The sequence below is a fragment of the Pinus tabuliformis genome, chromosome 2_1, assembly GCF_031772625.1.
Source record: "Pinus tabuliformis cultivar Carrire ecotype Pingquan chromosome 2_1, CPIR1, whole genome shotgun sequence".
NCBI classification, from domain to species: Eukaryota; Viridiplantae; Streptophyta; class Pinopsida; order Pinales; family Pinaceae; genus Pinus; species Pinus tabuliformis.
The window spans coordinates 650729992-650802080 of record NC_142299.1 but is presented as its reverse complement, the minus strand read 5'-3'; positions in this window follow the sequence as shown (position 1 = coordinate 650802080).

Below are 72089 nucleotides of genomic sequence, written 5' to 3'. Positions count from 1 at the left end.
AGTCATGGAAGAAGAGCATCCCGAAGAGGAGGAGGTCCATGTTTTGGAAGGTGCTCCTTTCTTAACAAGGGCTGCTTATGACGAAGCAATATCCAAAGTCACTGTTCAACAATTTTTTATAACTGCAGAAGAACAAGTTGACCAGCAGCGACAGCCAGTAGCAGATCCCTTCCCCCTCGAAGAATTTTTGCCTAAAGCCAGCTCATCTTTACATGGCTATACAGATCTGCTAATTTGCTAGCCCGCTTTTGTCCCTAATCCAGCGATTAAAAAGGGAGAGGAAAGCTCTCCATCATCATCTTTTGTTTCTTTGTATGCTCAGATGACAAGCCCTCATGGTTTCCCACTAAGCCCTGAAGCAGGCTATAACTCAATGCCCAAGGCTGAGATTGATCACCTCAGTCTTAATATTCTGATGCCTGTTCAGGAGGTCTCCACACAAATCGAAAGGGCGACCGTCCAGATAACAGAGGGAGAGGATGCGCAGTCATGGGAGTCCTCCTTGGATGAGGATTGTTCAAACAAAGTTTCAGGAGCGGAGGCTGTTTCTGTATCCCCTGCACAAAAATTCAATGGTTCCTTTTTTATATTAGTGGAGCAGGCCACAAAAGACACAAACTCGTACACTGCAGCCATGATTATCTAGCAAGTGTACAAAGGCTCCTCTAAAAAACGTCCAAGGAGGAAAAAACATAGAAAGGGAATGAAGCACCGATCATCTCTACCTATTAAGCTCAAGTGTCCTAAACTGTTTGAGGTGGATGATCAAATAAATCCTGTCCTGCTGATATATGATGAATCGGGCTGACAGCAGGAGAAACAATTTTGATTGCCCAGCAAATGGGGAAATTTTGAAGTTTATGTGTTCAGGCTTTTAATGTTATTGTAATTATGTTCTTTTACAGCTTTCATAGAAGTCTGTTATATGCTTAGTTGACTCCATGCCCAATGGACACTAGGCAAATGTTTTTAAAGCTTGTTTTGTAGGAAGGCATTGGTCTGCAGTTCTTGAGACCTCGCAGGGAGGATCTCATCCCCAGAAGGTGCCAGTGTTAGCTCTGCTACAAACTTCAGTATTTGGAGGACCAATGTTCAGATCGGCCATGTGTTTACGCTCATAGGGGGAGATCGCAGCAGTCTTTTTCTCCATTTTCCTTCATCTTCTCTTTTCCCATAGCCCTGCCACCTTTGTTTTCCTCTTAAAGCCTCGTCATTTCCCGTGTACAACCCTGAAATCCACTAAAGACCCATATTTCCTTAGCCCCAGGCACCAAGTTCAAACGGTCATATGACCGTGACCGTGTGACCGCGCACTCTTCTTAAGCCCCTTTTCCTTCATCGCAATTGCAACTTTCCGCAGGTCTCTCATAAGCCGTGTCCTTAATAATCATCGATTTCCGATCACCGATTGCCCCTTCGGACGCGACATGACTATAAGATGTGGCTAATTCTTTTATCGGGTCCGCAGTCTCGTCGCTATCGGCGATCGCATCTGTAAAAAGGCTTCCACTCCCCTTGTCTTCCCGATGCGATGTTGGAATCATTTCTCTGCCGTCTGATCAGTCCTGACAATCCAACGGCCCGCGCCCAATCACTGATCGCAATCGCATCTTTGTGTAAAGGGATCCCCTCTATGACTTCCTTCGACGCGATATTACGTTAGCGTCGGATCCGGCTCCCCGAGATCTAACGGCCCATGTCTGTTCGCGCCGGCTTCCAAACTGCCGATGCGATATTCATCGGCGATCGCAAGTCGTAGGGTCAGGGCTTGTTGTTAACGTAAACCACTCCACTCCGCCGATGCGATATCAGGTTACGGACCCGATTCAACTCGCTGCTCCCTTGTATAAAATTTCAAGTCTTATTTTCCGCCTCCGACAGTGTATTTGCGTGTAACTCAAACTTTCTGCCTTTTGCGCTTCCCGATAGTGTATCCCTTCATCTGTCGATCATTCATTTTATCAAACGATAATCGTTGATCCCACTTCCACCTGTTTCCTACCGCTGAGCTATATCTGTCGTCCGTCTGTTTCATCCAGCGGCTCGGTTTCGTTGTTCCCGTTTCTTCCCGGTAGCCATTGCAAAGCTCTCTCTGTCGTCGATCCACGATATTCAACGGTGGATCTTCCTCCATGCTGCCTGTGTCCATAGCCTGTCCTGTGCTCCCGAAGGCGGCCAACGTTTACCACTCAACGCAGTTATTTTACAACCACCGCATTTAACTAACAGAGTGGCCGAAGATTGAAAAGGATAGCCTCGAGCAGATCACTGCATTTATCAGTTATGGGGTGTCTTTCAGTTAATACTCCAACTGCCAGAGGGGGTCAAATCCATTTACAACATGGCCATATTTGTATCAGTGGCCCATATCTAATTGTAAATGTGGTTGGTGATCATTTATTGACTCCTCCACGCATAGCTTAGCAGAGCAATTTTGTAAACAAATTGTATATATACCCAGAACAGAGATGTAATAGATTGATGAGTGTTATATGACGAGAACCCTGTTGTAAGGTTCAACTTCTAGAGACTGTAACTACTTTGTAACCTGTAGCGTCTGGTCTTCATTTCCAGCTAATACAAGCTTCTTTTGCTGTTTATTGCTCACTTTCCACTTCTCTTTCTTGTTCCAGGCTGTGCCTGTTTGCATTTGTTCTATTGCTGTGAATGTTTAGCATCAGAGGGGCTGTCATCTCACCTCTGTGTTAGAATTTAGCATGTATCATAGAACATGTGTGCAGGTTTCTGTTGTTTAATGCATAGAGAGCTGTCATCCTGTCTGTGCATTAGAAACTAGATTTACAGACCTCTTAACTGGTTGCAGCCAGCCATCACAGGGTCCTGTGCATCTGCTGGTATGGTCAGTCTTCTCCATTATCACCTTATCCTCAAACTATGAGTAATAGGTGGTTAAAAGCCTTGTATTCTGGGGGCGTTCACCCGTGTCTGGGGTTAATCATAGTAGAAGTGGTCGTCTGGCTTGAATATGCAGCATTTGTTCCATTCATCCACCATTTATCCAACTATATTTGGTTGAATTTGTAATGTTCCCGAGCATCACCGATATGCAACCTAGGTGAGTTTCTTGGGGTGATAACATTAATTGGCACCATTGCCGGGGAGAGGAGAATTGAAGCTCAGCTTCCCTGGGAGACGACACAACTTCAAGCTTTGATGACAGACAAGGTTTGAGCACAGACTTTGGTTGTAATCATCTGTCTGGCGACTCCACTAGAGGAAGGCCATCCTTTGGCGACTCGACATTGAAGTTCTGGTCTAGTTAGTGAAGCATGCTCAGAGAAATCTTCAGAAATCACTAGCTGGCCAGTGCCTAATCCTGAGAGGATCGATAAGCAGAAGAAACTTTGTGGAAGGGAGCATCAGGATCAGGTAAGACTTAAAGAATTTTTATGTGTCTCTATTAGTGAAGTTCACCTTCAGAGATTCATACAGCTCCTTGTTATTCACTTCCCTTTCGGACCTCAGTTGAAAGAAGCATCCGTGCTGTTTATCGTATTCCTCTGTTTCTCTCATTCTTTTCATTGATTCAATTCAGTCAGTTTACTAGTAACTTTTTACCTTACCTCAGTCACGGCAGGCCAGCAAGCCCTTTCAAAGATAGAACGAATAGTTGCTGCTAGGTATGCAACTTTGGTCTTGCCTACCCCTTTGAATGCCAAGCCTGTAGGAGATTATATGGAATATATGCCTAAGTTTACTGGTGCAGAAGGAGTATCAGCTGAAGAGCACCTTGAATCGTTTTATTGTTACGCTAATAATCTTCATATCAATGAAGAGGATGTTTGGATGAGGGTTTTTGTTCAAAGCCTAGATGGGGAGGCTAGAAAATGGTTTAAAGATTTACCCCCTAGGTCCATTGCAGACATTGATGCTTTACATGATGTATTTTTAAAGCACTGGGGAAATAATAAAGATCTTCTCTTCTACTGTCTAATTTTAATATCAGATTTAATCATTTGTACAGCAGAATGCCAGCAGAAATAAAACCTACCCCTTCTTCTACCATGCTCACATATGCTAATGCCTTCAATTCTCAGTTCTGCCTGTTGTTAAGAGAAAGGAGATGTGCTTCTTTGGCTGATATGGAAGCTGCATCCTTTGAAGTAGAAGCCAATATTATGGTTGCAGGAAGACTTGAAGGTGATGATGAATGCAGAAGTCAGGGAGGTGAATCCTCATCATCCTTAGAGCCTGAGATTGATAAATTAGCTAGGATGATCGAGCTTTTGACCTCTGAAGTTTCCAAGTTGAGAGCTGAGCAGTGTTTTGAAGAAGCAGGAGCTCATTGTTCTATTTCTTTTCCAACTCCAGATCCATGTAGACGAACACATGAGCATGCGCAAATTTTGCAGAGAAGCAGAGAGATAAAAAAAGATCAAAGGGTGAAAACCCTTTGTCAAAATATAGTCATGGAAGAAGAACATCCCGAAGAGGAGGAGGTCCATGTTTTGGAAGGTGATCCTTTCTTAACAAGGGCTGCTTATGACGAAGCAATATCCAAAGTCACTGTTCAACAATTTGTCGTAACTGCAGAAGAACAAGTTGACCAGCAGCGGCAGCCAGCAGCAGATCCCTTCCCCCTCGAAGAATTTGTGCCTAAAGCCAGCTCATCTTTACATGGCTATGCAGATCTGCCAATTTGCTAGCCCGCTTTTGTCCCCAATCCAACGATTAAAAATGGAGAAGAAAGCTCTCCATCATCATATTTTGTTTCTTTGTATGCTTAGATAACAAGCCCTCATGGTTGCCCACTAAGCCCTGAAGCAGGCTATAACTCAATGCCCAAGTCTGAGATTGATCACCTCAGTCTTAATATTCTGATGCCTACTCAGGAGGTCTCCACACAAATCAAAAGGCCAGTCATCCAGATAACAGAGGGAGAGGATGCGCAGTCATGGGAGTCCTCCTTGAATGAGGATTGTTCAAAGAAAGTTTCAGGAGCGGAGGCTATTTCTGTATCCCCTGCACAAAAATACAATGGTTCCTTTTTTATATTAGTGGAGCAGGCCGCAAAAGACACAGACTTGTACACTGCAGCCATGATTATCTAGCAAGTGTACAAAGGCTCCTCTGAAAAACGTCCAAGGAGGAAAACACACAGAAAGGGAATGAAGCACCGATCATCTCTACCTATTAAGCTCAAGTTTCCTAAACTTTTTTAGGTGGATGATCAAATAAATCCTGTCCTGCTGATATATGATGAACCGAGCTGACAGCAAGAGAAACAATTTTGATTGTCCAGCAAATGGGGAAATTTTGAAGTTTATGTGTTCAGTCTTTTAATGTTATTGTAATTATGTTCTTTTACAGTTTTCATAGCAGTCTGTTATATGCTTAGTTGACTCCATGCCCAATGGACACTAGGCAAATGTTTTTAAAGCTTGTTTTGTATTAAGGCATTGGTCTGCAGTTCTTGAGACCTCGCAGGGAGGATCTCATCCCCAGAAGGAGCCAGTGTTAGCTCTGCTACAAACTTCAGTATTTGTAGGACCAATGTTCAGATCGGCCATGTGTTTACGCTCAGAGGGGGAGATCGCAGCAGTCTTTTTCTCCATTTTCCTTCATCTTCTCTTTTCGCATAGCCCTGCCATCTTTGTTTTCCTCTTAAAGCCTCCTCATTTCCCGTGTACAACCCCGAAATCCACTAAAGACCCATATTTCCTTAGCCCCAGGCACCAAATTCAAACGGTCATATGACCGTGACCGTGTGATCGCGCACTCTTCTTAAGCCCCTTTTCCTTCATCGCAATCGCAACTTTCCGCAGGTCTCTCATAAGCCATGTCCTTAATAATCATCGATTGCCGATCACCGATTGCCCCTTCAGATGTGACATGACTTTAAGCTGCAGCTAATTCTTTTATCAGGTCTGCAGTCTCGTCGCTATCGGCGATCGCATCTGTAAAAAGGCTTCTGCTCCCCTTGTCTTCCCAATGCGATGTTGGAATCATTTCTCCGCCGTCCGATCAGTCCTGACAATCCAATGGCCCGCGCCCAATCACTGATCGCAATCGCATCTTTTTGTAAAGGGCTCCCCTCTATGACTTCCTCCGATGCGATATTGCGTTAGTCATCGGATTCGGCTGCCTGAGATCTAATGGGCCATGTCTGTTCGCGCCCGCTTCCGAACTACCAATGCGATATTCATCGGCGATCGCAAGTCGCAGGGTCAGGTCTTGTTTTTATCGTAAACCACTCCACTCCACCGATGCGATATCAGGTTCCGGACCCGATTCAACGCGCTGCTCCCTTGTATAAAATTTCAAGTCCGCTTTTCCGCCTCCGACAGTGTATTTGCGTGTAACTCAATCTTTCTGCCTTTTGTGCTTCCCGATAGTGTATCGCTTCATCCGCCGATCATTCATTTTATCCAACGATAATCGTTGATCCCACTTCCACCTGTTTCCTCCTGCTGAGCTATATCTGTCGTCCATCTATTTCATCCAACGACTCAGTTTCGTTGTTCCCGTTTCTTCCCGGTAGCCATTGCAAAGCGCTCTCCACCGTCGATCCACGATATTCAACGATGGATCTTCTTCCATGTTGCCCGTGTCCATAGCCTGTCCTGTGCTTCCTAAGGCGGCCAACGTTTACCACTCAACGCAGTTATTTTGCAACCACCGCATTTAACTAACAGAGTGGCCGAAGATTGAAAAGGATAGCCTCGAGCAGATCACTGCATTTATCAGTTATGGGGCGTCTTTCAGTTAATACTCCAGCTGCCAGAGGGGGTCAAATCCATTTACAACACGGCCATATTTGTATCAGTGGCCCATATCTAATTGTAAATGTGGTTGGTGTTCATTTGTTGACTCCTCCACGCATAGCTTAGCAGAGCAATTTTGTAAACAAATTGTATATATACCCCGAACAGAGATGTAATAGATTGATGAGTGTTATACGAAGAGAACCCTGTTGTAAGGTTCAACTTCTGGAGACTGTAACTACTTTGTAACCTGTAGCATCTGGTCTTCATTTCCAGCTAATACAAGCTTCTTTTGTTGTTTATTTCTCACTTTCCACTTCTCTTTCTTGTTCCAGGCTGTGTCTGTTTGCATTTGTTCTATTGCTGTGAATGTTTAGCATCAGAGGGGCTGTCATCCCACGTCTGTGTTAGAATTTAGCATGTATCATAGAACATGTGTGCAGGTTTCTATTTTTTAATGCATAGAGAGCTGTCATCCTGTCTGTGCATTAGAAACTAGATTTACAGACCTCTTAACTGGTTACAGTCGGCCATCACAGGGTCCTGTGCATCTGCTGGTGTGGTCAGTCTTCTCCATTATCACCTTATCCTCAAACTGTGAGTAATAGGTGGTTAAAAGCCTTGTAGTCTGGGGGTGTTCACCCATGTCCGGGATCAATCATAGTAGAAGTGGTCATCTGGCTTGAATATGCAGCATTTGTTCCATTCATCCACCATTTATCCAACTATATTTGGTTGAATTTGTAATGTTCCCGAGTATCATCGATATGCAACCTAGGTGAGTTTCTTGGGGTGATAACAAGATGTATATGGATTATGGCAACATGCTCAAGAAATTTTAGCAAATTCTAGTGCATAGTTTTTGAGAAATCAACCTCCATCACCTACAACCATTTTTGCATTCTCTCGATATTCATGCATCCATTTAAAAGGTTGTTTCATGGGTAGATGCATATGGATGATGGTAACATTCTAAAGCAAATCCATAAAATTGTAGTGCATGGTTTCCAAGAAATCGACGTCCATCACCTTCAACCATTTTTAGTTTTCTCTCGATATTCGTGCATCCATTGACCAATTTGTTTTTATTGGGAGGTGCATAATGATGATGGAAACATGCTTAGGAATTTTTAGGTGAATCCATTAACCGTTTGGGAGATATGGAGAAAATAAGTTGTCGACAAGAGGTTGTCATGAATTACTATAGGAGTTTCCTGTGGTACTATAGGAATTTCTAAAAATATATAGGAAGGCCGCGAAGAAGCTAAAAGAGGCAATATGATTGGAGATGTGGTTCAAAAGGTTGGGGATTCTTTAGGGAAGGTTTCTGTAGGTCCCCCAACACCTCTTTCATCACTCATCCACTCCATCTAACCAAAATACAACTTCAAATTCCACTCTGTCTTACATGAAAAAAAACTCTAGGTGAAAACCTCTTTTGAGGCACCCACGGTAGGCAACTAGGATGAAAACCTCCCTAGAGGCAGACTTGTTGTTTAAAAAAAAAAAAGGATACAAAAGAAAATGGAAATTGTGTTTTGTAGGTCAGCAAGAGGAGGATAAGCACATCATTATAGGGACAGAAGGACCTACAAGAGCCATGTTTCAATCCACCCATCTCATATCTTCCACTATTCACCTATTCTCCCACTTATAAAACCCTCCAGCTCATCTTACATAAACGCTGTGTTCTCTACAGGATTCCTTGTAATTCTACAGGATTCCATGTAAACCTACAAGAGATTACTATAGGAATTACAGTGACCTTGAAAATCCCAAGAAAGGTAGTCCAAGAGCAAGGGGATGACACAAGCCTATGTGAAAAAACCATTTACTCCACCACATCATAGCCATTCCTTTCATCACCATGTCACCCTTAGATCTGTCAAAGAAATCAATTCAAAAAATACAGATTACAAAAAGAAAAAATACAGAAAACAAACAGAAGAGAGAGAGAAGAGGGAAAGAGGAACAATACCCAGAGACAACATCTCTCACCCACCATTCCATATCACCCTTCTCCACTCATTTTTTTAGATGGATTTTGATGTAAAAATTTTAAAATGGTTAAGAAAGCTTAGGGGGTTATTTATTGTGGGTGGGCAAATTTTTTACAAATATTGGTTTGAATATGCTTGTCCTAATATTAATTAAAAAAATAATTGTAGACTATTAGCCCATGGGAATTTGATGGGGTGAGTTTAAAAAATTATTTCACCTTGTAAAATTCAAATTACATTCTCCCATTCCCCCTATTTTTATGGTAATGGTATGTATATAGATATATTTCACCTTATTTTTATGGGAATACCAATGATTTATGAAAACAAATTATTTGGATTGGTTTCTCCTCGTGGAATTTATTTTCACTCTATTATATTTTCCTATTAACCCAAAATTGTTAGAATTTTTGTTTTCCAGTAAAATTCAAACTACATTCTACCATTCACTATATTTTTATGGTAATGGGAAGTATCAATATATATATATTTCACCCTATTTTTATGGTAATACCAATTATTTGTATTTCTTTCTCCTTGTGTAATTTATTTTCACTCTTTTATATTTTTCTATTAACCCAAAATTGTTGGAAGTCCTTTTTTGTCCAGTAAAATGTATCCGCACTTCATGGAATGTGGAATCATGGGTTTATAAAAATTTGGGGTTTATATGAAATCCATTCCATCACTATTTAAACAATCATTTCAATGGAGAGATCAGTTTGTTAATTCTTCCATTTCATTTTAATTTGGTAAGAATTAACACACATATGTGTTCTTCAAATATCAAAATGAATAAACTATCCTTGACACAAATATGAATATGTTATTAAAATTTTACTTTTTATTTTATTTTTTACCTAGATAAACTATTATAATTCTTTTTTTTTCTTTTTAATTTTAGAGACTATCAATAAATCTCTATATAAATAGTAGAGATGTACCATATTTTTATATCTTTATATGTCTATATTGAAAATTTATTTCATCTACTAAATCATTTAAACATCTATATAAAAAGAGAGTGCAGATTTTATAAACAAAAAATAATTTGGTTGTAAGATAGAGTTAATTGTAGATGCCAGTGCATTCACCATTGAAGTTGTCAAATTTTTTCAGCGACCAATAAAATAATAGTCTAGTGAAGATTATTGTGGGAGTTCACAAATTCATTTAGCATGGTCACTCCACGACATTCAATGGGCTTGATCCTAGCGTGATTGTTCTCATAACTATAGAAATCTTTCCTTTCTAATTCAATTAGCTATAAATTATGGTAGTGAGGATGGTGGAGCTATATTCCAATACAGATATAAAAACTACTAACTTGTAATGTCTCCCTTTTACTTACAATAGAATTTTTAAAAAGGTTACAAAATTCCTTTGATTTTACATCCACCTTTGTGTTTTTATTTAGTTTGAAGCTTATCATTTTAAGGTATATACTATAAATCCCATATTATAAGGTATTGCATAATAGGTTACATATATTAGTTTTCCTCACTGCTTAGACACATTTTATTGTTTACATGTTGTTGTTTTCTGGTAAAAGTTTGTGTATATAATTACAAAGTATAATAAACAAACATATATAGATAAAAAGAATAATAATTAAACCTTTTTACAAAATATTATCAAAGATACTAAGTTTGTGCATGGAATAAAAAAAATAATTGCTTATATAGATAAAAGAGATAGTAAGTTTGTGCATGGAATAAAAAAATATAATTACTTATATAGATGAAAGAGATACTAAGTTTGTGCATGGAATAAAAAAATATAATTATTTATATAGATGATTTGTTGGTGGAGACAAAGTAGATGATTCATTTCCTTGTATTTGTAAAGGTAGGTACATTATGTTTAATTCTAAACGAATTTATCTAAATTGTACCAAAAAACATAATCAATCTACCTTTACAAATACAAGGAAATGAATCATCTACTTTGTCTCCACCAACAAATCATCTATATAAATAATTATATTTTTTTATTCCATGCACAATCTTAATATATCTTTCATCTATATATAAGTAATTATATTTTTTTATTCCATGCACAAACCTACTATCTCTTTTATCTATATAAGAAATTTATTTTTTTTATTCCATGCACAAACTTAGTATCTTTGATAATGTTTTGTAAAAAAAGGTTTAATTATTATTCTTTTTATCTATATATGTTTGTTTATTATATTTTTTAATTATATAAACAAACTTTTACGAAAAAGCTACAACATGTAAGCAATAAAATGTGTCTAAGCAGTGAGGAAAATTAATATCCGCAATATTGGTTCCCTATAATACTAGTGATTACCCCATTAATATTGTAGTTGTATCCCTTATTAATATTGTTGTGCCCCTATTGTCCCCATTTTGTTATTACTGTGCCCCATAGAATCCCTCTATTGTTATTTTTGTGGCTTTATATTATTATTGTTAGGTTGGCTGGGTTATATTGTGACCCCATAGACTCCTATATATAGAATGGAGGTTTTTTCATTTGAATCATCCAAGAATTGTTCATTTGTGTAATGTAAAGGAGGTTTCCCCCTCGAAGAGGCTGAATTCTAAGGAATTGATCTCTCTTTTCTGTCTTTTTGTGAGCTGGTTTCATAACATTTGGTATCAGAGCTTTGGATTCTAGGGTTTCGCTGCTCTAAACATGTCATCATGGCATTTTCACTATAACATTTTTCTGCGATGTTTCAAAAGCTAAAAAAAAACCATTTTAGATGAAATCGTACTGAATCTCGGGTCCGAATTTGAGAGCCTTTCGCACTATATTTGCATAGATATGATTTGAGGATTTTGTTCTTTTTGTAGACTCCTGAATTAATTCCAAACATGTGACCTAGGGAAAATTGTCATAACTTTCTCTCTGAGCATCGGATTGAATTTTCATAAGAAGATACAGAAAGAGGATAGAATGTAGTTTCTTGTATATATTTTTCAGAGCCAAAGGTCAAAACAGTGACTCGTGGCACGTCATACAAGTTCACTCTACTAAATTAGTCTATAATCAGGTCATCTTGGGAGATTGTGCATAACTCTTCCTCGAAGAATCCAATTTGGATCAGACTGGTGGCATTGGAAAGGGGAAACAGAGGGCTACTACAGATCACAAGTTTAGAATTGGATGATCCAAAATTGCAGAGATACATCAGATTCAATATCAAGCTTCTACAAAGTGAAAAAAGGTGTGTAGTTTTAAAAAAAAAAATTCATAAGCTTGGTTTGAAAAATTAGTTTGAATCGGTAATTGATGCCTCGAGGAAATAAAATGCAAACACCTAGTAAGAAACCTAAAAGCACTAGCATGAATCATGAAGAAAAGGAAGAAATACAACATGATATATCAAAATTTCGAGACCAAGTGCAACAAGTGTCACCTGCACAAAAAACAACAGAATCTAAGATGGATGGTTTAAGGAAAGATGTAGAAGCTAAGATGGATGGTTTAAAGAAAGGTGTAGAAGCTAAGATGGATTGTTTAAAGAAAGGTGTAGAAGATAAGATGGATGGCATGGAAGCTAATATGAATGGCATGGATGCTAAAATTGATGGCATGGATGATAAGATGGAAGAATTGAAGATAAATATGAATAAGTTGCTACAAGAAATGGTCACTAATGGTGAAAGCGTAGTAAAGGAAACTCATGATGAGAACAAAAGAAATGTTAGTTATGATTTCATACACTCTAATTTTGGATCAAAGACCCACCATATTCCAAAAATCGATATGAAGAAGTTTGATGGCAAGGGTCCCACAACATGGATATTGCAGATGGAGCAATTTTTCGATCTCAATAATGTGCAAAACACACAAAAGGTACGTATTGTAACTTTATATTTGGAACCAAATCAGTTTGTATGGTATCAATGGCTTTGCTCTCGTAAACAAATTATCACTTGGGTAATTTTTACGGAAGAATTGTCAACACATTATGAGGATACAAAAAGAAACACTTTTTTTAGCTAATTGATAAGTCTCAAACAAAAGGGTTCAATAATGGAGCACATTGCGGAGTTCCAAAAATTGAACATAAGGGTAAAAAATATTCTAGAGGAGCATAGGATTGTTGTGTTCATAGGGACTTTAAAAGATAATATCCAACATGATGTTCGCCTTTGGGAACCTGATTCATTAGAGAAGGCATTCAGGTTAGCAAGAAAAATGGAAAGAAAAATTATGGAAACTAAGAAGCATACCACTCACAACTATAAAGATGGAAGTGTTGTTGCCCCTAGTCTTCCACAATATATAAGGTTGACACCACAACAATTGGAAGAAAAAGAGAAAAAGGGCTTTGTTACAGTTGTGATAGAAAATACACTAAAGGTCATAAGTGTGCTGAGAAGAAATTATTCTACATAGATTGTGAACAAGAAGAAAAGGAGCAAGAAAGGTCAAAGGAAGAGGATATACTCCAGGAAAAAAGCCTAGATAAAGAAGAAACTAATCCAACCATATCTTTTAATGCATTGGCAGGAATTACCACTCCTCAAACCATTAAGATACAAGGACAAATCAAGAAGAAAATGGTAATAGTGTTGATTGATTCAGGAAATACCCACAATTTTATTCATTGTAAGGTAGCAAAAGAATTGAATTGCTTCTTATATCCAGCACCAGAGTGTCAAGTGATGGTTGCAAATGGAGGAGCAATAAATTGCTCTGGAAAGTACCATAATATCAAGCTATCCATGGGAGAATATGTATTGACTAGCCCAATGCTTTCCATTCCAATGGGAGATGCTGATGTTGTACTAGGAGTCCAATGGCTACAATCCTTGGGTATAATAGCTTTTAATTTTCAAGAACTTTTCATCAAATTTTCTATGGAGGGAAAGGAAGTTGGAATAAGGGGTATTGCAGGGAAACTGGGAATGATAATCAGCTCTAACGATATGAAAAAGCTTCAAAAAAAGGAACAAAGAGGTGTAATTTCACAATTATGTTCGCTATATGTTTCCACGTTGGAATCATCTATTTCTCCATATCTCCAAAAAGTCTTGGACAATCATTCCAAGGTATTTGAGACTCCCAAAGGTCTCCCACCTATCCGTGATCATGATCATGCTATTCATCTGATTCCAGGAAGTGTTCCTCCAAACATCAGGCCGTACAAATATCCCTATGCCCAAAAGAGTGAAATTGAACGTATGGTTGCAGAAATTCTAGAGGCTGGTATAATTCAACTGAGTCAAAGTTCTTTCTCTGCTCTAGTAGTATTAGTGCACAAGAAGGATGGATCATGGCACATGTGTCCAAATTATAGGGAGATCAACAAGCTCACTATTAAAGATAAGTTTCCCATTCCTGTCATTGATGAATTACTAGATGAATTGCATGGATCAATTTACTTCACCAAGTTGGATCTTCGTTCAGGATATCATCAAATCGGAATGAAGACTGAAGACATTCTGAAAATAGCATTTAGAACTCATGAGGATCATTGTGAATTTTTGGTCATGCCTTTTGGCCTTACCAATGCACCTTCAACATTTCAAGGTTTGATGAATTCCATTTTCAAACCATTCCTTAGAAAATTTGTGTTAGTATTTTTTGATGATATACTAATCTACAACAAGTCTTGGAAGGATCATGTTGAACATGTTGACAAGGTGCTACAACTATTGGAGGACAAACAATTATATGCAAAAAGATCCAAATGTTTCTTTGGAGTACAAGAGGTGGAATATCTAGGTCATATTGTATCTCATGAAGGAGTTAATGTAGACCCTAGCAAAATTAAAGCCATTAAGGAACGTAAAATCCCCACATCCATAAAGCATCTCTAAGGATTTCTCGGGTTGACACGGTATTATCACAAGTTTGCTAAGAATTATGGGAGAATAGCAGCACCTCTAACAACATTATTGAAGAAAGATGCATTTTCATGGACTCAAAAAGCAACAAAAGCCTTCGATCATCTTAAAGAGGCAATTGCCAAGCACCAGTCTTAGCTACACCAGACTTCACAAAAACCTTTATTGTGGAATGTGATGCTTCAAGAAATGGAATTGATGCTATTTTAATGCAAGATGAAAGACCCATTGCTTTTGAAAGTCATCCAATCAAGGGAACATTTTTACAGAAAGCTATTTATGAGAAGGAAATGTTGGCAATACTCCATGCACTTAAGAAATGGCGACCCTACCTAATGGGAAGACACTTCAAGGTAAAAACGGATCATGATAGCCTTAAATATTTTTTAGAACAAAGATTATCCTCTGAAGAGAAAAAAAAGTGGGTCACAAAGGTGTTGGGTTATGACTTTGAAATCATCTACAAAAAATGGAAGCAAAATGTGGTGGCGAATGCACTCTCAAAAAAGGATGAGGATGTGGAAGCATTGTTGTGCGCCATTTCTATTATCCAACCAGATTGGATAAACGAAGCAAGGGAGGAATGGACAAATGACAAAGAAGTGTGGGCACTTATTCGAAAGTTACAACAAGACTCCAGTACGTTTGATACATTTAGTTGTCAAAATGATTTGTTATGGTACAAAGATCGCTTATACCTCTGTAAGAATTCGCAGCTAAAACAAAAGATTCTTATGGAATTGCACACTTCTCCCTTAGGAGGGCACTCAGGATTTTTAGAAACTTACCACAGGGTTAAGAAGGAATTTTTTTGGGAGGGCCTTAAATCAAATATTCAAAAGTTTGTGGCAGAATGTTTGGTTTGCCAACAAAATAAAGTTGAAACAATTAAGACACCGGGTCTATTACAACCTTTATCCATTCCAAGCCAACGTTGGGAGGAGATTTCAATGGATTTTATCACAGGTTTACCCAAGTTAGTGGGAAAGAGTGTCATCATGGTGGTAGTTGATAGACTTACCAAGTATGCACACTTTTGTGCATTATCACATCCATTTAAAGCTAGTATAGTTTCTACTGCATTTATGGAAACAATTCAAAAGCTACATGGAAACCCAAAGATTATTGTAAGTGACAGAGATCCGATTTTCACTGGAAATTTTTGGACAAAATTATTTTCTTATCTTGGTACTCAATTAGCTCATAGATCATCTTATCATCCTCAATCTGATGGGAAAATTGAGATAGTAAACAAATGTTTGGAAGGATATCTTCGTTGCTTTGTATCTGATAAATAGACACAATGGGTCAAATGGTTGCCTCTAGCTGAATGGTGGTATAACACTTCCTTCCGTACAACAACAAAAATGACCCCATTTATGGCACTTTATGGATATCAGCCACCATCCATGTTAAGAAACCAGCTCAAGAAAAGATAGAAAAGATAGATCAACGCCTTAGAATTCAGCCTCTTCGAGGGGGCAACCTCCTTTACATTACATAAATGAACAATTCTTGGATGATTCAAATGACAAAACCTCCTTTCTATATATAGGAGTCTAAGGAGTCACAATATAATCCAGCCGACCTAATTATAATAACATAAAGCCACAAAAATAACAATAGAGGGATTCTATGGGGCACAAAAATAATAATATGGGGGTAATAGGGGCACAACAATATAAATAAGTGATATAACTACAATAGTAATCGGGTAATCACTAGTATTATAGGGACCCAACATGCCCCTCTCCTTCAAAAAAAGTGTTGTCCTCAATGCTTGAGTAGTTCTGGATACTTCTGCATAAAATTCTCATCCTCCCATGTGGAATCTTCAGCGGATAAGTTCTTCCACTTGATAAGATACTACGAAATTGATCAATTTCGTAGCTATCGAGTTCTTGTTTCTGTGACTGCTTCCGGTTCCAATATAATTTTTCCTTCCTCGTCAAGTTCTGGCAATATTGTTTGAACTGGGAGCTTGTCCCCTATAACCTTCTTTAAACATGAAACATGGAAAATTGGGTGCAATCGAGAAGCTGCAGGAAGCTCCAATCTGTATGCCATAGTACCAATCTTTTTCAACACCTTGTATGGACCATAATACTTTGGTGATAATTTATTATCCTTCTTAGCTTGCTTTAGGGACATTTGCTTATATGGTTGTAGCCATAGGAATACCCAATCACCTACATCAAAACTTCTTTCATTGCGATGTTGATATGCCTGTTGTTTCATTCTATTTGTGCCAACACGAGATTATCCTTTAAGAGTTGGAAGACTTGTTGTTGATGTTCAATGTGATGTTCCACTGCCTGAACCTTAGAATTTTATCTTAAATATGATGTGATGGATGGTGGTTGATACCCATAAAGTGCCATAAATGGGGTCATTTTTGTTGCTGTATGGAAGGAAGTGTTATACCACCATTCAGCCAGAGGCAACCATTTGACCCATTGTGTCTGTTTATCAGATACAAAGCAACGAAGATATCCTTCCAAACATTTGTTTACTATCTCAGTTTTCCCATCAGATTGAGGATGATAAGATGAGCTATGAGCTAACTGAGTACCAAGACAAGAAAATAATTCTGTCCAAAAATTTCCAGTGAAAATGGGATCTCTGTCACTTACAATAATCTTTGGGTTTCCATGTAGCTTTTGAATTGTTTCCATAAATGCAGTAGAAACTGTATTGGATTTAAATGCATGTGATAATGCACAAAAATGTGCATACTTGGTAAGTCTATCAACTACCACCATGATGACACTTTTTCCCTCAGACTTGGTAAACCTGTGATAAAATCCATTGAAACCTCCTCCCAACGTTGGCTTGGAATGGATAAAGGTTGTAGTAGACCCGGTGTCTTAATTGTTTCAACTTTATTTTGTTGGCAAACCAAACATTTCACCACAAACTTTTGAATATTTGATTTAAGGCCATCCCAAAAAAATTCCTTCTTAACCCTGTGGTAAGTTTTTAAAAATCTTGAGTGCCCTCCTAAGGGAGAAGTGTGCAATTCTATAAGAATATTTTGTTTTAGATGGGAATTCTTACAGAGGTATAAGTGATATTTGTACCATAACGAATCATTTTACCAACTAAATGTATCAGACGTACTGGAATCTTGTTGTAGCTTTCTAATAAGTGCCCAAACTTCTTCATCATTCTTCCATTCCTCCCTTGCTTCATTTATCCAATCTGGTTGGATAATAGAAATGGCACACAACAATGCTTCCACATCCTCATCCTTCCTTGAGAGTGCATCTACCACCACATTTTGCTTCCCTTTTTTGTAGATGATTTCAAAGTCATAACCCAACATCTTTGTGACCCACTTTTGTTGCTCTCAGAGGATAATCTTTGTTCTAAAAAGTATTTAAGGCTATCATGATCCGTTTTTACCTTGAAGTGTCTTCCCATTAGGTAGGGTCGCCATTTCTTAAGTGCATGGAGTATTGCCAACATTTCCTTCTCATAAATAGCTTTTCTTAAAAACTTTCCCTTGATTGGACGACTTTCAAAAGCAATGGGTCTTTCATCTTGCATTAGAACAGCACCAATTCCATTTCCTAAAGCATCACATTCCACAATAAAGGTTTTTGTGAAGTCCGGTGTAGCTAAGACCGGTGCTTGGCACATTGCCTCTTTAAGATGTTCAAAGGCCTTTGTTGCTTCCAGAGTCCATGAAAATGCATCTTTCTTCAATAATGTTGTTAGAGGTGCTGCTATTCTCCCATAATTCTTAACAAACTTGCGATAATACCCTGTCAACCCAAGAAATCCTCGCAGATGCTTTATGGATGTCAGGATTTTCCATTCCTTAATGGCTTTAATTTTGCTAGGGTCTACCTTAACTCCTTCATGAGATACAATATGACCCAAATATTCCACCTCCTGGACTCCAAAGAAACATTTGGATCTTTTTGCATATAATTGTTTCTCCTCCAATAGTTTTAGCACCCTGTCAACATGTTCAACATGATCCTTCCAAGACTTGTTGTAGATTAGTATATCATCAAAAATACTAACACAAATTTTCTAAGGAATGGTTTGAAAATTGAATTCATCAAACCTTGAAATGTTGAAGGTGCATTGGTAAGGCCAAAAGGCATGACCGAAAATTCATAATGACCCTCATGAGTTCTAAATGTTGTTTTCAGAATGTCTTCAATCTTCATTTTGATTTGATGATATCCCGAATGAAGATCCAACTTGGTGAAGTAAATTGATCCATGCAATTCATCCAGTAATTCATCAATGATAGGAATGGGGAACTTATCTTTAATAGTGAGCTCATTGAGCTCCCTATAATCTGGACACATGTGCCATGATCCATCCTTCTTGTGCACCAATACTACTGGAGCAGAGAAAGATCTTTGACTCGGTTGAATTATACCAGCCTCTAGCATTTCTGCAACCATACATTCAATTTCACTTTTTTGGACATAGGGATATCTGTACGGCCTAATGTTTGGAGGAACACTTCCTGGAATCATATGAATATCATGATCATGATCAGGCATAGCTGGGAGACCTTTGGGAGTCTCAAATACCCTGGAATGATTGTCTAGGACTTTTTGGAGATCTGGAGAAATAGATGATTCCAATGTGGAAAACTATAGCAAACATAATTGTGAAATTACACCTCTTTTCTCCTTTTTTAGAAGCTTTGTCATACCATTAGAGATGATTATCTTTCCTGGTTTCCCTTAAATACTCCTTAATTCAACTTCCTTTCCTTCCATAGAAAATTTGATGAAAAGTTCTTGAAAATTAAAAGCTATTGTACCCAAGGATTGTAGCCATTGGACTCCTAGTACAACATCAGCACCTCCCATTGGAATGGAAATCATTGGGCTAGTCAATACATATTCTCCCATGGATAGCTTGATATTATGGCACCTTCCAGAGCAATTTATTGTTCCTCCATTTATAATCATCACTTGACACTCTGGTGCTTGATATAGTAAGAAATTCAATTCTTTTGCTACCCTACAATGAATAAAATTGTGGGTGCTTCCTAAATCAATCAACACTATTACCTTTTTCTTCTTGATTTGTCCTTGTCTCTTTATGGTTTGAGGAGTGGTAATTCCCACCAATGCATTACAAGATATGGTCAGATTTAATTGTTCTTCATCTAGGCTTTGTTCCTGGAGTATATCCTATTCTTTTGACCTTTCTTGCTCCTTTTCTTCTTCCTCTTCACAATCTATGTAGAATAATTTCTTCTCTGCACACTTATGACCTTTAGTGTATTTGCGATCACAACTGTAACAAAGCCCTTTTGCTCTTTTTTCTTCCAATTGTTGTGGTGTCAACCTTATAGGTTGTGGAAGACTAGGGGCAAAAACACTTCCATCTTTATAGTTGTGAGTGGTATGCTTCATGGTTGCCATAATTTTGCTTTCCATTTTTCTTGCTAACCTGAATGCCTTCTCTAATGAATCAGGTCCCCAAAGGCGAACATCATGTTGGATATTATCCTTTAAAGACCCTACGAGCACATCAACCCTATGCTCCTTTGGAATATCTTTTACCCTTATGTTGAATTTTTGGAACTCCTCAATGTGCTCCATTACTGAACCCTTTTGTTTGAGACTTAGCAATTAGCTAAAAAAAGTGTTGCTTTTTGTATCTTCATAATGTGCTATCAATTCTTCCGTAAAAATTTCCCAAGTGATAAATTTTTTACGAGAGCAAAGCCATTGATACCATACAAACTAATTTGGTTCCAAATATACAGTTGCCATACGTACCTTTTGTGTGTTTTGCACATTATTGAGATCGAAGAATTGCTCCATCTGTAATATCCATGTGGCAGGATCCTTGCCATCAAACTTCCTCATATCGATTTTTGGAATATGGTGAGTCTTCGATCCAACATTAGCATCTATGGAATCATGATTAACAATTTCTTTTATTCTCATCATGAGTTTCCTTTAGTACCCTTTCATCCTTAGTGCCCATTTCTTGTAGCAACTTATTCATATTTATCTTCAATTCATCCATGCCTGTCTTCAAATATGTCTTTAAATCTGCCATGTCTCTCTTCAAATTTGTGTTCGAATCATCCATCTTAGCTTCCATGCCCTTTATCTTAGATTCCACGCTATTTATCTTAGCTTCTGTTAGCTTTTGTGAGCGTGACATTTGTTGTACTTGTTCTTGTAATTTTGATATATCATGTAGCATTTCTTCCTCCTCTTCATGAGTCATGCTAGATCTTTCAGGTTCCTTACTAGGTGTTTTCATTTTCTTTCCTCGGGGCATCAATTACCGATAATAATGCTTTACTATGCCCTTTGAATTCCTTCAAACCAAGCTTATGCAAAAATTAAAAAAAAAAACTACACACCTTTTTTCACTTTGTAGAAGCTTGATATTGAATCTGATGTATCTCTGTAATTTAGGATCATTCAATTCTGAAATTTTGACCTGTAGTAGCCTTCTGAGTCCTCTTTCCAATTCCACAAGTCTGACCCAAATTGGTTTCTCCAAGGAAGAGTTATGCGAAATCTCCCACAGTGACTTGCTTATAGACTAGTTCAGTAGAGCAAACTTGTACGACGTGCCACGAGTCATTGTTTCGCCCTATGGATCTAAAAAATGCATATAAGAAACTACCGTCCGTCCTCTTTCTCTACATTCTTATGAAATTTCAATCCGATCCTCAGAGAGAAAGTTATGACGATTTTCCCCAGGTCACCTATATTGAATGTAATTCAGGAGTCTGCAAAAAGACCAACTTTCTTAGATCATATCTCCGAAAATACCGCATGAAAAGCTCTGAAATTTGGACCCAAGGTTCAACGCGATTTCTTCTCAAATGGGTTTTTTTACGACTTTTGAAACGTCACAAAAAAAAGTTATAGAGAAAATGCCACGGTGACCTGTTTGGAGCAGCGAAACCCTAGAATCCAAAGCTCTGATACCAAATGTTAAGAAACCAGCTCAAGAAAAGATAGAAAAGATAGATCAACGCCTTAGAATTCAGCCTCTTCAAAGGGGCAACCTCCTTTACATTACATAAATGAAAAATTCTTGGATGATTCAAATGACAAAACCTCCTTTCTATATATAGGAGTCTAAGGAGTCACAATATATTCTAGCCGACCTAACAATAATAATATAAAGCCACAAAAATAACAATAGAGGGATTCTATGGGGTACAGAAATAACAATATGGGGGTAATAGGGGCACAACAATATAAATAAGGGGTATAACTACAATAGTAATGGGGTAATCACTAGTATTATAGGGACCCAACAATCCATCACATCATTTAAGAAAAAATTCTAAGGTCCAAGCAGTGGAACATCACATCGAACATCAACAACAAGTCCTCCAACTCTTAAAGGATAACCTCGTGTTGTCACAAAATAGAATGAAACAACAGGCAGATCAACATCACTGCGAAAGAAGTTTTGATGTAGGTGATTGGGTATTCCTATGGCTACAACCATATAAGCAAATGTCCCTCAGGCAAGCTAAGAAGGATAATAAATTATCACCAAAGTATTATGGTCCGTACAAGGTGTTGGAAAAGATTGGTACTATGGCATACAAATTGAAGCTTCCTGCAACTTCTCAATTGCACCTAGTTTTCCATGCTTCATGTTTAAAGAAGGTTATAGGCGACATGCTCCTAGTTCAAACAATATTGCTAGAACTCGACGAGGAAGGAAAAATTATATTGGAACCAAAAGTAGTCACAGAAACAAGAACTTGATAGTTATGAAATCGATTAATTTCGGAGTATCTTATCAACTGGAAGAACTTATCTGCTGAAGATTCCACATCGAAGGATGATAATTTTATACAGAAGCATTCAAAACTACTCAAGCGTTGAGGACAACACTTTTTTGAAGGAGAGGGGCATGTTGGGTCCCTATAATATTAGTGATTACCCCATTACTATTGTAGTTGTATCCCTTATTAATATTTTTCTGCCCCTATTGTCCCCATATTGTTATTACTGTGCCGCATAGAATCCCTCTATTCTTATTTTTGGCTTTATATTATTATTATTAGGTCGGTTGGGTTATATTATGACTCCTTAGACTCCTATATATAGAAAGTAGGTTTTGTCATTTGAATCATCCAAGAATTGTTCATTTGTGTAATGTAAAGGAGGTTGCCCCCTCAAAGAGGCTGAATTCTAAGGCATTGATCTCTCTTTTCTATCTTTTTGTGAGCCGATTTCATAACACGCAACCTATTATGCAATACCTTTTAATATATGGGATTTATAGTATATACCTTAAAATGATAATCTTCAAACTAAATAAAAACATAAAGGTGGACGCAAAATCAAAGGAATTGAGATATTATTATTTTTGAAGGTGATTTCAAACCTTTAAAGCTGCATGAAAATGAGGTAATGTGAAACTCAACATGTAGAAACTAACTATTTTGTATCCTTTTTAAAAATTCTATGGTAAGTAAAAGGGAGACATTATGAGTTAGTAGTTTTTATATCTGTATTGGAATATAGCTCCACTATCCTCACTACCATAATTTATAGCTAATGGAATTAGAAAGGAAAGATTTCTATAGTTATGAGAATAATCACCCTTTCATGTCACATGGGGGATCAAGCCCATCGAATGTCCTGGAGTGACCGAGATAAATGAATTTATGAACTCCCACAACAATCTTCACTAGACTATTATTTTATTGGTTCCTGAAAATAATTGACAACTTCGATGGTGAATGTAGTGGCATCTACAATTAACTCCATCTTACAACAAAATTATTTTAGGTTTATAAAGTCCACTCTCTCTTTTTATATAGAGGTTTGAGATTCCAGGATTTGCAACGGAGATAGATGCAACTGAGGTAAAGGAGGGTGGTACGGATGGCCAAGTGGGAGCAAGTTCCAGGAGCTATTAATCCACTTTTTCTCTCCACGTCTGCCGAAGAAGGGGTTTCGTCGGGAGGGAATGTGTTGTCAATTGCAATGGTTGGAGTATCGATTGGTTCATATCTGTAGGCGGGTGGTAAGAATATGTGGGTTCAGGGGCTTGCATAACGATAGGAACTCCCAATTCTCTTGCAAATACTACCCTTTTCATCATTTCTTCACATGTACCTGCAGTAGCATTCAAATAATGTCCCTTAATTTCACCCGTCTCAGCCTGAGCCTTATTAATTGCTTCTGCACAAAAGACAAAACGATCTCTCCAGCGCATGAATGGTTGGGAATTTACGTTCTCATCATCCTTAGTAAAATCGAGTCCACCGGGGGCATGATGGCGGCCTTTATAGTCGAGTCTGCTTGTGCATCCTCACCATATGAATAGTGAGCCCCTAACCGGACGTTGGTCGAGCCAGCTTTCGCTTCCTCTCCTTCACCTAGCTTTCAATTAAGGGGCCTGACATGAAGTAGTTGGGCTAAAATAATATAGACAAAGAAAGATATCTGGATTTAGTAAATAAAATAAATTTTCAATATAGACATATAAAGATATAAAAATATGCTACATCTCTACTATTTATATAGAGCTTTATTCATAGTCCCTAAAATTAAAAAAAAAAAATTATAATAATTTATCTAGGTAAAAAATAAAATAAAAAGTAAAATTTTAATAATCATATTCATATTTGTATCGAGGATATAGTTTATTCATTTTGATATTTGAAGAACACATATGCGTGTGAATGCTTACCAAATTAAAATTCAATGGAAGAATTAACAAACTGATCTCTCCATTGAAATGGTTGTTTAAATAGTGATGGAATGGATTTCATATAAACCCCCAATGTTTATAAACCCATGATTTCACATTCCATGAAGTGCGGATACATTTTACTAAACAAAGAATGACTTCCAACAATTTTGGGTTAGTAGAAAAATATAAAAGAGTGAAAATAAATTACACAAGGAGAAACAAATACAAATAATTGGTATTACCATAAAAATAGGGTGAAATATATATTGATACTTCCCATTACCATAAAAATACAGTGAATGGTAGAATGTAGTTTGAATTTTACTGGAAAAAAAATTCCAACAATTTTGGATTAATAGAAAAATATAATAGAGTGAAAATAAATTCCACTGAGGAGAAACTAATTCAAATAATTTGTATTCATAAATCATTGGTATTCCCATAAAAATAAGCTGAAATATATCTATATACATACCATTACCATAAAAATAGGGGGAATGGGAGAATGTAGTTTGAATTTTACAAGGCGAAATAATTTTTTAAACTCACCCCATCAAATTACCATGGGCTAATAGTTTACAACTATTTTTTTTAATTAATATTAGGACCTGCTTATTCAAACTCATATTTGTTAAAAATTCGCCCAACCAAAATAAATAATCCCCGAAGTTTTCCCATGGGAAAAAATTTCTCCCCATAAAATTTTCCATGCCTTCTACTTCCATGAGGTTCTCCTCATTTGTCATGATAACATCGTCTTTCTGTCAAGATGCGTGAATTTATGATATATTTCCTCACGTATATTTGAGATTATTATTAATTGGTGTTGCCATGTGTTTCTTTCTTGATCCTTCAAGCGGTCTTCCCTAATTGTTCTTCTACTTTAGGGTATCTCGACCTTTCAAAAAATCTGCTAACACTTCAAAGGTATTTCCCATTGCTTTTCTTTTGGGTACACAAGGAGCATTGGTTTTTTATTGTGGAGTTTATTTAAGGAAATATTTGTGAACAATTGACTATATTTTTCCTTTGCATCTTTTATGCCATTTTTGGGCTCACTGAGAGGGAAATCACAAAGCAGGTGCCAATGCACATAACACCTCCTGCATTTGAATGCGATGTGCTCATAGTCTAACATTTGTATCCAATCTATGTCTTATGATTTCATGTTGATTTCTTCTAGGATGGTGCTTAAAATTTTCATGTAAACACATATTTTGGCATATGAGGTATGCTTTCCCTACTTAGGTTTCTCCTAAAGGAATATAAATTCTCACAGTTTATTTGCAATCCCCTCTAGAGTTTCTAGATCCAATTATTCTTGGGAAAGAGAATACATGCACATCTAAATGAGAGCCCATTAAAAGTATTCCCTTTTAGAGTTGAAACATTATCCTAGTGACATATATATAGCCCAACTAAGTTGAAAAAGTATGATCTCCCTTCCATCATGACATTTATGTCTTCCAATAGAGAGAAAATAATAGTAAAAAATCCTTTTGAACCCAGTTTTACCTCATAATAATATTTCAATTTCCATATTTTTTCAATATAATCGACAAGTTCCTTTTATGTTAGGCATATACCAATGAACTTGCAGGTAAGCACATGGTCCCACATTTGTTTTATTCTCGCATTTATCCTAGCTAAGGGAATGTCAATCCTTATATTTTTTTTCAATTTAGAAATATAAGTGCTCATGGTATCTTCTTTCCCGAGGGGCCCTCTCTGACTCATGGAGGGAGTTTTCTACTAGGTCTAACCCATTGGTGTCAACCCCAATTGAATTTTAGGTATCATGCGATGTTGGATGGTTCAATATTGAGGAGTGGGTGGAGGTCCAACACTTTGCGTCCCCACCTCCCACCCCACTCAGGTTGTCATTCGTCAACATAATCAGCATGGACCATTACCAATGATATGAGCATATGGAGGGAAGGAAGGGTAGTGTTTTGATGTCTACGTATATAAACCCTAGATTGAGTGAGGTTCAAAGCAATGAGTAACACAGAGCAAATTTCAAGCTTGAAAATACTGGGCTCTATATCACTTTTAACTTTTTATTATTTTTTGATTGAGCCAACATATAAATGTTTACAAAAAAAAAAATTACACCACCACAACGTCGCCCCCATACTAGGTTGTAGAACACCTTTTACTATAATAATAAATGTCATAAGAGAAAAGTTTAACATCATATTTATCATTTTGTGTATTTATTTATGGTTATTCAAATAAATGTATTTTACACTTTTGTGATATGACATTATATTCAATATTAAAAGCTTACTATCAATAATTTTCCCTAAATATAAATGTTTGTTTGTTATTTATATAACATATTGAGAAAGAATATCTATCTAATCTTTCTTAAATTGGAGCATCTGTAAAGCATTTCTTGATTTTATTTTGTTTTGTTTTTTTGTCACTTAGTGAATTTGATACTATTAAATACAAAATATCATTCTTTTTTTAATAGGAACAATATTTTTTTTGGAGAATTTGTAATTTTGAAATATCCAATTGAGGAAAAATACTGTTCACCAAACCACTCTAGCTAAGGTCCTTTCATAAAAAAAATATAATATGAAATAAAAACAAAAAAATGAATTAATCAAATTAAAAAAAATATTTGTGATGAAACTATATTTGACATCAAATCAATGATGTCATATATATATATATATATATATATATATATATATATATATATATATAGATATAGATATAGATATATATATATAGGTGTTTTTGCACATTTGGAGTTGAAGAATAATATTTAAAGTTAGGTCCTTATCTACTACAATTGATCAATATACTTGGCGAAAAAATTAAAGGAGATTTTGTTTCTTGGTTAGAAGTGTGCTTATCCAAGGGAAAATTTGGAAATTTTCATTTTTAAGAGTTTATTTTTGTTCTTGACAAGTTTTTATGATTTTATTTATTCCCAAAGCTTTAGATTGACTTATATTTACATCAAAAATCCTCTTTCACAGAAATTTGTATAAACCCCATGTTAAAATATCATTACTCGTCTTCCCTATTCACTCGCCATTTCGTAAAACAAAATGTCATACCAACTTGTTTTCAAAACAGATCCTACATTTGGAGGAATGCCTCTATCCTTAATGTTGAATCAACCCCTTTGCACCTACTATATTCTCATAATCTACTTGGGCTCCATATGTCACTCGAGTTCTAATATGGGTAAAGGAACAATAAGGAACTTATTGAATCAAGGTGCTTCAAGGACATATGATAATGGCTTTTCATTGCATCACTTTGAGCACTCATAAACAATATGAAAACTTCTATATTGAGAGATACACCAAAGCTAATTAATGTCCTAAAACACATCAATGAATAATTATCAAGGGAGACACTACTCATAATTTAGGGAACCCTTTCTAGAAGTCTAACAATTGGAATAAATGCCCTAGTTCCATCTTCACTTTCATTTTTTACCTTAAATATGTGAATGAATATGAACAAATATTAGTGATTTATACCTAAGTAAAAGGTGTAGAGTGCTTTACATTTCTAAATAGATATTCCCATTTTTTATTTTCCAAATGTGTTGAAAAATATTAACTCTGAGTATCTATCATGTTGTGTGAAACTTTTTGGTTTATAGAAGTCTATCTCTTCGAATGTGTTATAACTCTATTTGTTACTCTAGCCTTCTCAAGGGCTACTAATGTCATCTTGTCAAAATCACATGATTCTACTTAAAAAGACCATATTTTTGGGCATCGTCATTCTTTTCCTAGCTATAAGAGTGATTGGTCACTTGTTTCTGTCATATAAATAAAAATTGGTCACTTGTTTCCCTCGTGAAACAAGTTAGCTCCAATATAAAATTCTAGATGTAATGAGTTACAAGGATATCAACTAAGTATAGATTCGTTATAATACGTAATGAGGCATGGAACATAGGCATGACATGCTCTATCCAAGCTCTAGATGTAAAGATTATCTCTTCTCTCCTCCCTTATTCCTATAAGGAGAAGCTTCATGGGGAACATTAAAAACATAGAGCTATAACTAGATAACCTTATGCTTCCAAAATATAACCAGGGAGAGACTTTTGTTATTTCTCTCGAAATTCATTATTGGTCCATCCACATTTTATAGATGGTTGAAGAATGTCTTAGGGAGCTTGGAGTCAAAAGGTACTTCAATACTGTCATGGTAACATTGTATTGTTTTAATTTCTTTCATTATTAATATAGATCTATTTCATTTTCCCTCTTGTGTGATATTTGTCTTCTATTATACATTAGTATATGTACCTTTTCTTGTGATAGGTAAATTATATTTGGTTGTTATATACATTCTATTTATGCCAATATTATTTGAGAGAGGTATGTTTTATCATTTTTGTGCAAATAATGATTGTTTGATCTAGGAGTGGAGTCTTTGAATTGCAACAGTTGGGATCATGTGAGGAGAAGAATTAAAAGAAGCTAAGGTATGCTCTTCTTTCCTCATTAGAATATATTGAATGAAAAATTTAGATATAGTGGGAAGGGTCATAGGGATGCATCCATAGTACATCAACAATGTCAATTAGATCAATGAGAGGATTGACCTATTCATATAGAAAGGCTATTTGTTATTCTCTAATTTGAAAAATTCCGTTATTTATTTTGTCTCTAAAATTTTTGGTAGCCTATGACTATTTGTTTTCTTTTCTGGTGTTGAAAAGCTCAAAATCCCTAAAATTTCAACTAAATTTATTTTATTTCTTAGCTTTTACCCCCTTTTTCCTCTATTTTCTCAACATACGTGACCAATTTCTTTGTACAAGTGTGCAAGGAGGTCCATAGATTTTTTGATATCTTGTTGCCAAATGGTAACCTTTGACCAAATCCTTTAAAGGAGGATTTTGAGATGTTTTATATATCCTACTCTCATATTTGTTAAAATATTGATCTTGGGAGGTCACAAATATTTTGTAACTGACTTGTACATGTTTTGATGGGTGTCCTTTATTATAGTTTTTTATTAGTTGGAAATAAAGAACCTCATGTATCATTTATATTTTGTTTCACGATGCAAATGTGATTGACTCGATGAATAGTAATTCACACATTATTCTTGTGCACAATACTTTCAATTTTTTTTTATGTAATGTGTTTCCTTTTCTTTTTGAGTTTTATTTGAAATATAGAAGAAATTTTTTCTACATAGTTGTCATTTATGATTTTTTTTTGTGTTACTTCATGTATCGACATTGGCTCATGGGTAGTCACCTTGTCAGTATCATACAACTTTTACTTTTTAGCTTTTGAATACATCATGCATTTTTATTTTCAATATTGTGATTAATGAAAACAAACAAAACTCTTTTCATCTCATAATCATGTAGATTCAACATTTTTGGGTCTTCTTTTATATGTCACATTAGTGTGTTGTTTGAAATATTTAGGATCTAAAAATTTTCTCAAGATGGTTGTAATTACAATTGGAGTGTGAGATTTCTATCATTTCTCAAACTTGTGAAAAGTGAATGTCCTTGTCTTCTTTAGACAACTTCCAAAGAATGCAAAATTTGCATTTTGTGTCATTTTCATATTCTAGTTTTCTTTGGGATAGGAAAGAGTGAAAACAACATTTGGTCCTTTCCATACCCTCGTTTAGTAACTAGTATCTAATAAAAGGAAAAAATAACCTAATTTAAAAATAACTACGCTCTCTTTGTTTTAGAAAACCAACTTATTCAGGGACTTGTGACAATGGTGTAAGGTTTGAGGGTGAACTCTCGAAGGTTGTATAACTAAAACTAAGACCTCAGTAGGGAGAGGGTTTAAGTACATTAGAATAAACGAATTCTTACTAATAAATGACCTATAGCATAGGTTCCATGCATGATTTCACATTAGAACAAGTGGGCTAATATCCCCTCTTCACTTTTTCTACTGTATATTGACTACTACATGTATGGGGGTTTTGGAGCGAAGTGGTTTCACTTCTCTTTAAAATTTTGGGCTTTACTTCTAACAAGGTTTTACATTACCTTCCTTTTCCTTGAAAGGGTAAGTAGAATTGTTTGTACATTTAATTATTAACCTAGAGCTTGTATGAGACTTGTGAGCTACCATGCATTATATATTCAAGAGAAATTACTTGGGAAATGGTTTTAGGTGAAGTTGTAGTCTTAAACATGTTAGTTATGGATGAAGCTTAATAGTTTAGTTTTGCAAAAAAATTCTTAAGATTATAAGTCTAATTGATACTAGAGGAAAACTTTAATTTTTACTGAAAGAAAAGTACTTGGAATAAAAAACCTAAATTAATGTCCAACATATTATAGTTAAAATAATACTTTCAAAAAATGGAACTCACTCTCTTTAGGAATCAAAATTATTAAACCCTAATACTGTAGAGTTTTGGATTTTTAAGTAGAGATTTATTAGATATCTTGTGATAAACTATCAAATGGAATATCCATGGTATCTTATGGATCGTATTGATATAAGAGAAAGTTTATTTGGGTATATTGTGGAGATTTGCATGGGATCTAGACTAGTTAAGCCAAAATTTAGAAAATTGTAGTCATGGCCAACAAATATATGAATAACCATCATGATCCTACAAAGGATATATTTTGGCAGTTGGAACAACAAGCTACATATATAACTTGTTATGTGAATCTCCTCATGTTGGCCCTAAACAATAATCCAGGGCTATTTGGAGAAGATGGCGGTTTAAACGTAGTGGAAAACTCATAGGAGATATCAAGAGATTAGAAAGAAACAAATAACTAGTTGAAGAAAGGACTAAAAAAACATCAACCTAATCTGAGTGTTGCAAACCATTCATAATCTTTGTTCAAACTGGAAGAAAAAGTCTACATGAAGCCATACTAAGTTGAGATCAACAACATAAAGAAAATAACTAGTTCCAACAATTATATGTGTATTTTAGCGTTCATCATATGGGGGAAGAACTAAGTATTAATTCATTTGTATCACTAAAATTATAGGGTTAACCATAACCTAGTGGGAATGCCACACTAAGACTTTGAGGTTGGAGGGAGGTCCTCTAGTGAGTACATGGGAGGACTTTAAAACCCACATAAAGTCACAGTTTTACCCTATCAGGTATGTAAAGGACCAATAGATCTGGTGGCACTACTTTGGGGAGAAATAGATGTAGAATGTATAGGAGTACACGTCAAAATTCAGAAAGTTGGCCATAATGTTGGGTATCTCCTCAAAGGACCCAGTTTTCTCCTCAAGTATTTCGAGGTTCTACATAGCCATATTTGTAAGCACACAATTTTTTTCAAGCGCAAATTGGTGGATGAGGTTGTTGTATAAGCACAATACCTAGAGAAGATAGGCCTAAATAAAGGGAAATCACATGGATGAAGGAAGAAGGAGAAATATGACACTTCTAATGAGGGGAAGAAGAAGTGGAAAGGGGAGAAATATAAAAATATGGTAGCCACTGCACACCAGTGCAAAGATTCAAATAACCACTACAACATTGACAACCATACAAAGGAGAAGTGTTGGAAGTTGTATACAGAGATTAACCTAGAGGACAAAAAGAAAGACAATAAGATGGAGAATCTCAAGGCCATTAATTCGACCAACCATGTTGAAAATAGCTCATATGTGGAGGAGAAGATAATCTATATGTCACCAAAAAAGGAGATGAATTTGAGTAGCCTCTAGTAGCAGGAAGAGAAAGAAATGACCAAACTATTTGACATAGAGATACAAGTCAAGAAGAAAAGGATTGATGCTATGTTTAACTCAGGATCATAGGCGAGTCTCATTGCAACATAGATGGTCAAAAAATTTGGATTGCAAGTTCATGATCATGCAAGCCCATATCCATTTTAATGGGTAAATAAGGAAGTAGAGTTGAAGGTAATGAAACAATGCGAAAATAGATTGTTTATCGATGTTGATTTTATTGATGAATTAAAACTAGATGTAGTCCTCCTTGATGTATGTGGAGTGGTATTTGTAAGTCCCTACATCTCTATGTGGGATGTAATATCCATGCAAGACAACTGATACCATCTTGTCAAGGATGCAAAATTATTCACCATCAATGCACACAAAGGCAAGTCAAAAATTTCACTAGTAAGTGACAACCAAGCCAAGAAACTAATCAATCCTAGCAAGAAGTATTTCTTAATTCTTTTGGGAAAGAATCAGTTTGTAGAAATGTCAGTAACATTAAAGGCATCATTGGAGGGGTGTACTAAGAAATATAAATAGAAACTGCAAGAGTTTCTATAGGTATAGAGGGATGTGTTCTAGAAGCCTAAAGGGTTACCACCCAAGAGGGAAGTAGAAAACGAGATCGAGTTATTTCCATACTCCCCATTACCAAGAACTGGGTTGTATAGGAAATATATTATAAAAATTAGTGAGGTGAGGAAATAATTACAAAAGCTACTTGAATAAGGTGTCATTTGAACAAGCACATCACCATGTCGGTCACCCATCATCATTGTGCCAAAGAAGGATGGGACTTAGAAAATCTATATTTACTATAAGGCATTTAAAAAAATAACACTCAAGAACAGGTACCCCCTACCCATAATAGATGATCTATTAGATTAGTTGTAGCAAGAGAAATACTTCACCAAGCAAGACTTAACATATTGATATCACCAAGTTTTTTTCAAAGAAGAAGACACCTGGAAAACTTCCTACAAACACAAGAAATGTTTGTATGAGTGGTTAGTCATGTCATTTGGCCCATGCAATGCACTAGCTACATTTATGAGGTTAATTAGTGATATAATATGCCTTTTTATAGATTCGTTTGCTATATCTATTTACATGATATTGCAGTATACAATGCTATGTAATAGGAGAACATCTCACTTTTGACATAGGTTCAAGAGAAATTAGAAAGGTTCCAACTACTAGAAAATTGTTATAGCTTCAAAATCCACCCCCTAGGGTCTAATATAAAGGAACAACCCTTTCCAAGTCAAATGGTCATGTTATCATTAGTGGAACACTCTAAAAATATGGTTCTAATGGCTTCAGAAATAGTGAAAGAATAGTGTCAAGAGTGAAACAATAAGCCTATCAGTGCCCTTTGATACTATAATGGGTGAAACATAAGCCTAATAATGCCCTTTTCGATGAAGATCAAGAAACAGAGTGATCATTCTAATGGGTAAGCATTGATTTTTTCCAGTTTGATTATATCATGGTTGATTTGGTCATGTTTAATCATAACCTATGGCATGGTGAATAATTTTTGTAGGTTTGATGTTAAAAATCATAAAAAAATTTATATAAGAATTTATTTCCAGTAGTCACAGGAAGAGGAACATTATTGTATGCCAAAATACTAGAGAAGTTTTCCATGATAAACTTATGCTAGCAAGTTCTAATTCCAATGAGCATAGAGGTTAGAAGAGTGACCCAACATTCTATCACTTCTTATTTTCTTTCCACAAGGGGCCACAGGAGAGCTTAGTCATTTATCCAGCCCTACAATTCCCATTATTTATATACACCAAGAGAACTTCTCAGAGCTCACAAAAGCATCTGTAGTATTCTTCAAAGTGTCCACCTTTACCAGCAACACTTTTTTGTCTTCTATCATATCCCTCACAAAGTGATAGTGAACATCAATGTGTTTTGTATTTGAATGATAAGTAGGGTTCTTTGCTAAGGAAATTACACTTTGGTTGTCACAGTCTATCCTTATAGCTCCCTATACTAACTCCATACTTGAACACAATATCTACAGCCAAACTGCTTCCTTGCTTGCATGAGTGGCAGCCATGTATTCTGCGTCTATAGTTGATAGTGCCACTAGAGATTGTTTCTTAGCCATCCAACTGACTACACCTCCAAATAGGTTAAGCACATACCCACTTGTATATATTCTCTGATCCAGATCTCCAACCTAGTCTGCATCAACAAAGCCATGAATATCCAACACTCTGTCCAATCATAGTCTTCCTTGGTAGCACAAACCATAATCACTAGTGCCACGCAAATAACTGAAAACCCACTTCACTGTTGTCCAATTCTCCTTACCTAGTTTTGACATAAACCTACTCAATACTCCCACTGCATGTGCAATGTCTGGTCTAGTATACACTATTGCATACATCAGGCTATAGACTGCACTTGCATATGGAACATAAGACATGTCCTCTTCCTCTTCTTTTGTCTTGGGACACTGTTTAGCATATAACTTCACACCTACAGGAATAGGAGCCTTCACTGGTTTACTATCCTGCATATTAAACCTTTGCAGTACTATCTCGACATATTTCCTTTGGTTTAACCATAGCTTCCTCTTTTCCCAATCTCTTTTAATTTCCATGCCCAAAATATAGTTTGCAGCACCAAGATCTTTCATGTCGAATTTGGAGGACGATTGGGTCTTCAAATCCTAGATAATTTGTTTGTCATTTCCAACCAGAAACATATCATCGACATACAAGACCAGATAAATAAAACGATCATAAATTAATTTAAAATACACACAATGATCTTCTTTGCTTCTGGTGATTCCAAGTCCCCATATAAATGTATCAAATTTCTGATACCACATCCTTGGTGACTATTTTAACCCATACAGAGACTTCTTCAACATCCATACCAGTTCTTTCTTACCCTTCACTACAAAACCTTCAGGTTGCTTCATGAAGATCTCCTCTTCCAGATCCCCATGAAGAAATGATGTCTTCACATCCATCTATTCTACCTCAAAATCAAAAGCAGCAACAATGGATAGAAGTAATCTAATAGAAGCTACCTTGGTAACAAGAGAAAAATATCACCAAAATCAATTCCCGACACCTGGGAATAACCTTTTTCTACCAACCGAGCTTTGTATTTCTCCACCTTTCCTTATGCATTTGTCTTCTTCTTGAACTCCCATTTGCTGCTAATGGGTTTCCTTCTACCGTACAATTCCACCAGATCCCAAGCCTCATTTTCTTGCAAAGTTTCCATTTCATCAACCATGGCCTCTTTCAGGAAAAATTTTAAGAACCCCCCCTAAATTTATAAATGTAATAAATGGGCGAATCTCCATGGTATATAGGAAAAATGGAAGGCGATTTTATCAATAATATAATATGTATATATAATTTTTTGGCGAATCTCTCAGAGGCATGGCGAATATTTTACTCAATTATGAAATCTTGTAAGATCTTGGCCAGTCTTTCACTAAATAATAAAACTTTGTAAATTCCTAGTGAATCTTAGCATAGGCTACATGCTGGTTTAATTCCCCCATTTAAATAGGCTACATTCCAGGTGAATACCATGGGTCAATACCATGTGCCATTTTGGTGAATACCATGGGTCAATACCATGTGCCATTTTTATTTTTATTAATTCTAATATTAGGGTTAATAATGGTTTTTGCATGGTATTAATAACAATCTAGTCCATGGTATTTTTCCCATAGTATTTTGGCCATAGGTTTCACCTAAATATAACCCATTTTTTGAGTGTTCGTAAATATAAGGTGACTTATGGAGTAAATATAAAAAAATGTTTTATTTGTTTACCATACCTCTCGTTTATTTATATTTTTTATTAATTTACCATACCTCTTTTACAAATATGGTATTTGGCCCATAGGATTCACTTAAATAAAACCTCTTTCATAAATAGAACTAGGGTTATGGACTAAATATAAAAAGAGGTTTTATTTATTTACGATACGTCTAGTTTATTTATATTTTTATTTATTTACCATACCTTTTGAGTAAGTATAAAAAGCCGTTTTATTTATTTACCATACCTCCACTTTACTAATATTTTTATTTGTTTACACCCTTACATGTATATAAGGTGACTTATGGAGTAAATATAAAAAATGTTTTATTTATTTACCATACCTCTCATTTATTTATATTTTTATTAATTTACCATACCTCTTTTATAAATATGGTATTTGGCCCATAGGATTCACTTAAATAAAACGTTTTCTTGAAAATGGGCGAATGGATTCACTTAAATAAAACCTATTCTTGAAAATGGGCGAATGGAAGGTTGTAAGTCCTAATTTCAAGGGCTAAATTTACCTTTTTTACCCTCTCCCTTAAAATAAGGTGGGCTATTTGAGGTGATTTGTAAAAATGTACTATGATACAAAATATTCGCCCACTAAAAATTTAAAACCCCTTAATTTCGCCAAAGGGCGAACATTCGCCCCTAAAATTATCCTTGGCCTCTTTCCAGAGTTTTCCATCCTCTGAATCTACTGCTTCCTTCACAGTTCTGGGATCATCATTAGTAATAGATAAAGAAAAATTTGAATAGAAAGCAGATGGACTATACCTTTCTAGTTGCCTTCTTTCTCGAACTGATCTTCTCACACCCAGAGTTTGTGGCTCTTCATCTTCTAATTCCTCCTCTATTGTAGGGTCTGATTCTTCCTCCTTTAGCTCAAACTCTCTCTTCTTAGGTTCCTTTGATGGGACTTCATGTTTAATAACATCTTTCACCTCTCTGAATACCATATCTTGGCTATACACAATCTTCCTTGTTACTGTGTTCCAAAGCTTATAACACTTTAAACCATCCTTATATGCAATAAAGATGCACTTTTCATATTTACTATCCAACTTGGTTCTTTTTTCCTTTGGAACATGAACATATGCACACATCCAAATATCCTTAGATGTTAAAGATAGGGTTTCTTACTAGTCCATACCTCTTGTGGAGTCTTATCCTCCAACGCTGATGAAGGTGATCTTTTAGCCAGGTAACATGCCATCTCCACCGCCTTTGCCCAAAATTCTTGCCCTAACCTAGCACCACTAAGCATGCTTCTTGCCCTTTCCATCAACGTCTTGTTCATTTTTTATACAATTCCCTTTTTATAAGGTGTATATGGAGTAGTCTTCTGCCATGCTATACCACACTTCTTACAAAATTCTTCAAATTCCTTACCGAAAAACTGTCCACCGTTATCTATCCTCAGCACCTTTATCTTCTTCTCTGTATGGTTTTCCACCAGAGCCTTAAATTCTTTAAACCTGTCAAAGACTTCATATTTATTCTTAAGGAAATATATGCATGTATTCCTTGAGAAGTCATCTATAAATGATACATAGTACACAGACATACCCAGCGATGGAACCTTGATAGGTATAAACACATCACTGTGCATAAGCTCTAATATCTGTTTCACCCTCTTGCCACCAAAGGGGAAACTTACCTGGTTCTACTTCCCATATACACAATTTTTATAGGTATCAAAATCAAGAGAGCTATTACTCATACCTTCTACCATACCTTTACCATGAAGTGTTCGAAGGCCCTTCTCTCCAATATGTCAAAGCCTTTGATGCCACAACATGGTCTTCTTTCCAGAGACAACTAGATTTTTTACTCCACTTTCAAGAACCATAAAACTGTTGCACCCATCAACAACTATGCTACCTTGTAGCTTGTACAGAGTTCCAATCCAAAATTCCCACATCAATGCCACCGCTCCCCGATCCATGTTGTAGGTATCCTTATGGAACACTGTTTTTAAACCTGCATCGTGTAGCTTGCTTACAAAAATCAGATTTCTGGCCAATGCAGGAATATGCAGAACACTCGGAAGTGTTCTAACCTTCCACCTTGCAACTTCAACCTTAATTTTCTACGACCAATGATTCTAGCCTTCCTATCATCCCCTAAGAAGACATCACCACCATCGTATTTCTCGTATTCGCAGAACCACTCTCTATGGGGAGTGAAGTGAAAGGATGCACCTAAGTCAATCAACCATGCCTCGTGATCTACATGTGTACTTGAAGAAGCCAAGTACACATCCCCACCTTAATCTGAGGTGGTTTTCACTTCTGTAGAAGGAGCATCATCAGATCCCTTTCCTTTGTCAAGAGCTTTAGATTTACAGTCCCTTTTGTAGTGCCCTTCCTTTCCACATTTCCAGCAAACTACCTTTACAAGTTTTCTTGGATATTTAGATCTCCCTCTAGATTTAGATCTCCCATTTGATGACTTATTTTTGTTTCTATTCTAGGACTGTCCTCGTACAGACAATGCATCACCATTCTGGCTCTCCATATTTTTTCATCTCATCTCCTTTTTAAGCAAGGATGAGACTATTTCATCAAACTACAAGGTAGTTGCATTGCTACCTATTGCAATAACCAGACTGTCTCATGAATCTAGTAGAGAACACAACAAACTGATGCACTTATCTTCATCTGAAATTTTAATATCAACAGATAATAACTGAATTACCATAGTATTAAATGCATTCGGATGCTTTGTCACCGAGTGTCCATCTTTCATCCTCAAGTTATAAAGCTTTTTATGTAGGAGCAATGTTACAATTGGCAACTAGGACCAAACTCCATGTGGGTCAGCTTATTTATGGTAGCTGATATTTTTATTCGATCGCTCTTGTCGAGAGGTGTAGGATTGATCTAAATATCATCTGATTTCGATAAGTATTTATGGAGATATGAATTTATTTTGATTATGGAATTATTATCAAGTTGACCAGCAACTTGAGTAGGCTCAGAAGCCCAATAGACATGCCTATTCATCATCTACATTTTAGTATAAATAAAAGAGGACTTGAAGTCATTTAGAAAAACTCTTCATGTAATCTCCTCTCCATGTCTTGGGTTTTCGGTGAAGGAGAGACACAATGAAGATACATTGAACTAAAGATGATGTCCTAACTGCTATGATGCCCTAACCGCTGTGATTCCCTAAACACAATAAGCCGAAAGCTTATGAGGATGCAAATAGAGACCTTATATGCTAGACATGGAAACTTTTTATACAAAGTCAATGAAGACACCCTATGCATAGTCATGGAGACATTCATACGTATACAATTCAAACATCTTTGCAATGAGGTTTAGGATCTCGGATGCCTCTGAAATAAAATTACAGTAAGTTCTGTATAAAGAACTCAGATACTTATGATATTTTTAATGAGTAGTTATAACATGAATGTCGGAACTCTGTCCTCTATAATGATCACACGGTCAAGGGAATGAAGCTACAGTGGAGCTGCATTCAAGGTTGTCAAAGCCATAGTTATAGTAATGAAGTCACAATAAGCGTAACAATGAAGCTGCAATCATAGAAATGAAGCCGTAGTAAGGGTAACAATGAAGCCATAAAGAAAATGGATCGTATTTCTATATGGGATAGATATAGGGTTCAGTTGCGTCCTTGAATATAAGGAGCAGCAAAATCTAGATCAGCCTCCATCCTCCTCTTAGCATACCAGTAATAAAATATGATGCCCTCAGATGGATAGAGAAGATAAGTCAACGTGTGATCTACTATTGCCTATACTATGACATACCTGTAGCAGCCTCAACAGGATGTATTACAGAGCCATGGAAGAGGTTTCCATCCCAATAGAGGATCTCGACATACATAAAGAAGGAGACTATATCATCACAACATGAGGCAGTCTCATCATACTTCAAGGAATAGTGATAATGATCATAGTCTTGATCATGACTGTAATTAATCATACATAGATGTGATCTCATAGTCTCTGAGGAACTCAGTGCAACAAATGATGCATGATGATGAATGAGATCATGAGAATGGGCAGCTTGATGGTGGATAAGACCATGGAAGATGTAGCATAATGAGCAACATGAATATGAGAGCAGCTTAGTCATCAAGGTTCAACACATGTGACAATACAACAAGGTGTGACACGGTAATGTGTAGCAAATAGATGAGATGCAGGACTATGATAGGTGAACAAGTCACCTTTGAGAATCAGTGGAAGCAATATGTCTTCAACTAATCTCATGTGACATCAAGAGTCAAGTATGGACTTCTATTGTAAATGTACTATCTCTCTCACTTTCTCTGCTGAACTTTCAAGAACATAAAAGAAGAATTGATCAAGGGTTTCCTCACATTGTGGGGTTTGTCCCTGGCTGGCACCACATCTTGTGTCCTCTTTTCTTGGCTTGTCTTCTGTGATTTATATTTATGTTCTATCTGTAGTTTACTTTAACGCTCATGTGATTTCTAACTATGAAAATTTAGATAAATTGATCTAGCATAGAACATACCAAAAATTAACATGGAATCAGAGCTAAGGTGAAGACAATGCCCAAGCAAGAGTGAAAGAGCAATCACCAAAGACAATTGGGAAAAGACAAAAGGATCAATGGGTTCCTCATAATTCACCCAGGGTGAAGTCGAAGCAGAGAATATTATCATAATGACGCAGTGGAAGGTTCTGATGGAGTACCTAAAGATCACCTCATTAGGACGTTTGGATCTAAGGGTGGGAGGAAAGACATATGCCTTGGTTACAATAAGTTCAACCATTATGCAAAGGAGTGTATGAATGGCAGAGACACTTCTCTTGATGAAGATAAAAAAATCATTCCAGGGTCAAGGGAATGACAGGTAATATAGTTCATCAAGGAGAAATGGTCGACTCTTCAAAGAAAGCAAGGAACCACAGACACTTCATCGGATAGATAATCATGGGATTATACTTGGAGCCGATATCGCCTAACCCAAAAAGGGTGCAGGGAATGTTACCCCTCAATTGAATGAGGGTAACTCGATTCATTTATAGAATCTCTTTTATGTACCTGATTGCAAGAAGAACCTAGTGTCCATGTCAGCAATGGAAGTCAAAGGTTACATAGTGGCATTCATCAATGGAAAGGTACATGCTTGAAAACAGATTTTTCAAAGATTTTTTGAGTTCTGGGTTGTATCAAATTGCAGGAAGTGCACTGGGAACCATGTCCATTGACACAACATCGGAGGTCTATGAGTCAAATGGTGACAGGGATGCATGCCTATTCAAAAAGAGCATGAAGGTACATGTCTGAGATGTACCGAAGGAAAATCTTATAAGGGGACCATACTCCTCATGCCATAGGTCCACAAGTTTGGAACAACTTGAGGAGTTTGAGATTCATGATCGGGAATCTCATGTATGCAGGTGGTAGAAAGGCCTCTATGGATTGAAGCAAATCACCCCAGGCATAGTATGAGAGGATGAACAGCTATATAATGAAGCTTATATTCACTAGGAGCGAAATCGATCCAAACCATTACTCGAAGGTTGTGGATGATAGACCTCTCATATCGGCACTAATTTCTAACAGGTGCAGACCCTCTCCTTTGTAAGAGATAGAGGGAGTTGGATTTCGAATGTGGAAAGATAAGCTACAAGCCTGTGAGTACCTTGAGGATCTTAACATTCAAGAAGTTATATGGTAGTGATGTCGGACCAGATTTGGGAAATGCCTCTGAATTTCATAAACACATTCATGTTGATGTTCTTGGAGAACCTTCGTCTAGACATATGTGTTATAATTAGCATGGTGAGATCACATTTGGTTGAGCTTCACTGGATTGGTGCCTAGAATCTTCTGAGATATCTTCAGGTCACAATCTCTCATGGATTGAGGTACACTACCCAGAATATTTCAAATGCTGAGTGGGTAGGCTATATGAAGGATCACTAGAGCACTTCTGAGTGCTATTTTTCCTTGGGATCTGCTTCGATATCCTGGATGAGTAGGAAGCAGAAGTCGGTGGCTATGAGCACCACTGAGGTAGAGTATATTGCTGCTAGCATGGTTACCAGAGAGGCAGTCTGGTTACGAAAGCTCTTCAGTGAGCTGTTTGGATACCACTATGTAGTAGGATGATTGGTACTCCTGTGAGGTCTGGATGATGTGTTCTCCATGACGACTATGTAGTAGGACGATTAGTTCGTCTGTGAGGTCTGGATCATGTGTTCTCCATGACAATTATGTAGCAGGATTATTAGCTCTCCTGTGAGGCCTAGATGATGTGTCCTCCATGGAAATTGTGTAGCACGATGATAAGTTCTCTTGTGAGGACAGGATTGATTACCTCTCCTGTTGAGGCATCATACCCATGCAATGTAGGACTCATGGAAAGTACCTCTCATCTGATCAATGAGGAGGTAAATGAGGATAGGGACCATAGTAGTATTGATGGACACATCATTGTATCTTCCATATTCCCTATGCTAGGATGACCTTCATTGATCTAGGATCAATGATACTGGCCTGGGACCAGTTGTAGGAGTTGTACGTACTATGACGCTAACTTCGAGTTGGTTGAGACTGTTCTAGGACTAGTGGTACATACCCTGGGACTAACTTCGGGTCAGTGTAGGACTGGTCTGGAACCAGTGAGAGTGGTACATACTATGACGTTGACTTTGGGCATGGAAAATTTTAGGGGCGAATGTTTTCCCTTTGGAAAAATTAAGGGGTTTTAAATTTTTAGTGGGCAAATATTTTGTATCATAGTACATTTTTACAAATTGCCTCAAATAGCCCACCTTATTTTAAGGGAGAGGGTAAAAAAGGTAAATTTAGCCCTTGAAATTAGGAGTTACAACCTTCCATTCACCCTAATTTTCAAGAATAGGTTCTATTTAAGTGAATCCTATGGGCCAAATACCATATTTATAACAGAGGTATGGTAAATTAATAAAAATATAAATAAATGAGAGGTATGGTAAATAAATAAAACATTTTTTATATCTACTCCATGAGTCACCTTATATACATGCAAGGGTGTAAACAAATAAAAATATAAATAAAGTGGAGGTATGGTAAATAAATAAAAATATAAATAAACTAGACGTATGGTAAATAAATAAAACCTCTTTTTATATTTAGTCCATAACCCTCTTTCTATTTATGAAGGCTCAAAAAAGAGGTTCTATTTAAGTGAATCTTATGGGCCAAATACTATATTTGTAAAAGAGGTATGGTAAATTAATAAAAATATAAATAAATGAGAGCTATGGTAAACAAATAAACATTTTTTTATATTTACTCCATAATTCACCTTATATTTACGAGCACTCAAGAAATGCGTTATATTTAGGTGAAACCTATGGGAAAAATACTATGGGCCAAATACCATGGGCTAGATTATTATTAATACCATGCAAAAAAACATTATTAATCCTAATATTAGTATTAATAAAAATAAAAATGGCACATGGTATTGACCCATGGTATTCACGTGGAATGTAGCCTATTTAAATGGGGGAATTAAACCAACATATATCCATCTTTACTCTACTAAACCCCGAGAGGTATGGAAAAACGTGATATGCAAACTAGCATAGAGTGAAAAAACATTTGATCCCCCTCGGAGCTTGGTGGATCAAGAGTAAAAGTGGATGTTGTAACTTAATGTATTTTAAACATTTTAAGTTGGTTAAAATAAAAAATAAAATAAAAATCAATTATTAATTTTAGTAATTTTTATAAATTACTAATAGTAATTTTTAAGTTCAAAGTTTATGATAACCCATGGTAATACCATGGTATTCATGTGAGCATAGACTATTTAAAGGGGAAATTCTATCATCTTAGATCCATCTTAATTTTGGGTCTACCAAGTGCTCAAAGGGATAAATAGATTTCATCCTCCTAAGAGTGGTAGATGTGGAGTTAAGATGTATATAGGTTGGTTTTTATGATAATGAAGATATTAAATAGACTTAGGAAATTATATTGTAAAAACATCTTAAGGTGAATGGTTAAAGCTACATTTAGTCACTTCACAAAATTTAGTAAAAAATACCAATATCTCCATTAATATTGGTTTTGAACATTTTATGATTTAATAAAAAAATTCAAAGCAATGAAACCGAAGATTTCTCACCATTTTTCAAACATTCTCAATACAATATATTCATGAAAAAGTTTAGGTACTGATGCTAGATTGGTTGTTTGAAAAATAACTTGGTTTGTACAACCTTTAATCTTCTGTGCTATTCTTAGTTTGTCCTAATGATCTGTAGGGGTTGGAGCCACTACACCATATTTTCCTAAAAGGTGGAGATTGTTCACCAAAAAGGAAATTAATCTACATGTTACAACGCTATTAAAAAATGCGAGACCTATGAGGCTAGTGAATTATGCTAATAAGAAATTTAGATTGGGAGAGACGTAATTAAATTTTATTATTTAATTGAAGATTTCCAATTAAAATAATAATAAATCTCCATTTACACATTCATATATTGATTGGAAGGATTCTCACAATGGTCACTTCTTTCAATTAGATCCCCTTCAAGCCCTTGGGATACCTAATACTTTCTTATATAATATAGTTGGGGCTTGCTACGTGTTGGCATGTTGGGATAAACAAACTTGATGTGTTTTTTCTAATCTTACAGTTGGAGTCTATGGAATAAGAAAGAAATTTGATAACTTGAAAAACGTGGTAGCTTGACAAAAATTGTAGAGAAAAGATTAATCTCTCCTACCTTGACAAAACTCGATGTCAATATCAACACCTACAAGAACTTTGTTGTGGAATATTATCAAAACTAATAGAAGGATATGAAAGAGTGTATTGTAAGAACCTTGAGAAACACGGCCACTGAAACTTGGAACATTGTTTGTAGGAAGAGAAAATTATGTTTCTTTTTCCAAACATGTATGTTAGTATATTACAGTTTAATGAATATCTTTTCTTATTATCATATATGGTTTCATACATTAACAAAATATTCGCCAAGACTTCACAATGTTTTATTATTCAGTAAAATATTTTCCAAGATCTTACAAGATTTTATAATTCAGTGAAAGATTCTCCATCATTGTACAAGATAATATAATCTGGTGAGAGATTCGCCAAAAAAATTATATATACATATTATATTATTGACAAAATTGCCTCCCATTTTTCCTATGTATAATGAGGATTAGCCCATTTATCATACATATAAATTTAGGGTGGTTCTTAAAATTTTCCCTGACTTCTGGTCGACTGAGACTGGTCTGGGACCAGTGGTACACACTCTGAGACTAATGATACTAGTCTGGGACTAGTGGTAGGAGTGGCATCCCCTATGATGCTGACTTTGGGTCGGTTGAGACTGGTATGGGACCAGTGGCACACACTCTGAGACTGAATTCAGGTTAGTGGAGAATGGTATGAGACATTCTTGATCAATTCTTCTTCTTCATGGTTCAGCAGAACCAAGATGAGAAGAATAGAGCTAGTAGAGCTTAGAAGAGCTGAGCTGAGCCAGTAGAGCTGAGTACAGTCGGAAAAGATGAGTAGATCTAGCAGAGTTGAGTAGAGCTAGCAGAGTTGAGTAGAGCTAGCAGAGTTGAGTAGAGCTAGTAGAGCTGAGGAGAGAAGTGCAAGGCACTGATCGCAGAGACAGTACAGTCAGACATATGGATCAACAGATGGAGTTCTCCCTAGTTGAGAGGGAGTGTTAAAATTGGCAAGTAGGGCCAAACGCCATGTGGGTCAGCTTATTTATGGCAACTGATATTTTTATTGTCTCCCTCTCATTGAGAGGTGTAGGATTGATCGAAAGATCATTTGACTCTGATAAGTATTTATGGAGATATGAATTTATTTTGATTATGGAATTATTATCAAGTCGACAAGCAACTTGAGTAGGATCAGAAGCCCAATAGACATGCCTATTCACCATCTATGTTTTAGTATAAATAGAAGAGGACTTGAAGTCATTTAGACATACTCTTCATGTAATCTCCTCTCCACATCTTGGGTTTTTGGTGAAGGAGAGACACAATGAAGATATGCTAAGCTAAAGGTGATGCCCTAATGACTATGATGCCCTAACTACTATGATGCCCTAGCCACAGTAAGTCGCAGGCTTACGAGGATGCAAACAGAGAGCTTATACATTGGACCTTATACATTATTCATGGAAACCTTTATACACAGTAAATGAAGACAACCTATGCACAGTCATTGAGACATTCATAGGTATACAATTCAGACATCTTCACAATGAGGTTTAGGATCTCGAATGCCTCTGAAATGAAATTACGGCGAGTTCTGTATAGAGAACTTGGATACTTCTGATGTTTTTAAAGAGCAGTTACAGGATGAATGTTGGAACTCTGTCCACCATAATGATCACATCGTCAAGGGAATGAAGCTACAGTGGAGCTATAGTCAAGGTTGTCAAAGCCATAGTTATAATAATGAAGTCACAGTAAGGGTAATGCTAAAGTTGTAGTCATAGAAATGAAGCCACAGTAAGGGTAATGATGAAGCCATAAAGAAAATGGATCAGAATTTCTATATGGGATAGATATAGGGTTCAATTGCATCCTTGAATATAAGGAGTAGCAAAATCTAGATCAGCCTCCAACCTCCTCTTGACATACCTATAATAAACGATGATGCCCTCGGATGGATAGGGAAGTTAAGTTAGCATGTGATATACTACTGCCTTCACTATGGCATACCTGTAGCAACCTCAACAAGATGTATTGCAGAGCCATGGAAGAAGTTTCCATCATAACAGAGATTCTCGACATACATAAAGAAGCAGACTATATCATCACAACATGTGGCAGTCTCATCATACTTTAAGGAAGAGTGATAATGATCATAGTCTTGATCATGACTGTAACTGATCATACATAGATGTGATCTCATAGTATCGAAGGAAATCAGTGCATCATAATGATGCATGATGATATAAGCATGGGCAGCATAATGATAAATGAGATCATGGGTAGCATCATGATAAATGAGATCATGGGCACCATCATGAGAATGAGTAGCATAATGATGCATGATGATATGAGCATGGGCAGCATGATGATGAATGAGATCATGAGCATGGACAGCTTGATGATGGATAAGACGATGGAAGATGTGGCATGATGAGTAGCAAGAAGATGAGAGCAGCTCAGTCATCAGGGTTAAACACATGTGATAGTACAACAAGGTGTCACACGGTAATATGTAGCAAATAGAAGAGATGCAACACTATCATAGGTGAACGATTCACCTTAGAGAATCAGTTGAAGCAATATTTCTTGAACTGATCTCATGCGATATCAAGAGTCAAGTATGGACTTCTATTGTAAATGTACTATCTCTCTCACTTTCTCTACTGAACTTTGAAGAACATAAAAGAAAAATTGATCAAGGGTTTCCCCACATTGTGGGGTTTGTCCCTAACTAGTGCCACATATTGTGTCCTCTTGTCCTGGCTTGTCTTCTATGATTTATATTTATGTTCTATCTGCAGTTTACTTTAATGCTGATGTGATTTCTAACTATGAAAATTTAAAAAAAATTCTCTAGCATAGAACATACCAAAAATTAACAAGCAGTTTATTCACCAGAGACCTAGATTGGTACAAAGTCCCTAACTTGTCTCACAAAGACTTAGCCGTAGCTTCCCTTGATACATTCAGTAATAATGAATCTGAGACACACAATCATATTGTGCTCTTTACCTTCAATCCAACTTCTTCCATTCTTCATCTTTATCCACCAGTATATCCTCCATCTTGAGTTTCCACAACTCAAAACTTTGACCATTAAATTTCTCGATCTCTATCTTTCCACTTCTCGCCATCTTCTTCCACCACTAGAATCGATCCCGTAGATCTCCCACTATTCTGGGTCTACCACAGACCCAAGCGAAACCCCTTAACAACAAATTTGTCCCGTTGAAGACAAAACAGCTCTGATACCAAATGTAGATTTTAACCCCATACAAAAATTACCTGCATATGAATTCAAAAACACGTAAAATAGACAATGTGAGAGAATAACACATAAAACACATATACACAGAGATTTCCCCCTGGATCCCAAAACCGGGAATGCCAGATTGATTTTTGATTATGTTCCTTTTAATGTTACAATACATATTTATACATGCTCAAGCATCCAATACCGTGGACCGAAAACCATCACGTCCAAAACCATTTGTGAAAACCATTAACATTAACATTGTGGTTTCATTAACATTGTGGTTGCATGCATTAACATTGTGGTTGCATGAAAATATGAAGTCTTTGTTGTTGTTTGTGTGCATGAGGCAATGCACTTCTCCCAATTTGGCTGCATCAATAGATATTGTATTCTTATCATAGAAAGGTGTTGATGGTGTTGGAAGTTTATCAAACAAGGGGGTCTCCTCGGTATGAACTCCCAATTAGACTTCACACCATTTGGAGTAGGATCCCCAACCAAAAATAAGGTAGGTTTTCATTAACCTTAGGAATTTCGTTGATTGTAATGATAAACATAAGAGATTATATAAAAAATCTTTGAAACTAGCAAATAAGTTGACACTATGAGGCATACAATAACAATGAATATATGGTTCTTTCACAGCAAGGAAAGAGAGAGTGAGCCTTGCGAAGAAAGGTAATAGTAATATCCTAAAAGAGACACATAAGAGCATGAGAGGATCATTAGTTAACCTACAAAGTACTTCAAAAGACAAAAATGATGATAAAAGTAAGTAATAACACACATTCAACATGATGCATACCAAAGCCAATGAAATAGTTCATTTTCATTAGTATGTGTTAACATAAACATAAACTACAAACAATGAAAGAATACTCACAATTATTCATGACATATGTATGAAAGTTTGTTAGCTCTGAGAGCTTCATATATTAAGCAAAAGTCCCAAGATATACAATTACAATGTTGCCACACTAGCCCCAATAGTGGAACATTAATTCACTACTTGCTCCTCCAAAGAAAGATCTTCTCTCCTATGCTAAGATAGAGAAGAAAAGGAAGACAATCCAAAGTGCAAAGACCCTTCTCTTGAGCTACGAGAGTATATTTATTGCAAATGAGGTTACTCTCCACATACCATATGACTCTTGAGCTTCTACTATGACTTTTTGAATTTCTATATGACCTTTGAGATTGTACATGGCTTTAGAACTTTCTAGTGACTCTCCACATTCCATGTGGGACCATTGAGATTCCAAATATTTTATTTTTTCCATTTTTTAAAATTACATAATTACATTCCTTGTGAGATGTGGAAAAATACATTGGCACATAGACTTTATCATGAAACTTGGACAGTTGGCAATGATGACATGAAACTTCATTGTAAAGTGTCAATTCCAATATTCTATTGTTGTTGCTATGACTTTGATTTCTTCATAATCTATCTTTATTTTCTCTTAATATTCACCCATCGAAGGGTCTAAGTTAATTTAAAAACCTTCCAAGTTAGCATGATCTACAACATCTTTGTCTTAGTCCAAGATTCTTTGATGTACTTCGTGATGGTTTTTTATTTTGCTCCTTCTTCACAAATTCTCTCTTATACCCTTTACTTGGTGATCTCCCTTGAGGATCAACTTGCCATGTTGAATTGATTTCAATTGTAGTTGAAGTCCACATAAGATAAGCCAACATCAGTCCAAAAATCTCCTATTTTATCTTGCTCTTCATGAAAATCACTGATTGAGTCTTAGACAAAGTGCAAGACTAAGGAGGAAAATTAGGGATTGTATAGTGTGTAGTTCTAAGAGACAAATATTAAGGTCTAGTCATTGTGACTGCACAATGTGTAGTGGCTGAGGGGTTGTAAGAAGAAAATGCACAGTTGAGGGAGATAATGATTTAGTGAGGCAGGCTTGTGCACTATGATTACGTAATGCATAGTTTAGGGAAGGCTGAGCCAAGTGATTGTGTAGTTGCATAGGTGGAGGAGGCAGTGAGGACTAACTATTGACTGAGTTCGTGCATGGAAGATTGCCTAAGAGGGATAATTTTGTAGTTTTTAGGGACAAGAGATAGATATTGAGCACTATTATTGCATAATGTGTAGTTCTTAAAGGAATTGATTGCATAGTGCATAATTCTAAGAGATAAGGGTGTTTCACTATGACTTAAGACTACATAGTGCATATCTCCACGAGAGAGTTAATAAGCTACAAAAATAGTGAATGTTCCAAAAATAACTAAGTGTGGGATCAGTTAGACAAGAGAGAACAAGACATGTAAAAAGGTTATAAAATAGCTGTCTCACACTTCGATAGCATGAAAGCAGCCCAAGAAAATGCACAGTACTCAAAATCCCCATTCCTACCTTGAAACAAAAGAAAAGTGGCACTTATTTCTTAGTGTGACAGTTGAAATGTAGCTTTGTGACATTTAGAATACAAGTTATGATACGAGTGTTGACTATAACTAGAAAGTGTGTTGTGTTGTGGGATACTTTCTAGCACATATTATTGTGATATAGATGGTTAGCCATTGTAGAAGAGTGTGCTAAAGTTGTCTCTAATGGTGCACCAATGTGCAACACATGTAGGAGTGAAAATAGTTAGAAACAAAAATTTTGAGGGTAACAAAAAGTGAAAATGACACTTGAAAAAAATATAAAAGGTGAAAGTAACACATGAAAAAGTGAAGAAAAAAAAAACACTTGTTAAAGTGAAATCAAGAAGAAACGATAGTCATGAAAGTGAAAGCAAAGGTGCACAAAGTGAAAGTTGAGAAAACTCACTGGAATGATGATACAATTGTAGTTAGGAGTGAGAGAGATTGTCAACTGAGGTTTGCACTATCTGTCAACATTGATTGCATGTTTATTGTCCTTATTGATTGCACAAACTCTGTCATCAGAAATTGCAAAATTCCTAAGTGTTTTGTAATGTCTTCCATTTAGAACTATCCAATAAGTATCTCTAAGAGTTGTGTAGTCACTATTTGTAAAGACTACACAAGAACTATTTCAGAGATTATGCAGACAATGATTACAAGAATTTCGTAAGCATAATCCATAATAACTACACAATTCTTGTTATTAGAGATAGATATTGATTTCTGAGCTTGCATATGAAGGGTGTGCTTATGAAAACATCAAGAACTCTGCATGCGTAAGCAAGTGGTTTCGACAGTTATAATATCTCAAGAAGACATAAACACATATAAAAATATCGACTAATCATGAAGAAACTGTGATTAACTTGGAACAAAAGATCTTAGGATCGTAAGTAGGCTCTAAAATTAAAGTGTATGAAAATTTTTGGAGGGTGTTTGTTGTAGTGACAAGAATTGGTGACACACTGGTAGAACTCAAACTTCTCTATTTAGGTCTCATCCTTATACACAATGTCTCAGTATTCGAGGAAGTATTGATTAACCATGTACATTATCCTAAATTTCCCACTTATCACATTTAAGATATAGTCACTTCTTTTCCTTTCTTAGCTTCAAACACATTTATATGACTAGCCGAATCTCGAATGTTTCAGTAGGGGAGAGGATAATAAATATACCAAACTTTTGATATTCATAGCTAAGCACATTATTGGTGTTTCTCTACTTCCAGCGAGCCTGTTAATACCCTAGTGTAGTCTCCTAAAGGAATGAAAAGAATAGCTTCATTTCTAGCAGGCATGTTCAATACCTTAATGAAGTGTCTTACTTCAAGTCTCTACACACAAAGCCTTTCTCTTATTCACCATTTATTTAATTTTCTTCAAGACATGCTTGAAGAATTTATTATACTTTATTTCACTGGGGTAGAAGAGTGATCCTGACTTATTCTACATGCAAGATGGGCTGTTCCTTGTTTGAGGGACTCGAATGATATCTGAAATTAAGATGCTCATTTTAAGTTTTCTCATTTCCCTTCTAATCGATTGAGTTGATATGTCAAAACAAAATTTAATACAAGGTCGAGTCTGGAATGAATATCCTAATAAAGGTATAGGCTTCTTAGTTTGACCAAAGGCTTTATGTCTGGAATGAATCATATTTTCCATCTATAAATCACTAACTTTAAAAGCTCTATAGGGCCAAACAAAGAAGAGAAAAATAGGTTAGCCAAGAGTTGCTCATCATCACAATTTCCTTTTCAAAACTTTGTTACATTGTTCTCCTGAGCTAGACAAGAAAAATTTCATTCATGGTCTAATTGAACAAAACCCAAAAGAAAATCGATGAAAAATAAGAAAGAAAAAGCAAAGAATAAAGAAAATGTAAGACTAAAAAGAAAATAAGCATGCAATACGGAAGAAGGAGAGAAATCAAATACAAAAACTAGATGCAAAGTCAAATGCAAGGTCAATCAAATCTAAAATGAAAATTGTCCTAATGCTAATCTAACTAGCTAGAAGGTCAGGTTTAAGTGTAATGAAATTTATAATGTAGCTATCAAAACTATTTTCAACCTCTATGTAAAAAGATATGAGAAATTAAAATCCATATAAATTAGTGTGAAAAATAAAAGATAAGCACTACAATAACTTGCATAGAAAATTGTGTTGATATTTGTATCTTGGGAGGTATTCCAAACACCAGGCTAGTGGGTTTGGGAGGAATGTGTGCTATAGGGACCAATGGATGGGTTTTTGTATATAAAATACCCTATCGAGTCTTCCCAGGACCTAAGGCAGACTGTCTAAGATTAGTTACAACTGTCACAAAGGAGCACACATATATAAATATTAATCCATGATTTACAAAGAAAAAGGAGAAAGATTATTTCAGCCTTTGGTGTAGTCCTACTGGATAACTCAGTGTGACAAATTGGAAGACCTCTCAGCCAACTCCTAGATCAAAACATACACATAAACAAGACAAAGTGTAATATCCATATCATATAAACCTTGATACTCAAAACATCAATATATAAGAGAATATAAACCAACATGCATCTAAGCTACTTATCAATCATGGAATCAAACCAACATGTAAAGGAATACAATATGGACACCATCAAGTCAATAACATAGAAACATATCTATATAATTAGATAGAAGACGAATGATTACAACCATCTTGGATAAATCAAACCTCCTCTAGTCCTTCAACACCTCTGTCTCTCTCTCTCAACTTCTTGACATCATAACAATGCTTAAGATCTTGCAAACTTTTGACAACCGTTCCACCTTTGTTACAATGACCGAGCCTCCAATTTATAGATGGAGAGAGGCTTATCCTTGCCAATTCTTTAATGAGTTCCAATGAGGCAAAAGCTTGGATGTTGCCTCACTTTATTGTGCTCTCCCTTCCAATGAGACTCCGTTAGGAATAAAAATGTCCTTAGGTAGGCATAAGGTGGATGTTTACCTCATTTTGAGCTGACATTTGAGTGAAAATCAGAGTGTCAATCAATCAATTCATGCTTTGACCTCCAAAATATCATAAATATATAGTAATGCTACCCTTTAGGAATAACAGAGAGTTAACCTAGGGATTAATGATTTTGGTTGAGAGCCAGAAAGCGTTATAACTCTCCTTGTCTATTTCTCTAGTACATTACCCTGGAAAATATGCCTATAACTTAGCTATTTTTTCCAACCAATGTTTCTTTCTCCTCTAGGCTAATGAGGAGGTCATTTTGTTGTGTAAAATATGCCCCCTAAAGTGTGAGGTAAGAGATGAAGGCAATGGCTGAAATAATTTATAAATATTATAGTAGGAGAGAGAGAGGACTGGAGCTTCAGGACTATGAGAGACTTAAAACAAGGAACATATGTAAAAAATATAAGATCATGTCCTTAGTTGGGCATTCCCATGCTCAACATTTGTGCCTGAGCAATTTCTCAAAAAGACATATGACTATCATGTCCACCGATAGGCATAATGTGGAAGTTGTGTCATAATATGATCAACCTGATGAGCTGTCTCTAAACACAACATACACAGCTTGGGAGACAAAACAAGGCTGAATGTTGTAAGCCTCTACCCAAGTTCTTGGTCATCGCTTATTTGAAAAACATATTTCTCCATGTATGAATAGAGTAGTTGAAGTTGAACATGTGAGAAACCATTTGATTACCAATCATTGAGGAAAATTGTTCACAGACACGAGGATGTCCACCATTAAGGATTATGGTCTTCAAGATACATGGTACAATCTAACAAGTGTGAGAAGGAGGTTGTCATCGAGCACTCATAGAACCATTGAACTGGGAGCCAATGATGAAAACCCCGAACCAAACGTAAGGTAACTTGCCACTAAGGACTTCATGTTCTAGGGTAATGATATGTTTCTGGATCTTATTCCTAGATAAAGTGTTGGATTCGATAGGAAGACATCTAACAAAAGGTAGGAAAGGAGGTGTCCTACATTAGTTGACATGAAACGAGACAAGAATGATTGTTTTGGAGATAAATTTTGAGCAATGGGTGAAATAGACGAAGGGAAATTTTGATCCATATGATGGATGGTTGATACAGGAAGCAAAGGATAAATAAATCCCTTGAGCAATAGAAGTAATGACACCAAGGTTACTAGGGATCTCAGACTCATGAACACCAAAGAGTGTTAGAATACATGGATGAAGGAACATCAAAGTATGAAGGCGAAATTCAGATGATGGTAAGGTTCGATGAGAGGCTGACAAAAGAGGTTTGCTAAGGAAGTGCCATGTTTAAGGGATAAATTGTTGCCAAAAGATCCTTCCCAATATAGATATTGAGTCACTGTGTGATCCAGTATTTCCCCATCTTATTAATTTTAATGAGTCGAGACGGGTAAACTTAGTGGTCTTGTCATATTTAGAGAGTCTGAAAATATTGTAGAGAATGACTCCAAGGGGATACCTTTGTCATGCTTGATGACCGGGTGCCACAAAGGTTTAATAGTATACCTGACATAGTTCATTTTCCATAAGTTAGACCATTGAGTCCATAAAAAGTGATAAACTTATGATCAATAGACATCTACCTGATTTTTTTACAAGTATGAGGAGATAAAGTGAACTCGATATTCTTCGTGAAATTTAATGAGTGAAATGAAGAAAAATCAATAGATATTCATAAAATTTTAACGATTTAGATGAATAAAACTTGATATGTCTTTTTTAGTTTAAGGAGAGAGAAAAGAGAGATAAAAGAACTTCTCAGGTCTTCTTCATAGGATTTTTATGAGCTCGAAGAAGGTAACTCAGGAATTTTTCTATTCAAGAGCGAGAAAAGGTCCCAAAACGAATGTGCTCATATCTTCTTCATAAGAGTTTTAAGAGCCCCAAAAAGGTAACTTGGGTATTTTTTAGTTTAAGAGTGAGAGAAAGGTCCCAAAAAAGAACATGCTCATTCGTACTCAAACTCGGTCAACTCTGCATAAAGATACTAAAATACCATAAAAGCATAAGTGAAATTTGACATCATATCAATATGGAGCATGTTTAAACAATATTGGAATGAAAATCCTCATTTTTAATGGCTAGCTAGGGTGAATCATACCTCCATAGTGACTATAAGAAGGGTGACAGGCCCTCATTTTCACGGTTTAAGTTCTGTGAGAGTGCTATGGGGAGAAAAGAAGAAGAACTTTCCCAAGCTATTATGAGAAATCCAGGAAACCATTCGATGTGCGGTCAGTTTCAGGTAGATGGCTTCATCCCTATCTTGCATTTAAATACTTATTTCAGTCCTTCTGTTGGTTAATTTTATAGTTTTGAGCAAGCCTTAGGTGACTTGGCTGGCTAACGTGGTTGCCTAGGCTATGACATGCATTAAACGCCCTTCCTGTGAAAGGGAGGGAAGTTATCACACCCTATGGGCACTGGAGGGCCATGTTAACCAACCAAGCACAATATAAAATTGGTTTTCTTGATTTCTTAGGGGTTTTTGTCAATTCAAGACTAATTCAAGGGTTCTCTTGTGTAGGAATTAAGCTTGCAAAATGAGTCTGTGGAGAGAAAGAGCTCATGATGCCAGGGAACTACAAATGTTAAATGATCTGGCTTATTTGGTAGCTTTGTGAAGGTGTTGGTCATTGAAGTATGTTGGGCTCGACCTGATAAAGAATCAGGAGGATCTCCTTAAATGGATCATCCAATGGTGGGATGAATGATTGGGTGTGTTCAGGACTCGGTACCATGAGCTCTCAATCAATAGAGATGATATATATTTTCTCATTGGTTTATGGAGTAGAGGTGCACTAGTGAACTTGACAAGAGGGAGAGCTAATCCTACGACCACCATGGAGTTGATCCAAACATACCGTAGAGAAGTCATTCGGCTAGTGAGCAACAAGCTTCCTATATAGCGGATCAAAACAAGACCTATGAGGTCTATCCTATGGATGATTTTACACCTGGCAGGGTCTAAGAGTCAACATGTGGCTATAAATGCCAAGTTTCTATTGGCATTGGACTGCTTACAACTACAGGTATTCAACTAGTTCGAGGGAATCCTCTGTCAAGTGAGGCCATAGTTGATAGCGTGTAAGACCTGTGCACAAAGGGAGTTTGGGTACGACACTTTGATTGTGTCCTTTATGCTAGAGAGAGTGCCTATGATGAGGCCTCATATGAGTCTGGGTATATCTGGTTCGAGGGAGCATAGACAGGAGCAATGAGAATCCCTAACACCTTGCACTGGAGGGGGACTGATTAGACACTTTTTTGAGGATGACTTATTTGAGTGGTTCAGTGGCCAGATCATGATGATTGAGGATTATTTTTATGCTGGCATGAACTGCTCAAGGGATACAGAGCTGATATTTCCACCCGACACTCACTGGGAGCCACTAGGTAAGAGGATCAATCAAAGTAAAAAATGTAATTTTTGTCTTTTGAAGTTTATGCATTTTTTTTGCTTTGTGGGTGAAAAGGTTTTGGCATGAAATGCTTGCATGACATAGATGTTGCAGTAGTACATCTTGTGGGTATGCCTTGCCATGCTAGGCGATGTGATCAACTACCTGGGGTTGTTGCAATAACAGAGGGTGTGGCAGTCTTCAAGGAGGGAGATGACACATAGAGTTTCCATGAGTTTTCTAGGAACCTCGAATTTTTGAGCATGGGTGTGCCGCCTCTTCCCATGAGAGAGATATTGGTCTATATGAAATGACACATAGTGAGTGTATCAGAATGGTTTCTAGTGCCTCTAAGGAGGTTATCCAGAGAAGTGATTTGTTACCATGAGCATCAAGATCAGAAGAAGTAGGGTATGGTCAACGAGTGTCATAGCAAGGATTAACAAAGCCATTTTTGTACTTGAAACACCCAAGTTTTGGGAATTTTTGATGTAAAAATACTAGACACGATCTATATATATACAAATATTTTTTGGTGATTAATGGTGTATGTGTTTTTTTTTTTTTTGGTAAATTTTAACTATGAAAATTTTAGATTCATACATGTAACTATAAATAATGGGACAAATGTCAATCCAATACATAATTTTCCAATAAATCAGCTAAAGCATTAGATTCTCTAGGAATGTTTCCATAAGTGATAAACTCAAATTGACGTTCTAAATGTCGTACCCTTAAAAAGTAAAGTAACAAGATTGGATTGTGAATGTGATAGTGATTAGTCAAGTGCATAATAAATAGTTAAGAGTCTAACCTAACCACCAAATTGGAGATGTCCTAAGATGACACTTTAGTAATGAGTTTGATAATGGACACGTACTCAACAATATTGTTGGTGGAATAACTAGGGAAAACTCCCTCGGAACTAAGTAGCTCTGACTCAAGTATATAAATAACTCAATTAGCTGATGCAATGTTCCGTGTGTGATGACTAGCATCATCCACATATCCGACATGTGGTAAGGGTGACAAAGAAAATTTTGCAACAAGAGACATGTATGAGACAAATACCCATTTAAAATCCAAACATCTAGATACACCAAAAGAAGAAAAAATTATATACATAAAATTAGAAAGTAGATGCCTAGTAGAACATTAGGTAAAATACTTTTTCAAAGAGAGCTCGTTGTGGGGCTCATCAAGTGGAATTCCATCGCAGTCCTGAAGTTCATAGGTGCCTTTTGAAAGCACCATAGTAACGACATATGGACATAACCATAACAGTTGAAGGGTCCCTACCCCCAACCAAGGTAAAACAAGGTCACCCTCTTGGTAAGATTGAGGCTTGAAATTTTTGTCATATTGGGCTTTGTCTCAATGCTTATGGGCTTTGAGAGTCAGTGTGACATATCGATGAGTTCCATCCATCTAATTGAATGGCAGTAAGCATTCTTCTTCAACAATAGTGTCAGGAAAGCGTTCAATAGTTAATTTGAGGGAGGGAATCTGGAACGCGATAGGAAGAACTTCTTCCAAGCTGAAAATAACTTGAAATGGTGTATATCCTGTAGAAATTTTATAAATCTTGGTCTCATGCTTCACAATAGAAGGATATATGCCAAGAATTTCCTAGTAACTCCAAGGGGAAACATCGTGAAAATCCTTAAAAGGGTAGGTGAAGCTTGCAATTTCTTCAAGATTGTAGTTACCTACAATCTGAATGTTTCCACAATGCCTGTTTTGACCGAGGTATCGATGAGCATAATCTTTGAAAGATTACCTAAGTTCCTTTTGAATCCACAGTTTGGATAATCGTATAAATTGAAGGAACAATTTTAGGTGGGTCAAAAAGTAGAATTTTTACAGGTGTCACATTCGAATCGGATATCAAACCGCAGTCATGAGAAGTTTCCAAATGTCATTGTTCTAAAGACATGATCTCTCGAATAAATTCGTTTGTAGCTAGGAATTCATTGATGGTATCATTAGAAGGAGTTGTGACGGGAGAGGAAGCAATACCATTGGTCATAACCAAAGGAATAGAAGAACCAAATGTAGATTGAATGTATTGATAAACAAATTTGGTTAGTGAAGGTGACATCTTTTCTCCATAAGATTCAATGTCTGAAGGGGCCTGGATGATCCACGGATTGGTTGGCTCATCAGGAATGATGGAGACCATAGAAACCTTCTGCGGAACCTCGGGTAGCAAGAGAGGAAATAAACGCAACAAGGAAGAACCCTTCAAAAGATAGGTACCAACACTAACATAAGAGTTAGGTATGCCATCCACTAAGGGCACGATGCCGCTAGGAAACGAGGAGTAATCTGGGGTACATAAGGAAAGTTAGTCCATTGTGACTACTTTCCCATCCAATGGAAAAAGGATGATTCATAACACTGAAGAAATAATGGAATTCATGGCATAAGTCCAACTGCAGCCCAAAATCATATTATAGTCGAGATGATGATCTATGACTTCAATATCCACCATTACCTTTTTCGCACTCAAAGTAATTGGGTAGAGGGTAAGGTATCATTTTAGGATGAAAGTGTGGCCATTGAATGCTTTATGTAATTCCAATGGTGGAGTAAGGGTGGGAGAACCAACGGCATGCCAACATGAATTAGTCATGACGCAGTTTGAAGCACCTTCGTCAATGACCGTTTAATGGATAGATCTACCTTTCAATATAACCTACAGCTAAACGCAAGTTGGTGGGAAAGGCGAGGCTTACTTTTCTCCATGTTAAAAATTACTAGCATGGAATAATGAGGATCAACTCAACCAATGGCTGGAAACAAATATTTCCATTATGCTAGAAAGTTTTCCAATACTTCGAGAGAAAACATGAGTGAGAGTGCTTATACCAGATCTTCTACAATACAATAGTTTTGGGTAGCACATACAAAGGTATTTAGTGTCATGAGATGAAGTTCCCGCGTGGGGGGTGCAGATCACAAGCTTAACGACATGCATTTTGATATGAAGATCATTAGGCAGTAGTGGATTTGAAATTGAGGCAACATTCAAAGCGTTAGCAACTAGAGCTCGATAATTTTTGGCTCATGTTTGAAGATCAATTGTTTTAAAGGTATAAAAAGTTGAAAAACCTTTACTAGAGGAAGGAGGATGAGAACCTTCGTTTCCCCCTTGCGGGGGTTGCAGTGGGTTCAAAATAAGATATTATTATCGTTGAGCGTGGAAAGGATTGTTTAGGTTTGCTAGGGTATAGGTAGTGTCCTTTTGAGCAAGATGATCTATGCATTCTTGAATACAGCGAAATTTGTGATTCATGTGGTCCTCCGCATAGATTTTGCAACGGAACTTAATATTTTTTTTCTTTCCCACTATCAAATTTGGTAGAAACTTTCTATTTGGGGTTGTTCTATGTAGCGGGATGCTCTTCAGAAGGATAGGTCCTTTTTCTTATTGTTCTTTTTGTTGTCGCTTTCTTGTGTGTAGACTGCACAGAGTTCATCGCAATGGTTGGAAGAGCATCCGATTGGGTAGTAGGAGTGGAATCGACAAATAACTAGGCAACATGCTCACTAAATTGTTTTACAACAACCCCATAGGTAGCACAGACAATACTATTAGCATGCACATAGGATTTTTGAGTAGAAGGAGCATTAGAAGTTCAATGGGCATGGTGAATTACATCATATAGCATGCCAGATTGAGAGTAAATCAAACTTAAATTCTAGGCGTGATGAATGGATTGGTCTTCCATGACTGCACCACTTAAGGCAACGTCCTTGGCAATTTGAGGAAGAAGTGATTTCAAAACCAATCTGTTAACAAGTAATCTATAATGGGGGCTTTGACAAGCCGTCACCTATGCCTCCATTCATGGATATGATCAGATATGTGGGTAGAGATGTCTTGGTGCAAGGTAGTAAAGAGTTCCATTCTAGTTTCGTAGCAGATAGGAAGCTTGAAGTGCTTTAAAAATTCCATTACCAGGGCACCAAAGGTATTGATTGATGCGTATGGTAAATCAATGTACCACTTGGCAAAATTTGTAGTAAGGGTGAGGGGGAAGAGTTTGAGCCAGATATTGTCATCAACCATGGAGTTCGATACACACCATAAATGGTAGGTGGTGACATGTGTAGTGAGATCATCACCTTGTTTCCCTTCAAACTTCAGAATGTCGGTAGGTATCTTGTGCGGGATTGGGGGCCAATGCAAGTTATGATTGATGGGGTCATTAGTTAATTTATATATATAGGGGATATAAATTTTTTCCAAAAAAGGCAAGGGGTTAGGTTCCCCCGAGTCTAACCATGGTGAAGAAGAATGACTTGAAGGACCCAGGGGTCCTCCTATCAAGTTGTTCCCAACAAGATATATAGGAATCATAAGATAATAACTTTCCTATGGTGGTGGAGCAGTATTATAAGGTGGAGGTCCATAAGGGATATTAGGCTAGGTAGAAAATGGTTAGTCCCCCCAATATAAAAGGTGCCCCCTTGAATCAATTAAGGTTGAGGAGGGGGTACACAAATAGTTGGAGTGGGACCGGGTTGAGGGATCCCACTAGCCATATAGTTGGCTATAGCCACATGACTGACATTAGAATAGTGTCAATTTTGAGGAATTAAGTTGATCAAAGATGAACCCATTTATTCTAAAGGCGTAGGGCGAATAGTAATGCCCCTAACCGGTATATGCATGTTAGGAACATTTCCCCTAGGTATCTGAGCCCTGGGGTTTGAACTTAGAAAAGGGTTCCAACTAAAAGGGTTACTGAAGGTAGATGTGCTAACAATGCTACTATGAGCAATTGATGGAGGTCCAGGAGTTGACACAAAAGGCAAAGAAACCAGGATGTACTGATTCCACTCATAGTAGGTTTAACTAGGTTTCGTAGGCTAGGCATAGTCTAGATAGCCAGGTAACCAGTCATCTATGTATTTCTCACCATAGATAGGGGAAGCGATGGTGAAGCCAAATTTTCCACAGAGGATGATAACCCATTAGTCATTGGGGTAATATTAGATGCGAGTACTAATGAAGACATGACAAGTATAGGTGACACCTGAATCAACACTCGTCTAAGAGGATCAGTGAGAAGAGGATTGTAAGGAGGTAGTACTACTTCATTAAAAAAGTCCCTAGGTAGTATGGTTTCTTGGGAAGTGTTATGCCATTCGGTATTAAACACTCGAGACTGATCTACTGAATAGCGAGAATCTAGATCACCAAGGCTCGAAAATCCTCCATGGTCAGTGGAGGAAGACCTTACTGTAATTTGTCGCCTAGATTGACGACCACGGTTGTATGTAGCCATGGTGATAGATATATTTTATCAAAAATTTTAAATTGGTGTTTATTATAGTATTAATGATAACAAACTGACACCTAAAAATAAAAAGATACTCTAAAATTTAATCAGCAAGAAATCAGGGAATATAACTATGTTTGATTACCACCATTTGCTGGAGGTGAAACCTAGTATCACAGTGGCTAAAAGGGAGAGTCGGCCAAATGTACAGTTACTATTACTATTGAGCTTCACTTGAACCTTAGGTTAAGGGGCCAAGTACACTCGTGAAGATGAGCACCCTTCCAAAAACTGAAGACAGAGTAGGTTCATCTGTTTAGGTAACAGGGCATCCTGCTCCAATCAGCTTGTGTTCGTCCCTAAAAATTCTGGCCACCAACGTTACCTCAAATAATAGAGACCACTAGGGGGGACATGGTCGTAGACAGTGCGCTATGTGGGTAGGATACCTAAGTCCCCAACTCAGCTGTGATATCCCTGAGGGGATCCCCAGTACACAGAACATCCAATGGAAATGCAATCGAAGGTGGGTTACCTTCTCTCACACTCCAATGTTGTCTTTCATTTAAATCGTTTTTAAGGGGAGCGGTCTCATATGGTATGAGTGCTCTAGGATTTTACCCTCTTTAATGCCACTAGTCTTAGTTTTGTGATCTTGGGCATTTTACTCATGACTTCCTAGCCCAAGATCCTAGCCCAGACTAATCTATGTGTTGATAAAAAAAGAGAGTTGTTGATTACTTTTATCAAGCATTGATTTTATGTGAACTTGTAGTAAAGTATTGAGAGGGGTGTTGACATATGGAGTTCAGTGTGACTCTGACACAAACCATGCAATAAAAATTCATTCAGGTTTTTATTGAATGAAAAAGAGCTCTTACAAGGAGAGGTTATATATACATCATTCTAGTACCATGCATCCAAATGCAGTATACATATGCACAAAGTTTAGACATACAGTTCTCTCTAAAAATTATCATAATATATACAAAATCAAACTAGCTAAAATAGAAAGTTTAAACAAATTTTTTCATCCTCTTTTTCCTGAAAAGCAAATGAACTTAAGCTATTTTCCTAAAAATAAAAATGATCATAGAGGTAACCAACCAAATATAGTTCACAATTGTAGATGGCCATAACAGACTACAAACAACCTCTCAACCCAAGAATCCATAGAATAGGGTGGATGTGAAGATAATGGTTGACTTACACTTCTCAAAGGAGGATAAAAAGTGTTAATAGTAGGACTAATGCTCTGTCCAAGAGCTTGGGGAGCATTATACCTCATTGGATTGAATAGATAGTGTGAATTGCAGAGGCAGAGGGTTTAAAAAGGGTTAGTCAGGGTATTATCAAAGGCTATGCATAGCGAAGGAGGTTGAGAAGCATCTTGAGTGATCAGAATGGGAAAAAATAAGAACTGGGAGGCTTGGAAAGAAAGGGAGATCCAGGAACTGAAAGATCAAAATTGAGAACTAAGTATCATTCCCCATCAGAGTCACCATTTATGCTATAGGGATTAATGCATGGGTGGTTGTGGATGAAATACCCTCTCCTGTCTTCGTGGGACCCAAGGAAGTCTGTTTAAGATTAGCTGCAACTGTCACAAAGAAACACACATATATTCATATTAATCCATGATTAACAAAGAAAAAGGAGAAAGATTACCTCAGCCTTTGGTTTAGTTCTACTGGAGAACTTAGTGTGGAAAAGTGGAAGACCTGTGTGCCAACTCCTAGATCAAAACCTGCAGATAAATAGGACAAAGCGTAATCTCAACAGCATATAAACCTTTATAATCCAAACATCAATGTATACAAGAATATAATCCATCATGAATCTAAGCTACTTATTAATCACAAAATCGAACCAACATGTAAAGGAATACAATATCGACACCATCGAGTAGACAACACATAAACCAATCTATATTATTAGATAGAAGAAGAATGATTAAAACAATCTTGGCTAAATCAAACCTGAAGAATGATTAAAACAATCTTGGCTAAATCAAACCTCCTTTATTCCTTCAGCTCCACTCCTTCTCTCTCAACTTATTGGCAGCATAACAATACTTAATCTCTTGCAAACTTTTGATAATCATTTGACCTTTTTTACAGTGACTGAGCCTCCAATTTATAGATGGAGAGAGGCTCATCCTTGTCAATTATTTCATGAGTTGAAGTTCCAGTGAGGTAAGCTATTCAATTTTGCCTTGCTTTATTACTATTTCCCTTCCTGTGAGACTTCGTTAGGAATAGAATTGTCCTTAGTTAGGCTTGAGGCAAATGTTTCCTACTTTTCTAGCTAACATTTGAGTGAAAAGCGGAGTGTTAGTCAGTCAACTCTTGCTTTGACCTCTGGAATATCATAAATATCTAGTAATGCTTCCCTTTAGGAAAAACAGAGCATTAACTTAGGGATTACCTCTTTTAGATGAGATCTGGAAAGCGTTATAACTCTCCTTCTCTATTTCTTCGGTGCGTTACCTTGAAAAATAAGCCTATAACTTAGGTCATTTTTCCAGCCATTGTGTCTTTCTCCTCTGAGTTGATGAGGAGGTCATTTTAATGTATAAAAATGGGCACATAAATATGTTTGTTGGCTTACAACCCAAGCCTATGGTTGTGGAACCATAAGGAGAAATTGGCATGTGAGCAATGGAGATGATAAAGGACTTCGAGAGAAACTAGAGGCAATGAAAATCATTGATATCCAAGTTGTTGAAATTAAGTTCTAAAATTTTGATGTTGAAGTGTGGGTGAAGAGGCCTACTAGTCAAATCGATCAATGTGTTAGAGTTCTCTTAAGGTCTAATGTCACACCCCAACTGAAGAGTAGAAAATGAGGTCTAGTGGGAGGTTATTTCTCACATCTAAGAAACATCATTTCATAGACATAACACTTATGATGTAGCCAAGTTAGAGCAGAGGCTAGACATGGAAAAGGAGGACCTTTTTGTTTCTCTTTTCCTGTCTCTTTCAAGGTTTAGAAGCTATAGGAGGATACCACATTCATTGATGGTGTTTTAGCTTACTTTTTGCAAGCTGAAAAGAAAAAATACCTTTAAAAAAAAATCCAAGGAAATTTGTAACACAAGATGTTGAGTCGTTAAATTGTCTGCTGCCTTGTGAGAAAAAGTGAGACATTGGTTGGCCACTGTGAAAATTTTGTGTTTTTTCCAAATTGATTCTTTTATTAGAACATTAATGTTTTCCTTGTTTAAAATATTAGGCTCTAAGTCCCTAAATTGTGGGTTTTTCATTCCTTGGAGTGTGTATTCTCAAAGCCCATTAATCATAATATTTATCTTAAAAATAAATGTAGTGCCCATGTAAAGCACTGAGGTTGGAGCTCATAGTAAAGGCAAGGTTGTGTACAATGCATCAATTGATTCCCATGGGAGTTTTAGGTGTTACCTGACAGAATTATTTTAATGTTATTTTCATTCTGGAAATTCTAGGATCTGTGCTTCCATAAAGTGCCAAGGCAATGAACCAAATCGAGGGAAGAAACCTCCTAATGTTGTAGACAACCAAGGAATAAGGACCTGAATATCACATTTGCAAGTAAGAATAGTGCCATGGAAATTGAATGAGGATGCCACGAAAAAAGGCTCCAGGTTATAGTCATAATATATGACATCTTTATATCGGTTCATCAGTGGAAGAAGACATAGGGTTATTCACTGTTGCAGAGGTGATTTGGTGATCAAGTGCCTTGGAGGCAGATATGAAATAAGCATGATTTTCAATTTGGCACATTAAATCAAAATCGTCGATTCATACAAATTGATGATCTTATGATGGCACAAATCATTTAGAAGATAAGATGAAGAGTGTCCCGAGGAGTGGTTTGGCACAAACTGCTTATTCAGAGATCAATGACTAACATTTGATCCAGTGGCACCATTGGTTCTTAACATAAACCATGAGAAGTGATCCTGGAAGTAGTTTTGGGGTTTTCATAAACCATGCAGTGTTTGTTAGCACCTGTGTGCTAACAGTTTAGGGCCCACGCTCTTTATGTTCGAATCCAACTTTTAATTTTAAATCCAAAATAATGTCACATCATAAATATTTCGAAGGATATTTTATCTGGAAAGTAGGTCATTTTATAATATCATATATTATATATACATCGACATTATTTTCTTTTAAACTTTGTAATATTTACCATAAATTGTGAAACAATTTTACAAGTGTTTAGAGAAACAATTTTTAGAAACGGATTCGACATTTAATCAAAGGGGCAAAGATAAAAGCCCACAGATTATATTTTGAAGGGGTTCCGAGTTTTTGGGATTTTGAAGTCATGAAGGTAATTTAACAAGTGAAGGCCTCTTTAATTGAAGAATTCAAATCAATTTGATTCTTGTTCTTGGGGTATTGGAGAAATGTCATGCTTCTGTGTGTTTTCATTATTGCATTAAGTTTTTTTTTTTTTCTCTGTTGGTGTGTGTAATGAAGCTTTTGGCTTTTTCTAATTAACATATTTACTAATTTTGTGAACATAGCAAATAGTACCTATGGATTTTATTTAAAGAATTCTTCAAAAAGTGCTCCACCACGCTAGAAATTCACTCACCATTCTCTTTCTTTCATTATTCAATCAATAGAGCTTAAGCCTAGATTCTTAATGGCCTAAGATATAAAAGTCTGGTCTTTTTATTTTTCTCCCAACCCTCTCTCTAATATAAAACCATGTAAGCCTCAGTTATCTTGGCCATTCTGGGTTTCAAGGCTAGGGTTTTGAATTATACTATTTGTTGCAAGCCCTCATGGTTAATCCCTCCAACCACTTGTTTTAAAATCTTGATCAGTTTTATGAATGTCCCGAGCATTGGTTCCTTGCAGACTCGAACTATCTTTGGGGTTACAACATATTTTGGTGTCGTTTTCGGGGAATGAAGAACAAAGATATTTTTCCCCAGGTAATGAGATCCATTTCTTGATGCTGAATAAGATTTGAATATAAATTTGGATTCTTATTATTTAACTGGAGACTCCATTGAAAAAATATTTAATGGATCATAAGTTTTGTTGACATGAAAAAGAGGAAGCAATGTGGAGAAAAAAGGTATTAGAGTTTGAGCATTTTCAAGGAATTTCTATTTTTTATTATCAGTTTTGTGGTCTACTTTCCCCTTCACATGAAAAGATTATTTCTTTCTTTATATCCTCAAAATATTGTAAGATCCAACAAGTACATTCTTTATTGAAGAAAGAAAACTTATCTTCCTCCTGTATTATTGATTTTGGGACAACTTTACCTCTTGAATCTAAGGAGAAAAGGATTGTTGCATTACAATTCTAAATATAACCAGTCATAATCTAAGCATAAAGGTGACAATTCATCATCTTTCACATATATCGCTCTGCCTCATAAAAAATCCATTTTTTTTCATCTTAAAACCAAGGAAATCTTTAAACCCTTCGCAATGCCCACAATCCTTCATGAATATCCTTCAAGGAGTTTTAAGTTTCTGCCAAATTTTTTTGGTGAAAGAAATGATGTTACAGTTGAACAACATGTTTTGAAAATTGAGTATTTCTTAGATAGATTTGAAATAACTCATGAAGATGTGGCTCGAAGGATGTTTTTCCATTTGTTAAAGTGGGATCCTCAACAATGGTTTCAGCATTTGAAGACTAGTTCAATTACTTCATGGCAGCATTTTCGCGATGACTTTCTTAAATATTTGGGTGAGAAAAAGTCATATGAACAATACATTTTGAAATTGTATACTATGTAGAATGAGAGAGATGAATCAGTCACTCAATTTAATAGGAGGTTTTAGAGAATTTATTTCAGCATCCCAAAAGAAATTCAACCTCCTAAAGATGCCCCCATGGTGTACTATTCAAAGGATTAGCCTATTGACCTGGATTTCTATCTCAAGGAGAGAAATCCTTGCACTCTAGATCACATGTTTTATTATGCACAGGAAATTGAAGATAATTTATGGGCTTGTGGAAATATTCTTATCACATTGAAAGAAAAATTATTGTTGAAGACAAGGGGGTCTGCCAAGAAAATATTGGAAATGCTTTGTAGGAAAATGCAGGTTTAGAGATAAGGAGGGGTTTTAAAGTGGTGAGAGAGGATGCCCATGTTGTTGAAACACAGGAATTTGAGCATTCTAAGAATTTTAATCAAAAACTTATTGCAAAAATTTAACAACACTTTGAAAGCCTGGAAGATTACTATAGTCTTCAAGACATTAGTAATTTTGTGAAGAAAGGAGGATCTAGTACAGTTTCCCAGACGTTGTTGTAGGAAGGAAAATATTTTTTTCAAGAGCTAGAATTTCATGAAGAGAACCATCAATATGCAGAAGCTTTAGATTATTCTTTTTGGCCTAAATGGTTTCCAACTAGCAATCAAATTTCTGATGTTCAAACCCCTAAAGTGGAGTTTTTGCAAATACCAACACAAATAAAAGATTATCCTCGAGATCCAACAACTGACTATATGGTAGCCTTCTTTGGTCAGCAAAAAGTATATTTTATGGGGTGTGTATCATGTTTTTTGTATGTAATTCTCAAATGGTGAATGGCTATTTTAATCATTAGATTCTTGAAGCATAGAGGCATAATGTCTAACACCTAAATGTTGGCCTGGTACCATTGGAATGTAAATTTCACTTGAAGGAATTCAATCATGTACATAGGTAGGAATATGTACATAAGCAACTCATTTGTTGCACATTTAGTCTTCGGTTTTCAGAGGTTTTAATTCAGATTGCAGAAGCAAGAATAAGAGACTTGCAGAGGGGTTCAATTTTTAGAAGCTTTGAGCTAATTGGAAGAAATTTTAGGATGTTAAAATCCATGCCCAACAAAAGCCATTGATCTATGGTTCTCAAGGCTTTGCAGGTAAAACATTGTCCTCAGTTGGAGCTAAATGGTGTAGCTTATTCTTTCCAGCTGAAAAGAACAAAATCCCTTTAAAAAAAAAATCCAAGAAAAGTTTCAAAATAAGATACTGAGTCATTAAATTGTCTGCTGTCTTGTGAGAAAAGGCAAGACTTTGGCCAGAGACTGTGAAAATTTTGACTTTTTTCCAAATTGGTTCTTTTATTACAATATTAAGGTTTTCCTTATTTAAAATACTTGACTCGAAGGCCCTAACCTTTAGGCTTTTCATTCCATGGAGTGTGTATTCTCAAATCCCATTAATCATAATATTTATCTTACAAATCAATGTAACGCGCATCTAAAGCACTAAGTTTGGAGCTCACAGTAGAGTCAAGGTTGCGTACAATTCATCAATTGATTCCCACGGGTGTTTGAGGTGTTAGGTGACAAAATTATTTTAATTTTGTTTCCATTCTCGAAATTCTAGGCTGTCTACTTATATAAAGTGCCAAGGCATCAAACCAAATTGAGGGAAGAAGCCTCCTAATGCTGCAAACAACCAAGGATTAAGGACCTGAATATCACATTTGCAAATAATAATAGCATCATGAAAATTGTATGGGAATGCTAGGAACAAAGGCTCCAGGTTACAATGTTATTATATGTCATCTTTATATTGGTTCAATAGTGGAAGAAGACATATGATTATTCACTACTGCAGTGGTCACTCGACGACCAAATGCCTTGGAGACAAATATGAAAGAAGCATAGTTATAATTTTGGCACATTCTAGCGTAATCATCTGTTCATACCATTCATTTTACAAATAGATGATCTTATGATGACACAAATCAATCAGAAGATAAGATGAAGATGCCCCTAGGAGTGGTTTGGCACAAACAACTTATTCACAAATCAACGATAGACATTTCATCTAGCAGCACCACTGATTCTTACCAAAAACCATCAGAAGTGGTCCTCAAAGTACTTTTGGGGTTTTCCTAAAACCACACTGTGTTTGTTAGTGGATGTGTACTGACAATTGGGGTCCATGCTCTTTACTTTCAAATCCAACTTTTAATTTTAAATCCGAAACAATGTCACATCATAAGTTTTTTGAACGAGATTTTATCTTGAAAAGAGGTAATTTTATAATATCGTATATTATATATACATATGACATTATTTTCATTTAAACTTTGTAATATTTACAATAAACTATTAAACGATTTTACAATTGTTTAGAGAAACAATCTTTAGAAAATGATTTGATAGTTAGTCAAAGAAAAAAGATAAAATCTTAGAGATTAGATTTTGAAGGCATTTAGAGTTTTTCGGAGTTTTGAAGTCATTAAGGTAATGTAACGGCTGAATCTCTCTAAAATTGAAGAAATCAAATCAGTTTGATTCAAGTTCTTGAGGTATTGCAGACATGTCTTCCTTCTCTTTGTTTTCATTATTGCATTAAGTTTTTCCTTCTACTAGTGTGTGTGTAATGAAGTTGCTAGATTCTTTTAATTAAGAGATTTACTAACGTTGTGAACATAGCTAATAGTACCTGTGGATTCTATTTAAAGGAGCCTTAAAAAAGCGCTCCACCATGCTAGAAATTTGCCCACCATTATCTTTCTTTCATTATTTATTCTGTAGAGCTTAAGCCCAGATTCTTAATTTCCTAAGCCATACAAGTTATGTATTCTTACTTTTCTTCCAACCCACTCTCTAATATAAAACCCTATAAGCCTGGCTTATCTTGGTCATTCTGGTTTTGAAGGCTAGGATTTTGAATTAGAATATTTGTTGCAAACTCTCATGGTCATTCCCACCAATGACCTATTTTAAATTCTTGATCAGTTTTATGAATGTCCCGAGCAATGCATCCTTGCATCCATGAACTATCATTAGGGTTACAACAAAGGGCATATTGCATGGTGTTTTTGATTTTTTGGCATGACATTCTCTCCTAAAAATAGTCTGCATCCCTAGATGCTCACTATAGGCAAGACACAACCCTAGACATCCTTGGAAAAGAGGGTCAAAAAGGCTATTTGAAGGTATAGGTAGGCCACAAGTTAGTCTCCCTAGAGCGTGTGGGATTTTAGGCCTATTTTGGGGCTAGTTACTAGCCCAAAATTATAACGAAGCAGAGAATATGTGTTTGTAGAGAGGCCACAATGATTGGGAAGGTATGTTAGGGAAGGAAAAGGTGTTGGAGTAGTGAGCCAACAACCCTAACCAGAGTACAAACCTACAACTACTAGAACACCAACCCTTGATGACATGAGGTATGTATGGTTGTGATGGATTTATGTTGAATTGATGTGGGTCGATGGTGTCAGAGGGGAAGACAGATTATAGAAGGCTATTACTAGCTAGGAGGAAGGGTGATCATAGTGGTTGGTTTCCCTTATCAATAAGAAGATTCTATAGAATTATATTAGACACTTGTGGTCTATTGGAGGGAATCATGAGAGTGGATCAATTGTGGGCCTAAATAAGGCAAAGTTGGATCATCCTAAAGAAAAAGTTGGGAGGATTGTGGATGCTTTCTCAAAACCTAAAAAAACAAGTCTCTTGAAGGACTAAGAGATTGCTAGATGTGGCAGAAGGAGAGCTAAAAGGTCTCATGAACTAGGACAAGTTTGACTTACCATATACTTTCCATGTGGAGAAGGACATCTACAACAATATTTGGGTATTCCTCCTAGATTTTGTTCAATGTGGGAGAAAGACATATTGCAATGATAGGTGGAACCCCTGCATGCCCTATGTTAGTATTCATTGGATCAATGTAAGAAAACTATAGCAGGTTGAAGTCCCTAAGTATCTAAGTAACAACATTGGGAAGATGAAAGTTGTTCAAAAATAAAGTTGTGAACAACTCGACATGAGTCTCAATGTGTTGATGCATTGAAGGATGAACAGATGGACTTGGTGTGTTAATTGGGGTAGGTTCTACAGATCATGAGCTGAAGGACTAGGCAAATGTGTATAAGGTATGACCAAGAGGAGCTGAGAGAGAATGCTGCATCAAACAGATGGTCAGTGTATCTTGTTCAAGGTACATTGGTGGTCATCACGATAGACACCAAGCCCTTATTGGTTGATGTCATGGATCAGTGGATGTATGGGGGCCATTATCCCTGGTATGGGATCCTTATATTATTGTATTATTAGTTTGATTAATATATGGAAGTTGGATTGCTATATAAATTTATAAAAAGTTGTGTATATTTTGTGCACTAGTAGATTTACTGTTGTATATTATTTCCTTGTGCAAATTAGTTTGTTGTGGCACTTTGATTTGGCAGTGTCAGTGATTTAATATTTTATTCTAGACTCCAATATCGTGGAACAAAAAACAAATTGAAGGTCGTTCGTTTGTGCCATAAATAACCAACTTCTTACCTTTTCAATTAGAATGGTCATA